At 41.8% G+C, this 71,692-nt stretch overlaps 2 protein-coding genes and 1 long non-coding RNA gene across 11 annotated transcripts in view; all 3 read left to right on the top strand.

Moving 5' to 3' along the window:
* The window catches only part of HACL1 (2-hydroxyacyl-CoA lyase 1), a 25,479-nt gene extending 17,566 nt beyond the window's left edge, over positions 1–7,913 (top strand). For 6 of the 8 annotated variants that reach the window (XM_010585875.1, XM_010585873.1, XM_010585881.1 and 3 more), the window contains 7 exons: positions 230–335; positions 1,707–1,790; positions 2,089–2,190; positions 3,719–3,873; positions 5,285–5,443; positions 5,761–5,868; positions 6,466–7,072. In XM_010585875.1, coding sequence (XP_010584177.1) covers positions 230–335; positions 1,707–1,790; positions 2,089–2,190; positions 3,719–3,873; positions 5,285–5,443; positions 5,761–5,868; positions 6,466–6,730 — 979 coding nt within the window. In that variant the 3' untranslated portion in view covers positions 6,731–7,072. The other 2 variants (XM_010585874.1, XM_010585876.1) reach the window with 2 other exon arrangements.
* Positions 7,914–32,441: 24,528 nt separating this feature from the next.
* On the top strand, positions 32,442–61,998 carry COLQ (collagen-like tail subunit (single strand of homotrimer) of asymmetric acetylcholinesterase). The gene is made up of 17 exons (XM_010585907.1): positions 32,442–32,478; positions 34,026–34,138; positions 35,884–35,988; positions 38,530–38,574; positions 39,290–39,316; positions 41,006–41,077; positions 43,539–43,601; positions 44,630–44,656; positions 45,299–45,343; positions 46,109–46,144; positions 47,060–47,140; positions 51,684–51,780; positions 53,580–53,719; positions 56,644–56,763; positions 57,368–57,488; positions 59,795–59,897; positions 61,918–61,998. Exons 1-17 carry the CDS (start codon positions 32,442–32,444, stop codon positions 61,985–61,987), a joined length of 1,302 nt encoding a protein of 433 aa, XP_010584209.1. The 3' UTR covers positions 61,988–61,998.
* Positions 61,999–70,677: 8,679 nt separating this feature from the next.
* LOC104843118 overlaps positions 70,678–71,692 on the top strand; it is a 5,283-nt gene continuing 4,268 nt past the window's right edge. For both annotated transcript variants that reach the window (XR_775532.1, XR_775531.1), the window contains exons 1-2: positions 70,678–70,746; positions 71,003–71,153. This is a non-coding gene — a long non-coding RNA (uncharacterized LOC104843118). The remainder of the gene's footprint in view (positions 70,747–71,002; positions 71,154–71,692) is intronic.

The raw sequence follows: 71,692 nt of genomic DNA, 5'->3' as shown, positions 1-71,692 counted from the left end.
AGGAAAAGAGTAATTTTCTTCTTGAGTTCCTAAACTCAAGAATGGCTTGATGATTGGCTGTGTAAAAGGACACGGGGTTTTGGGGCTAAGCAAGCAGCTTAGAGGAAAGAAGGAATATATGTATATTCTGGGGTTTGCTGTGGTGATTAAGATTACTTCTAATTTTGAAAACACTATTGAAGTTAATAATAATTTCTCTTTATCTGATTCTCTTATTTCCTTTTATTAGGGCATTACAGCATGCTGATGTAATCATCTTGCTTGGTGCAAGGTTGAATTGGATTTTGCATTTTGGTCTTCCACCAAGGTTTCGACAAGATGTAAAGGTTATTCAGGTAAGCGTGAAAATGATTGTCACTTGAGGGAAGTCCTCTGTGTTCTAGCATTGCCTAGAGCAGTTATTGTAAATTATTTTGGTAGTGTACTTCATGTGGCAAATACTGCCCTATGGACAGTGCAGTACAGTGCATACAGTTACAGTAGTTCTACAGAAATACTTCTGACTTCTTTAAATTTTTTTTTTTACTTCCTTATTTTTTCTAAAAATGGTTACAGCATTGTTCCAGCTATCAAGGACTTGGTGCTGTAATGAGGAGGGCAGACACTTCTATGTAGCTGACTAATACAGGATTAGACTCATGATACTTGTGTGATCTTTGGAGCACTGGAATTTCTGTGATTGAAAGCAAATTGTCTTGAAATTGTGAAACCTTTCATACTGTTTGACAGCTGTCTCAGCTGGATTTTTTGAAATAGTATCGCTTTTAGATCCAGAGTCAGTCAAAGAAAAGAAAGGCTATTTAACTAATTAATGTATTTGGCAATCTGCCAGCTCTTAGAAAGACAAGTCGTTAAATTGTTTATGTCCTTAAAAAAAAAAAATCTCCTCGCTTAGAGTCTGTGATCAAAGAGTAGTAGTTGATTCGGTGTGCTGACTGGCCTGCCTTCACTGATCTGGAACATAATCTCGGCTTCCAAACTTTGCATCTTTTCTAGAGGAATAACATACATTTTTAAGCTAGAATTCCTTTTGACTTATGAAATAATACATCTTTTATGTTTCCTTTTTCTAAAGAATGTAAAGAAAAATATTTTTTCATCTCATGTAAAGTAATTTTTTTCACTGTCAAGGGTTAGTATTAAAATACTAATTCAGTTCATAGTCTGTGTGACCTGGTCATAAGTCAGTGTTCCATGTAACCTTAGAGGTGTCATACATCACTGCTAAAGAAAGTGGAGAATTTTCTTCAGTGGTTGCAATTTACTTTTCAGTTTGTTCATACTAGGCAAATTCTGACTGCCAAGTGGCATACACAAACTTTTCTCAGTAAGAAAATTACTGCTTTGTATAGACCTTAAGGGTATACCTAAGCCTAGATTTTTAGTTCTTGTATAATTATCACTAAAATCACCACCTTATTCTCCTTAATGTTCTAATAAAGCTCTATACTGTCTGCAAGAGCTTGAAAGAAGCAAGCAGTCAATTTAAGGATATATATGAACTTTTATTAAAATGGGTATGTACCAGAGAATTTTACTTTGAATAAAGGATTTCCTGATGTCATTTCAATGAAAGGCAGAGGAAGTTATCTGTACAGCCAAAATAAGGTATGAAGACATTGTTAGACAATGTTCCTCACTTGAACTGAAAAAAAATTCTCTTTAATATCCTTGAGTTAACGGTGGTCTTTCTTTTTGAAATATAGATTGATATTTGTGCAGAAGAGCTGGGGAATAATGTGAAGCCAGCTGCAATTTTATTAGGTGACATAAACGCTGTGACTAAGCAGGTAATGTAATGTCAGGTGTCCTCCTGTTTTGACCTTGGTTTCCTCTGATATATATGAAGTAAGTTACCAGTTAAAAAAAGAGAAAAAAAAAAAAAAAGCCCACAAACTGTTCAAGGAAAACCATTTTTCAGGCAACATACACTGTGTATCCAGTCTATTCTCAAATTAAATGTTAAAGATTCTGATTAGTGTTACTGTGGTTGTGCTGGGATCTTTCTTGATAACATTTTTCTTGATGCTTGTGATGGTTTTTGGATATGTTGAAAGAAATTTCTGCAACATTTCAATGTTGTTCCAGCTCTTAGAAGAATTCAGCAAAAGACCATTGAAATATCCTTCTAATACAGAGTGGTGGAAGAGGCTGAGAGAGAAAATAATGACCAATGAAGAAAGATCGAAGGTAGTATTATATTAAAGAGGAGCTTTCTCACCTTAACAGGTATTGATGCATAGTCAGTTTTGTCACTGGTCTATATCCAAGCTCCTCAATTACTTCTGAGAGTCACGTCACCCAGACTTTGAAAATTTATACCATTCTGGTACAGGCTTACTCCTGTCAGGCTTATGAACTGGTAAGTTAAGTCTTAATACATAACTGTAAGTTAAGTATTCTAGGTTTTGTATAAATTCAAACTGAGTGGAAGTCATTGAACTTTGGGATTGGGTTCTTAAAGCCAGTGGTAGAAGACCACAGCCAGAGCTGCTGTGTTATGGGCAATGACTTCTAAGCAATGGAGAGGTACTCCAGGTACCTCCAAATACTCCAAGGGGAAGCTAGCTTATGTGAATATGCATTCTTAGTTTTATTCTGTAATTGTGCTGTTTAGCTCTTTAACAATGCTGGTGAAAGTGTAATCTGTGTTAAAAGCAAGTACCTATTAAGGCCAAAAGACCACAGATGCTTGGCATATGCTTAACTTTATGCAACTCATATTCTGCATGTTTCAAGATTGGGATCTAAAATAAATTCATTCTAGCAGATCACTCTTTTGAACTACCTCCCAGCACACAGATGACAGCTCACTTAGGGTTATCAATAGTCAAACCTATGTGCAGAAAAATTTCATGTGTGTCATGGTTTAACCCCAGCCAGCAACTAAGCACCACGCAGCCGCTCACTCAGTCCCCCCACCCCCTCCACCCAGTGGGATGGGGGAGAAAATTGGGAAAAGTAGTAAAACTTGTGGGTTGAGATAAGAATGGTTTAATAGAACAGAAAAGAAGAAACTAATAATGATAACACTAATAAAATGACAACAGCAATAATAAAAGGATTGGAATGTACAAATGATGCATAGTGCAATTGCTCACCACCAGCCAATCGACACCCAGTTAGTCCCCGAGCGGCAATCCCCTGCCCCCACTCCCCCCAGTTCCTATACTAGATGGGACGTCACACGGTATGGAATACCCCTTTGGCCAGTTTGGGTCAGGTGCCCTGGCTGTGTCCTGTGCCAACTTCTTGTGCCCCTCCAGCTTTCTTGCTGGCTGGGCATGAGAAGCTGAAAAATCCTTGACTTTAGTCTAAACACTACTTAGCAACAACTGAAAACATCAGTGTGTTATCAACATTCTTCTCATACCTAACTCAAAAACATAGCACCATACCAGCTACTAGGAAGACAATTAACTCTATCCCAGCTGAAACCAGCACAATGTGCCTCTCAGGTTAAACTGAGTTTTAATAGCTTCCTGTTAATGATAGGCCATCCAAGGGTTGCTGAGCTGAGTGAGCCTCTGACAGATACGTTGTGTCACCAGGATAGGTACAGAAGGAGTGACCTTGATGTAGTGCATGAAAGACCAAATACTTGAGCCTTACCTAGCAGAGTACATTTTTATTTCCATCATTACTATTTACATGTCTCAGTTCTGTACCTTATTATAAATTATATCCATAGGAGTTACTAACATCTCTTATTTTTAAGGGATTAGCATTACAGAAATCCCTGCCTATGAATTATTACACAGTCTTCCATCACATCAGAGAACTGATACCCAAGGACTGCATCTTAGTAAGTGAGGGAGCAAACACCATGGACATTGGACGAACTATGCTTCCAAATTACTATCCCCGTCAAAGGTGTGGTATTTTCTTTGTTGTGCTGACTCAACAGGCTATGTATAAATGTTTTCATTTAGCTGCAAAGTATGATGGTCCAGAATTTTTGTAATCCTTTTTAAAGGTTCTAAATAAAAAAATAAAAGTTTAGTATGTTGGGAGAGGGGTTAAGGGAAGTTTTCCACTCATATATTGATGTCCTGTCATAGATTTTAATAATTCTCTGCAACTTGTCTGTGTGCTCTGCAACAGAATGGTGATAGCTTCTCACTCTTTTGTGGGAAGTGAGTGAGGAGCATCATGTTGAATTCCTTGATCTAGATCTTTATTTTTGTGCTCAGAGTCTGTGGCAAAATAAAAACAGTCATTGGGATTCTCATGTTGAAAAGAATTCATACAAATAGTTTTTCTTTGAAACACACTTAAAAATGGGGACAACTTAAGCAGAATCAACTAATTTTGAAAATTGAATTATATACTGGGCACCCTTTCACATAAACCTGCATGCCTAAAATGTAGGCATTCAAATTTGAAAGTGTTGGTATGTCACTTCAATCATTATGTGTAGTCTAGTTTTAATGTAAGTAGGAATTAAGTGCTGTTTCTTGAATGGGGGGAAAAGGTGAGTTTTGTCTGGTGAGGACAAACTTCTGATCTGACTGTGAAGCTTGTGTCTTCCTGTGAAAGTAGCACTGAAGTCATAAATGAACCTAAATACTTCTTTGTGAACAAAAACCAACCAACAAACTAAAAAAACCCCATACTTCCACTAAAGTTGAGGGAAGAGTTTGCATTTTTTCCCCCTTATTTAAAACAAGGGCACAGTAATGTTAACGATTCTCTTTTCAGATTGCATTGTGCATATCTGAAAGCAAATAAGAAAAGTTAACCCTAGAATAATCTAGCTCTTTATGTACTTTTGTGTCCATTATGTGCTTCTGACTGAAATGATCTAACTTAATTACAGCTTTCAATTTGATTTCAAAAGTTGAACAGAAGACTAAAATTTGAACAACAGTATTTAACCGATGGCTTTCAGACTTCTAGTTATATTTTCAAAGAATTTATATATAGAAAGATTTCATGTAGTCTGCCTATCTCTACAGTAATTGAATGTTTTTGAAATATTGTTACTATGCAAGCTAAAAGCATACAGGAATAGTTCTTTATTGTAGTACAACTAGTGTATAAGAGTTCCTAATTTTAATTACAGTTCCAATGTGTTTATATCACTTAAAACATTTGCAGTCTTATCAAAAGTTTGACTGAATGTAATAATCTCTATATCTGGTATCTCTTTATACCAATTGTTTATGAAACAGTATTTGAATAGTATATGGCAAATTTTTAAAAGTAAAGATAAGTTACCATGGATTAACATAAAAGTTTGAGTAGAAATAAAGGGCTAGTAATTCTGTATTCTTCCCTTTAGGCTTGATGCAGGTACTTTTGGAACAATGGGAGTTGGACTGGGTTTTGCTATAGCAGCTGCAATGGTAGCTAAAGACCAAACACCTGAAAAGCGAGTCATCTGCATAGAAGGAGATAGTGCTTTTGGATTTTCTGGGATGGAGGTGGAGACTATTTGCAGGTAACTTTTTTTTTTTGCTCAAGAAGACTCTCTTCACATATTACTGGGATCAATTTAACTAGAAGGCCAAGGACACCACTGTTAGATGGGGTACTCCTAAAAGCACATGAAAACAAGCCAAAAAATATACATGGTTGTTTTTATGCTGTTGTGACATGTGTTACCAGTGATAAGTAGATCATGTTTCAGGTGGAAGTGATTCTCTTTTTTTCTTTTTTTTTAATTTTTTTTTACTTTTAGGGAAAAGTAACACTTTTAACACCTTAGAGAAGGGTGCAAGTATTTCAGAATTCTTCCAAATGCATCTTTTTTTATAGATACAACTTGCCGATCCTGATTATTGTAGTAAACAACAATGGGATTTACACTGGTTTGGATGCAGATACCTGGAAGGAGATGTCAAAGTTTGAAGATCTTGCTACATGGTGAGCATCTTCAAAGTATGTCCTGTTAATTAAGGAAGAAGTGACAAAAATAGTCATTCTCTTCACTTTTAATGCTTTGTGATCCAGATTGAAATTTTTCATAGTGAACTTAGTCCTGACCTAAGTTCGTATAAGTAACAACCAGTTACCAAAAGCAAGCAACCAACCTAATTCCACACTATTGTTTACACAGCAGTGCAGGAGAGATGACTCTCTATTAGTTGTCTCAGGTTCCTGCAGCAGTTCAGGCCACACAGTACAGAGTTCATAGTGGGCTAACCTCCAAAATCATGATAATCTCCACAATTACCTGAGACTTGTGTTCTGAGTTTACACTGGGCTTCTGCAGCTGAGATCTCTGTACCAAGAGAGCTAGACTAAAGCTTTGCTCAGGAACATCTCCAGAAGATGAAAATGAGTATGCTACCCTATAAACATAGCTTAAGCAGTATAGGAAACAGTTCTTCCAGACCGGAAGAATTCGTCGGCCCAGCACAATGTTCATCTTACACTTTAAAATCAGTGCTGAAGTAATTAACTTGGTCCGTCTGGCAATTCTTCCCTGCCATTAATCGGAGTGTTGCCATTTTGTTACAGTGTACCTCCTGTTTCTCTCCTGCCAAATTCACACTATGAGGAAATTATGTCTGCCTTTGGAGGTAAAGGATACTTTGTTAAAACTCCAGAAGAATTGCAGAATGCTCTGAAAGCAAGCCTGACTGACAAGCAAACACCTTCTCTTATAAATGTAATGATTGATCCACAGTCTGAGAGAAAGAAACAGGTATGTGTATGTTTCCCTTTCTTTTTCTGCAAGCTTCATGTGGGCAAGCCTCTGAAATCCTCCAGAAGTATCACTTAAACCGCAGAGAAAGCAGAGATAGTTGCAAGGCAGAAAGATTGTCTTTAGATTTGGAAGATAGAGTATAGGTGCTTTTACACTGTTCCATCTGCTTTCCTTGTTCTTTGGTTTGTTTTGGGTGGGGTTTTTTCCTCCATTAGCTATTATTAATGCATAGTGTCTTTTAATGACTGTTTCCAGAATTTATGGTTGTTCCTTTTCATTCTTGACAAAATGAGACAAAACGTTTTGAGCAGTCTTTATTTCCTGTGGATTCCATCTGGTAGTTAATACATATTTGTATCCTGTTCCTCTTAATGTTTGTCCATTCTGATATGTTTTTTATTCTTGGGGGGGGGGTTTGCTTCCAGGAATTTCCATGGCTGACCCGTTCTAACTTGTAGTAGAAGATGAAGATAATGGTGGTGCAAGGCAGTGTGTTAAGCAAAACTAAATTGCCTTCCAGAAGTGGAACTGGTACAACTCTATTTTACATAAGTATTGGAACAAAGTGGGATTTTAGAACTGCTATTAGAGGAATCATTACATGCTGAAATTAAGTAATTGTAACATGAAAGAGACACACATGAATGTATACCAGGCCCTCTAGCAGATTGTACAGAAACACTGATGATAAAATTATATACTTTTTCTTTTCCTCAGAGTCATACTCATCAAGATTTGTGAATTAAAATCTTGGGTGTTCTGGACAAAGGGAGTAAGCTGAGGGGTTTATTCTGACTGAAACATAGAAGTCTTTGGCAGTCTGCGGTTATACTAGCTTCATTTTTAACTGACCAGTAGGAAGCTACTTGTTAGAGACTTTGTCCTGTAAGGACCAAAACAAAGCATCTTGTTGTGACAAAATGCTGATTGGCCTCATTATGCATTGAAGCCCCTTGGGTTGATACTTGCTTCGTAATTTTAAAGGTTGCTTTTTCAGCTTCTACTGCAGGTAGAAGTAGTGTATTAAAAAGTGAGACTTACTTAAGGGCGAAGTTTCTGTCTGTTGCATTTGCTTTTGTTAACTGGGACTTATGGTGCTTGTAGGGGGAAAAAAAAAACCCTTAGGTTTTTGTTTGAAGCTTTGCTCTTTACAAAGGCACTGTCATCCCTATAGGCTGAAAACAGGACTGGATTTATTAGTGAGGTTTCCAGGATCAATAGATCATAAATCTTTATAATCAGAAGCATTTAAAAAAAACCCAACAACAATGAAAGAAAAAAAAAGAAAAACAAAAAAAACCTCTCACCAGAACAACAACAAAGTGTTGGGCTGGAGCTTAATGTTCAGTTTGGCTGGCATCACAAAGCAACCAACCACCAGCATTCATGCTGTGGCTGGCTAATTGTGCAACAAAGGTTCTTCATATAATGTACTTACTGTATAGAAACTTAGTGCCCAACTCGCACTGACTGTGATGCAGAGATGCTTTAAAGTGGATAATTGGCCTACCTGAGGTTATATCTACTGTGTTTTCATCTGTTGTTGCATCTGACAATCTGACTTGGAGCTCAGACTTTAAAATTGAACTACTTCTTTCTCTATGCTTCTATCATGACCTACAGCAACTACTATTCAGTATACTACTAAGCAGGTTACTTTATATTTACATCTGTTCTTAAATGCACTGGGAGGTTCTTCGTTGTTACATGTGTAAAAGGGAAAATTCTGGCTCTGATTTGGGTTTTGATTGCTTTATTGTCTATTATTCCATTGACATTAAGTGTTGGTTACTTGTGGCAGGCACTTGGATGACCCAAGAGGGAGGAGGACTGGGCTGGCAGGGGATCCTGGCCTACAGTTAGGTTTGTTTCAGAAAGCTTGGCTTATTAGTTCTTGCACTTCAGCCTGGGTCTGACAAAGGCCATGGGTTACTGTTAGGCAGAGGAATGTCTCTGCACACTCGTGCAGAAAGCTAGTATCTGACATGAGCAAGAGTACCACAGTCTGACTAGAGGTACCACTACTTGCTGTGTGTGGGCATAGCCATGTGGCACTGGGAATGCCTGAGTCAAGAAAGGTAATATCCTTAGGAGCCCTAAGAAGTGCAAGAAGATAAAATCCGTAGAATGGATGCAACTCATGAATGAGCATAAGGCTGCTGTGATGGCAGAGTTGCTATGTTCTCGGGGCTACTCTGCAAGGGATGTGGAACAACATTGGATCTGGTCACCGATTTTGTCTCTTTCTTTTTGACTCCTAAAAATTGATTTTTATATGTTGCAGTGATTAAACATAATCCATTATGATGATGTAAAATATCTGTAAGAGTTAATGCTGGGACTGACCATAGGGCAGATCATTTGCACTGGATAAGCAAATGCAGATATTCTTGTTTTATATTTGAAAATTAATAAAAAGTTATTTTCATACTGTTTCTCCTTTAATGAGAGTATTTGAATTATATCAGCATTTTGTGTCAGCTGTCAGAAATCAGCCTATGTTGGATTTTTAGAAAAGTTGTTGAATAGTCACAGTAACATGCATAATTCATTTTAATATGTCAAGACACCTGGAAAATGGAAAGCAAAGAGTTTGAAGCTGTGGGGAGGCAATAACATATTGATAACGTATTTGGATTTCACTGAGCTTTTAAAAAGCTCAAAGAAGAATTAACACTGCATTTCTTATAGCTTTAAAACAGACTAATACCATGATATAATAAAAATTCTTAGGCTGTTATTAATTAGGGTTTTTTTGTGAAGAGAGAGAGCACAATTTCCATATAAAACCAAGGAGAGTGAAATCTGTACTACTTTTTTTATATAGCTTACCTGCTTGATACTATGTTTTACGTCATGGAGTTGCATCAAAGTGAGGTGTTAGGCAGATAAAACTGTGTGAAAGACAAAGTTTCGGAGATGAGACAGGAACAAGTTATCTCTGAAATGTCCCAATTTTATTAAAAGGAACAAAAAATTACAGATGATGTAAGTTTGGGGAATGCTGACCCATTTGACTTTAGCCAAGTGGAAATTTTTCTTCAAGGCCAGAGCGTGGAATTAAAAGTATTGAACAGACTCAAGATGCCAAACTCAAGAGGAAGAAAATGCCTGGGCCTCAGCTGAGGGAAGATACTGTGCAAGAGGTGCTGAGTGTAATTTACTGAGACATACCAGGAGAAGATAGTGTTTAAATAAGGCAGAGTTCCAAATCTTTCTTATCATGGCTTTCAGGTAAATAAAGAATATTTGAAATTTTGCTATACCTGTTATGGGTGACCTCCATCATTCATTAGTCTAGTTCCTGTGAAAACTTTCTTACAGGGGCCTGCTTGGTTCATGTGGTTGGGAAACCCAGTTCAGGCCAGCAGCACTTCTCTTCAGAGGGGACACCAGCATGCATGAAAGGGGTTGGAACCTGGGACCAACAAGTGGTACAGGGGAGGTATTACAGAGATGTCCAAAACCCAGCAGGTAATTTAACTATGGGACCGTAGGTGAAACCAGCAGCAGCCACAATGAAATGGCCAGGTATAAAGAATAAGAAGTAAGGTTTGTTACTGTCTCAGCACCTCACAAGATAGTTTAAGGTGTTGAATATGTGATCCTGCAGCCTGTTGGTATGCTTAGCTTGGAAACAGGTTTAGTTTGCAGTAATTACTAGCTCTTTAATAATTGTGTTTCAGCTTTAGTCTGCAGTGAATTCTGTAGGCTGTTTGCCCTGTGAACATTTGGGTATATGTCATGTGTGCTTGCCTTTAATTGTTATGGCTGTATAGCATATATCCATTTTGGTGAGGCATCAGATGTATACTCGGTCTGGCTAGATTTGTTCTTAAGCATGCATGCGAAATCCCAAGTACACTTAAAACAAGCAGCAATGCATCTTCAGGCCTGCCACTCTACCGAAGAAACTAGCACACACACTGGCTGTAAGCTACAGTAAAAGTCCTGTTAAGAAATGTGAGTGACTTCTGCCCTGACTACATCATTCCTTTATATGTTGGAATCAAAATCCCCATTGCAGCTCTTTTTATGCTATTTAAAGAGCTTGATGGCTGTGCTTAATAGGGAAAAGAGTGCTTGGCACTCCCTTACTTAGTGATGTTCCGAGGTCAGACAAGGTATTGGAGCTGATCATCTTTATGACATACAGGCAATGTGACTTCTGCCGATTGGTTTACTTATAACTGAATATTGTAATGAGTAAGAAACAGCTATTCTGAAGAAGACATTTGCTGTTCTCTTGATGATTTGATTGAAACCAGATGGACAAGGTTTAAAGGGGCCCTCAGTAAAGCAGACCCTTCCAGCTAATTATGGCACACACTAATATAATTGAGAATTATTTCAGTGTCTGTTCTTTCCAGGAATCTCTAGGCTGCCTGACAATAGTGCAGAAATAAGTAAGAGAAATAAATAGAATGACAATTTGCTTGCTTGAATCAATACTCTAAGAAATTTTTTGTTTTCATCAATCTTTTCAAGGGGGTGATAGATAAGGAAGCACACTACTGAAAATGTTGCATAGAATACTTTAACCCAGAATTATTTTACTTTTTGTCAGCTACAGGATATCTGAGCAATGCAACTAGCAATTAGTTGTGCAATACCTTGGGTCAAATTCTAAACTAGATGCAGAGAAGGGATGTTTTTGAAGACGGGATTTAAACTGCTGTATTTTGGAGCTGAAGAAATGGATTAGCAACCCATCTAGTGTTGTGTAAATGACCACAGACACATGAATGTTGGCAGCTTAGAACACCTTTGCACATAGTTGATGGGAGATTTCCTCTAGTACTTAGTGTTGGTAATGCTATCACATGAGGAAGATAGTGGAAGGCTCATAGAAACCTTTTTAGACCTCCAGTCTACACAGCAATGGAAGTTTTTGTGGGTCTTGCTTCCAGAAAGCAATCGCTATTCCTGGGCATGAAATTTTGTGCAGTGACTAGCTCTAGCTGTTGCAGCACAAAACTTAGCATAACCTGCAAACCTACCTGAGAACCAAATTGTTGGGCAGAGAGGCCCTTCTGCTCTCCTTGCGGTGGCTACAGCAGGTTTGCATACCTCTGCATCAGCTTGCAGCTGCAGTGGTGACTGCAGTGTCAACATACCCTCAGGCACTCATCCAAGCTAGAGCTCCACAGTGTCCACAGACAAGTCCCTCTCTAATGAAATCAGCACACTAAAAGTATAAAAAAAAAAAAAAACAAAAACTGGCACTTTTTTGAAGTGTTTGAAGAACTTGTCATCTGTCTCCTTGGCACTGTCTTTAAGGTAATGTGCACGTATGGCGTTTTATAGACCTTGGTGCTGGGAGGTGCTGATATCAATACTGGTGGATTTGCAGGCACGCCTGAAGTTCCAGCCAAAGCAGTGCATCCATCTTAGAGCAAGGAGATGCGGCTGCTGGTATTTGGGTATGAAAGCCTCATTAGCCAGCCCATAAACCTGCTTGCTCTGCAAAAACAGGGATATCATTCAAGTGCTCAGAAAATAAGTAAAAATTATGTTAGGAAAAATTAGTATTTCAGCCTTACCAGGGATTTTAAGCTACGATAGATAAACAGCTAATGCTGGACCTCATTCTAGGTAGTCGAAATCAGTGAGACCTTTATTACTGAATTTAGTGTAAGAGTGGTTTTTCTCAAAGTTTTCATCCCTGTGTGCCAAATTGTCACTTGGTAAGGGTGTCTTAAATACAAATGATTGAAGCTTCAAAAGTAGGACTTTATAACGGAAAGGCTAATGCAGCCTTAATAATAGCTCCCTGATTCTGCAAAGGGAGCTGGGAAAATGCATTTGTCTGGTTTGATTAGGCTCAGCCGTTACCCTGTGTTTGGAAGATGACAACCCTGGCATACCGGAATGACTGGGCAACATGCAGTGCCCAGCCATTTTGTGTGCTGCCACAGTAAGAGTGCAGCCTGGGCTTCAAAACTTGAAGCACTGTAAGAAGGCAAGGCCTCTCCACCCATAGCCTGACCAGCACACCTTGAAATCAGCATGAAATTTGCCATCAGCTTACAAAAACACAGCAGTTTTAAATTGCAGATGTGTGCTGCCCAGCAACTATGGTGCCAGAGAAGTCTCACTGAGTGTCATGGTCAGCACTTGTGGCCATCCATTTGCTAGAGCAGAAAAAAAAAAAGGCAAGCAAATTTGGGAACATTCTGCTAGTTCTTCCTACTCTTCTACTGTGACCTATTTCTTTACCCATCCCCAGCTTTATAATGTTGGTTCTTTTGTCAGGCCTTTGGATAAACCCATGAGTGTTGACCCGTATTACGGCTCCTGGTTTTGCATTCTGCAAGGCACAGGATCCCTAAATATTTAGTGCCCAGAGTCCACGAGAGGAGAGGAAAACCAGCTGTGGGAAAATGAGGCATGGTGCTATTTTAAAGACAAGGTATCTGAATCTTTTTCAGGCCCTGATTTGGCAAGGCATCTATACACATGCTTCATTTCAGGAGCAGCTTCATTGATTTCACTTGCATGCCTGAGATTAACACTCAGGATTAAGTCTTTTCCTGAGTCAGTGGTGCTCTGGCCACTCATCTGATAGGGATCCTCTACAGAAGGCTGTGGTGCCTATGTGAGGGGGCATTCTACTAGGTGTGCGTGCACTGGTGGCTGGATCTATGTTTGCTTCCATCTTAATGGTGTAATGGGCTATAGTGCAGTATGAAAATTGCAAACAGGATGCTGCATTGTTGGCATCTGCGAAGCTCTCTGGAATGAAGAGTCCTGAGACTAGTGTGAACATTAAAACAATAATAATTTTTTTCCTGCGAGAATGTTAACAGAGAAGAAAGAAGATTGTGCTTTGTGGTGTTTAATTGATTGGGCTTTTTGGCAAGCTAGATGATAAATCACATAAATGAGGAGTCATGAGAGCCAATTACTGCCAGAGATTCTTCTGTTCTGTGCCTCCGGCAGCACTGCAGTGATACTAGTGCAGGCGGCAAGTTCTGCAGACCTTTACTAATAGAAGTAAATAACAGTAATAAACAATCCAAATGAAAATAGGGTGCAAGAATTATCCTGAAGACTATTTCCATCTCCTCTAGATGTAAATATCAAGAACAGACTGGGTTATAGCTGTAACTTGTTTGTGATTCACCACCCCAGGGTGTTGAAGGCTGTTTACCTACATACTAGTAACTGTAGATATCAGCTGGCCACCACTCCCCATTGTCAAGGCCATTGTACACATGGATTTCTACGGGCATCTTCTTTTTCCTATGGAACATTTTTCTATGAATAATCCTAGGATTTTGCATGTTTGTCCAGGATTTCTAGAAGCCTGGCAATCCTGGATGTATCCCTTGATTCTGTGCAGACTTGGGAGCATGTGTGATGAGCGCATCTCATCCAAGAAGCATCACGTGTTCTGCATGGTGGTCTGCTCCTGCGCAGTAGATACAGCACAATGAGAACATGTTTGGCGTACTATGTATGCACCAAATAATCATCTAGTACCTGAACATCTTGAGGAGCCATCAAACTTTCTGCACATTTGATCAACACATTCAGCAAGTCCATGCGATTCTTGCCTATATAGATTTTTACAGCACGTGCATGCGTTGTAGAGAAGCGTAGGCTTTCTGCATGTCTACCATGTTATCTGTATGGACATATCTCAGCTGTGAATGGCAGCCCTGCTGTTGTGCAAATTTTATATAATCCCACAGCAAATGTTAAATGATTTGCAGTTTGAAAGGCAGGGTCTAAAAGCCAGGTGAAACAGGAACAGGGAAGAAGAGTAACGTTATAAAGGTCAGTGGCTGAATTATTGTTTTAAAATTGTTCTACTTTGTTGTGCCTTCCAACATTACAAGGTCACATTGGGATTCTTCTCATTGCTTTGATAGAAGTCACTTGTCATTATCCCATATCTTTAATTATGTCCATAACACTTTTGTTCTCTAGTTTGTTTCATTATCGTAAATAGAAAAAGAAATGTATGCGTGGGGATTACTCACAGGAGAAAAAAGTGAAGGACTGAGCCTTTGAAATAGGTCTAAAAGTGCAAAGTTAGAGTTTCGAGCTGAACTTCCTAAAAATGAGGTGAGAGCTGGGCTGCTCTGGAAACAAATAACCTCTGAAAGGTGTAAAAATAAATCAGATTCCCTAGCCAGTTTTGCATTTCTGTGAACACAGAGTATAGAGAAAAAGAGGCGGCCAGAAGGCCACTGCTTCTTGTGCAATGTACAACATCCATTAAGTGGCTAATTTGCAAAAAGGGTTTGCTTTTGGAAGTTGCTAGGCATCAATGTCCCGCCTTCAGCAGGACATCAGTGTCCTGCCATCAGTGTCCTGCCCTGTCCATCCGGTGGGTAATCTGAAGATTTACTAGCACTGACTTGCCTTTAACTGGCCACCTACCCTGTGACCTGATACCCAGCTGGGTAACTGGCATGGGTGGAGCTGTGGAGTAAGCCACAACTTCAGCATGTGGTTGAATTTACTTCATCACACAGTGGGTCTGTTCCTGTATGGGCTTCTGAATTAAATTTAATACACCAGCAAGGAAATGGTGAAGCCATTCATTGTTTTTCTGTGCTTACTATCTTTTTTACTTGAGCAGCTGCCTTTGTACTTTAGATAATACCATCTTCCAAAGTAACGTTAGCTACGTCGTCAAAGTATGAAATCTAAATGTTAGGTGTAACCGATTCAGGCGTGCAAACTTGAACGGGTATTTTTATTGTGAAAAAAAATTGTTGCTAAATAACTATTTAACAAGGAAAACATAATTATAAGAGTCTTTTCCATCTCCCGCACTAATTGAATGAACAGAATTCTTCTGTACTGCTTTGCAGACATAAGCTGTTATTGAATTATTGCATTAACACTGGGTTGCTGTTTTACCTTTGCCCAACTCTGCAGAAGAGCTTTCAGACTTTTGAACTAGAAAGTTTCGATTATATATCGAATATCTCGATAGGACAAGGGGTAATGGTTTTAAAGTAAAAGAGGGTAGATTCAGACTAGATATAAGGAAGAAATTTTTTACGATGAGTGTGTGCTGGTTTTGGCTGGGATAGAGTTCATTTTCTTCACAGTAGCTAGTATGGGCTATGTTTTGGATTTGTGCTGAAAACAGTGTCGATAACACCGGGATGTTTTCATTGTTGCTGAGCAGGGCTCACACAGAGCCAAGGCCTTTTCTGCTCCTCACCCCACCCCACCAGCGAGGAGGCTGGGGGGGGGGGCACAAGAAGTTGGGAGGGGACACAGCCGGGACAGCTGACCCCAACTGACCGAAGGGATATCCCAGACCATATGGTGTCATGCTCAGCATATAAAGCTGGGGGAAGAAGAAGGAAGAGGGGAATGTTCAGAGTGATGGTGTTTGTCTTCCCAAGTAACCATTACACCTGATGGAGCCCTGCTTTCCTGGAGATGGCTGAACACCTGCCTGCCAGTGAATCCCTTGTTTCGCTTTGCTTGCATGCACGGCTTTTGCTTTACCTATTAAACTGTCAGATCTCAGCCCACGAGCCCTTCTTGCTTTTACCCTTCTGATTCTGCCCACCATCCCACTATGAGGGAGGTGAGCCAGCGGCTGCGTGGGGCTTAGTTGCTGTTTGGGGTTAAACCACGACAGAGGGTGGTGAAACAGTGGAACAGGTTGCCCAGAGGGGTGGTGGATTCCCCATGCCTGGAAACATTCAAGGTCAGGTTGGATGGGGCTCTGAGCGACCTGATCTAGTTGAAGATGTTCCTACTCACTGCAGGGGGGTGTTGGACTAGATGACCTTTAAAGGTCCCTTTCCAACCCAGACTATTCTGTGAGTCTGTGGTTATCTTTGTCCTTCTAACTAGAACTGTGTTCATACAGGACCTTGAGATTGATGATAATTTAACTACATTCATTTTCCCTTGGCTTGTTGATGAAGTACCTACCAACCAGAAATGGATAGGACTGGGAAGAAGCCTTCTTTTTAACAAAGTATTCATTAATTCTTGCATAGACAAGGATCATAAATTCTATTTACATAGTTGGTCTGGGTTGAAAAGGTCAAGCAACAGCTACTTGAGCAGGTAAACTGTGTAGATTTTTTTTTCATTATATGTTGGTTGGCTTTTGACATTTTTAGTTGCTATGGCATCTACTCAAAATAGGATTTTTTTTAAACTGCAGTTGATGCCCTGTGATAAAAATGTGGGGGTCTTTATCTTTGAACACTAAACTGCAGATGACCTTTGGTGTTCTGGGGTTCTCACTGTGGAACAATTTTTAAAAGTCAAGTCCTCAAAACCCCTTGTTCTCACTTAGGCCATTTGGGTATCTTACAAGACTCAGTGTGAAAACCTTGCTGTGTTTCTTTCTTAAGGTAATATAGTCTGAAATAGAAATTCTGCCGAAGCCATTGTATTTCCATTTGATGAACACTACTCCTGGTATCAGAGTAGCAGTTCTAGGTGAGACAAGAGTAGGAATTGTGCCATATAAATTACTTCAGTTTCTAGAAACTGCATATTTTCATATAAAAATGTTAAGATTTTTTTTTTTTATTTCTCCAAAAATTTTAAATTTTTTTATTCCCAAATATTTATGGGATCTTCTCCAGCAGTTGCACTGTGAAGTCATATTAATGTGGGTTTTCACTACACCAGCAACAGCAGCTGCAGTGAATACGGAAAAAAAGAAAAAAATCCTTTGTTACTGATTGCTCTTTGGATGACAGAGACAAGGACTTACTTCTAATCTCAGAGCGTTGGCCTTAACTACCTGGTGCAGAGCTCTCTGAAGGGAGCCAAAGCTTTCCATTGGCTTCACGAGCCCCTGGGAATATCTGGAGGAATGCACTGCTTGACTGAGCAAGTTCACAGATGATAGACAGCTCAGGGGCCTAGAAACCACACGTCTGCCAAGTTGCTCGCACCACGTAAGACTCACTCTGCTACGTGACGCTCCCCCTCCTCAGGATTGTCTCTATCACATGTACCGATGCCTCGGAGGTCAGAAACAAGCTGTGTGACCAGGTGTTCATCCTTGTCATCTAGCATGGAGTGTCAGCCTTGTGCACTGTCATCTAAGTCAAAAGCAAACAGCCCACAGCTATTGTCCATTTTATTTCCAACGGACTTCATTCTTTTCCCACTGAAAGCATTAGCAACCTTGCCAGCAGTTTCAGCTGTTAAGGCCAATACCTTAAAATTGGCGGAAACAAAACCCAGTGCTTGCACCTTGACATGCCCTGGCTTGCTGCCTTGTAACAAGAGCGCTCCTTTGTGTTGACCTAATGGTGGTCCCACTAAAAATTTAACGAGCTGATGAACTACTGCTACATCATGAGAAGCGGTCTCTTCAAATATAAGTCCAAACATCTCCTTTTGAGACTTTTGTGGAAGGTGGTGCATTTTCCACTGCAGAGTATTTGCCTAAAGAGCTTTCCTTTCACGTTGGCTGAGAGCCAGTTCAGGTCAAACAGCCTCAGACTTCAGAGTGATGGAGATGCTATGTCTAAAGAAAGGAGAATGTTGACAAAGCATCCATTTTTAATTGGGCTTCTCCACTAAAAAAAGTGGATAAAAAATCTCTACCTAAGAATTGAGTGTAAAGCTAACTATATGTGTTTTTTTTAACGCTGAAGCAGCCCTGGCTTTCTGTATCACTTCTGGCCACCTCCAATATAGCACTTGCTCTTGCGAGGAAAAGGTATATTCCTTGTTATGTTGCATTTTTACCCAAACATGCATTTCTGTTCCAGGCCAAAGAACCAAGAACTAAAATTGTTAAGGGGTTGATGGAGGAGGGGAAAGATATGGGTCCTACTGCATGATCTTAGTTCTTTGCAGTATTATTGGATTAATTTCCTTATCAAATGGAACATGTTTTTTACTACAAATTTCTACCAAATTTTCTATTGCTAAAAGACTACAGGAGGATTTCAGGAAGATTTGGAATTACTCAGTTGTTGCTTTCACTGACTATTGAGTTGGTCAAACATTTTGAGAGGTGAATCTTTTGGTAAAATCTTGGCATTTTAACTTCTGAGCAATTTTTTCCAGCATCCATGCAGGCTTCTGGCATGGGGATTGTCCACTGCTTACCTTTACAATAGGGCAGCTGAACATTTACCTTACATACTTAGGGCTTGTCATGATAAACTTTGCAGGAGCTATGCCTTTCCCTCTGAGATGCAGCATGCCGAGAGAACAAATGGCACTTACTTAATCCATGGTCATCTTGGTCAAAGAAGGAAGCGGCCGAACTACTATCTTCACTAAAAATAGGCAAATACTAAAAAGTAACAGACAGTGGAATGAAGTAGATTAAATTAAAAAATAAATTCAGTTATCCGAAGTGTTGCAGTACTGGAAAGAGATTTTAGAAAGCATTATGCTTATATTAAGCATGTCCTTTAAGGATAGAAATGTATAAGGCAGATGTGACTGTCCCTATCAAGCCATTACATTTAGAAAGATTTTGTTAATATGTTTGCAATGTCTGGAAAGTAACAGCCAAAACTGTGTAACTAGCATTGTGGAAATACATCACTTTGCCCTTTAGTGGTGTACTCAGTAGGAGTTAACACTCAGGGGGACTTGTCATTGTCTCTGTCAATGAGTAATTTTCTCAAATGCAAAAAAAAAATCAATGCTCTAATTAATCCAAAAGATTTCCATGTTTGTCTTGCAAGGAACAATAAACAGTGAACAAAGAGAACCATCTCTGTCCAGAAGAGAGGGAGTAATGACGGTTTTCACAGTGAAGGAGTACCTCTGCTTTTCATGGAAACCACTGTCAGATTCCAGGCAGAAAGGAGAGTCCCTCTGCTAGTTATTCAGAGGACAGAAATTTACTTGCAAAGCCCTGCGAGTTGCAATAAGGCACAGAAGCAACAAGCTTTTGTACAGGTAAGGGCATGCGCTGCTTTTCAGAGAGCCAGAGGTTTGTTTTCTTCCCACAGTGCTGCGTAGTGTGTTGGCTGGCACCACCCCCGGAGCTGATAGCGTTTCACTTGCCCCGTCATGGCACACATATTGTTTCTTCCACCTGTTGCACCCTGTCAGTAAACTCTTTGCAGTCCTACGATGTCTGGCACTATTGGCGATACTGTCATTTTCACTTCAATCCTAAATAATAATCTGTTCTGTGGTTTGTGAAGCCTTTGTGGCATCCCTCAGCCTGAGATGCACTCTGTAAGTGAATGCAACGCTTGTAACTACCAGCGATAAGCCGATGTTAGGTCACTGCTCATCTGTCTCATTAAGGCAATTAGTGACCAGTAGAAGATGATCAATCAGGGATTTTATCCATCTCAACATTGGTGTCTGGTTGCCTGCACCCAAGGATGCTGTTTGTAGTCTGGTTCGTAATTTCACCCTTTCCTGCTCATCATTATTATTATTATCCAAAGTGCCTTTTTGCTTCTGTTAGCAAAACCAGAATCCCCCATGCCCCAGTTTTAGCAGCTAATGTCCACAATAGGGGCAACTGATCCAGTGCAGGAGTTAAATATAACCGTGTCTAGTGTAAGGAGAAGATTTAATGGGAAATGGTTGGCATTCTTTCTTCCTAAAGGCACGGGGGTGGGGGGGGTGAGGGGGGGAAGAGAGAGACGTACACACACAGACACACACACGCATCCCACAGCGAGGGAAGAGGCAGAGAGCAGGCAAGGCAGAGAGGGAGCGAGGGTAGAGAGAGACAGAGATCCCCAAAGCAGCCCTGCGCCTCTGAGCTGGAATCTGCCAGGGCGCAGCCAGCATGTTGGTCCTCAGCCCACTTGTCTGGGGATCTTACCTGCAGCTTTTCTTCTGCTTTGCTTTATCTCAGACTGCGTACGTTGACAATGTCTTCTCACTTTCAGCAGGTAAATTGCTTTAAGTCTTGTTACTTTTCCTTGCTTGGAGCTCTGCACTCTGATTCTTGCACTTTCCGGTGATTGGGAACACAGGAGAAAAAAATAAATACTTCAAATTGCAGATCTCGGTGGAGGGATTTTGCATTGCAGACCTGTTCTGCCACATGCCAGGACATTTTGTTGCTTGGTTGGTTTTGCTTTTTGCTTTATAATTTCAGGTTTTAAACCCCTCCCTTCCCTTCCCTTCCCTGTGAGAAATAACAGACAAGATCCTCAGCTGCTCTAAAATGCTTTTTTCCATTGGCTTCTATGGTGCTGTGCTAATTCATGGATCTGGCCCAATTAGTATATTACTTGCATGTCTGCATGCTTCTTTCTATTTTGGATGAGCTTAGGTAGATTATGGCAAGGGAAAGAAAATGAATCTCAATGTATATCTGCTTCTATAAATAAAGCCCTGACCTCAATGAGTGCTGCCGGAGACCGACTGGATGTTAGCAGAATAAACATCATCTGGCTCTGGCTATGACACTAACAAATACTCAGATGACTTACATAGCAAACAAGGGTCCACTGCGTGGAAAATCCCTGCTAGGCAAAGGCAAAACAAATTAGTTTTCAGCTGAGGCTGATTTCCAGGGTACTGGAAATCCCACTTAATAGATTTTACAGTTTCATCAGCAAGACTTTCCTTTAGCTGCATTCTGTGCAAAGGAAGGGGAAAGTTGGTGAGAGCTCCGATTCCATCTCTGAGGAACTTTCACCAACTTACAGCAAATTGCTGTCTCCCACCTTCTGTCTGTCAATAGAGATCCTTCTAACTAACATCCTGGATTCCCTCAGTGTCAAGTTTGAGATGGTTCAACTGAGATTTGTAGGTCAAGGTCAGCTATACCTACAGATCCTCTGATGTCTTTCAGACGAAGACAGTGACCAAAAGGGTGCGCATTTTAAGACTACATAAAATCAACTTTAGACATGAATCTAAAGGCACACGGCCTTTCTATCTCTCTATCATCTCTGATGTGACCACAGAGCCAGATGGTTTACATTCAAGGCGTTTATGAGAGAAGGGTGATCGAGAAGGTGGCTTGTATGAGATGATAGATTTCTGCACTAAATAATAGCAATAGTATGCATCATTTTTTCTAAGGGTTTTTCCAAAACCTTTCAAGATGTGCAGAGCTAGTACACTTTATTTTACTCCCAATGGTTTGAACAATCCGTTAATTTAAAGATATTCAAATAATAAGATTCTGAGGGCCACAAGAGTAATGCAGATACCCTTTGGGGAAAAGCCCTATAGCATTTAATAACGCAGCCATTACAGTTCTGTAGTCATTTCAGATATCTTTTAAGATAACATCTAGAGAATCCTAATGTTCGAAGAAGCACATCCTTTGAAAAACAGTTTTATCCATTCTTTCAAACCTTTAGGAACTAATAATTTTTTCTACTAAGCTCTGTAAGATGCTAAAAAGCATTTACATTTGTTATCATTTCTGTTCAATTGGGTATGCTTTTTCCATTATGTTCCATTATTAATTAATGCTGAGGTACAGGAATCATCAAGATTTATTTTCTCTGCTATATTCCAAATTGCTTTGCAATAACAAGTAAGTTATTAGACCTCAAAAATTGTTTCGAAGGGCTTTACATTTATTTGACACTTGTAGATGCCACCCAGACAAACAAGAATTTCACGTTTCCATCGCCTGCATGGCCTGGTGTTTCTCCTATGGCACACACTTGTGTGTCTAGAGAAGCCATTTAAACTGTCCTCTTGAAAAATGACAGTTCAACAAATAACTTGCCCCTTAGAAGAGGGGAGACTTATCATCTCTGCTGAAAACCTAGTAGAAGAGGCCAATATGAAGGAAAATGCCAGACTCTGCTCTTTGCAGTCGAATATTTTCCATAGCGTGGCCCCGGGGGCTGGCCTGCAAGAGACCCCAGGGCTCCCCGGGCAGAGACTGCAGCCGGCCGCGGCCCCTTCCTCCTCTATCCCTGCAGGCCAACAGCTTCTGGTTTCAAGCTCGGAGAAGGTGTGAACCCGATCGGGAAATCTGGTTCCCAATGTGGCAGTTTGGGTAAATCGCCAGCCCACACACTGCTCCGCAGGAAAGCCCCGCACTGTGCCCTTCTGGCCAAGCCACTGAAAATCACTTTTATAGCCAGCAAGCTCTTAGCAAGGCTTCTGTCACAAAAGTATTGTAAATGTTTACTTGATAATATGTGGAAAAAATAACATCTGGCAGATGATTCCGTCATAATCCCACAACTGTGGGGCTGGATTAAGAGACATACTTTGGGGAGCTGTTACATACCTGTGTGCCATTATTACTTGCTAATCGGGGCTATTTGGTATCAAAAATGACATAATAAAAAATTCCTTTAGTGCTTTGATTGCATCTGTGGTTTAAGAAACATCTAAGAAAAAAGCAAAAAGTTCTCTATTGTCTTGTAGAAATCTCACAGTGGGTACGGAAGGTGAATTAATTCCGTTTAAATTCTTAATTATCTTAATGGTTTCTCAAATGTTCTGTGGCTGTCAGCTGAGTCAATTATTTGTATCTGGCACCAGGATGTGATTTCACATTTAAAGAATGGATTTCAGTACTGTACTTGCAGATTTTAAAACTAATCACATTTAACAGTGAGGATGTTCTTAAGCGATAACTTGTCTTTCCTATAGTTGGGAAAATGCATCTGGGTATCTTCCAGGTATGTCTGAAAACTTCTGGGCTAAAAATACTTTTATTTCTGTCCTCACACATCTTTGCATAGCAACAGGTCACAAATAAAAAAGTTTACAGGTCACAAAGCAATAACTGGAAAGCAGAGATAAACAACCAGTAGTTTGTAGAATAACAGGGAAAGAAGAATAATATGGACCTTTGTCCATTTTGCTGCCAACTCCACTTTATAGTCCCATCAGCCTCAAGCAACAGCTCATCCTTGTTTCTGGAACTATTTTGAATGTCATGTCAGCTCCAAAGAGTTGAGTCTCCTGGTGCTGAAGCATCATTTCTGGAAGAAATGCTTCAGGGAATAATATTACAACACTCTCAAGCATGTGGCTGTGGTTCCATGCAGCAGCGAAGACCCCAAGGGGTGGGTAGCTCAACCCCCCTGGAAACAGCAGATTTCTTTTCAGGGTAACCTCTCCTATCCTACCTGTATGCCACTGTGTTTATGGTGTCCTTTATAACCATTTTTCAGGGTTCTGCTCTACTGAGGTTCCTGCACTGTGCATTTAAGGAGGTTGCACTCACGTGATGAAAACTAGGTGTGAATTTTATACTCATTTTTAGTAGGGTTACATGAACCAGTCTGCACCTTATAAGAATCAGCCTGAAGGAAGCCACCTTCCAAATTGAGATAGCAGAAAGACTCTATTCCTCTCCCCCTCATTCCTTCTCCTCCCCTATTCTACTCATCCAGGCCAAAGGTTTCTGAGGTTTTGCAGAGATGGGGAAGTTTTTAAATTACCAGCAACTGCTGGAGAAGAACAGTATCTCAATGCTTCTTCTTACCCAAACTGCCTTTTATGCATGCCACAAATGTATGCCTTGATTGACTTTTCTCCTACGATTAATATTGATACACAGCCCTATGAAAAGAATATGGTTTATTAATTTAAAGGCACAAAATGAGACGGTAACATCTGAGCACTGTTGGTGGTATTCCTCACACTTTCTTTACCTTTTTCCCATTATTTTCCCAAAGAAAAGAAACACCACGTCTCACTGGATGGGTGGCACAGCCTCTTTGAATCAGGAAGGTGTAAGTTTAGCCTGCAACCAGACCCTGTGTGGGATAGCTGCAGAAAAGAGTTCAGCTTTCTTGAGGACCGACACTGTTGGAGCAGTGAGAAAGAGCCACAGTGATGGGCAAGGCGGGTTGGGAACAGGAGCTGTGCAGCCTTGGCTGGGCAGTGCAGGGAGGGGACCCTGGTACCCCCTGAGTTGCCGCACTGTGGGGAGAGGGCGTTGGGCATTTGTGAGAGAAACAGCAGAGAGAGAAAACACAAAACCAAGTGGTGATGCCTGATATTGAGGGAGTTGGGATCCCAGCTGCCTTTCTGTAAAAGGAATATCTGACCCCATCATCAGGGTTTGGGGTTTTTTTTCCTCTAATGAAACAACCTGCAGTAACCCTAAATATTGTCAAAACTGAGAGCAGAGTTGTCAGGTGGATGTTTGTTGTTTCTAAGGAGAGTAATTGTAAATATTTATTTCTGTAAAATGACAAGGGAAAAAATAATCAGAGTGCTTGCAGGAGTAAGAAAGACGCAAAGGGAATTTAAAATAAGACCAACAGTAAAATCTGGAAGACTCTTAAAGGCAGCAGCCAGGCCCTACTGGGAAAAGAGCCCAAAGGGTGACTAGCAAGCAGAGGTGAATCTTTGAGGGGCGAAAATACCAGTCCAGGGAAGGAAGCCTGGCTCTGCTCTGGAAAGTCAGCATGGGCCCAGGAGGTGCCCAGCATCCTGACGCTGTTGGTCAAGAGGTTTCTCATGGAACACAAGTGAGCAGGAAAGCTTTGGTTAGATTAAAATTCCTGGTAGAAATGAGCCACTGGCAAAGGCTACAGCTTTGTTAGGAGAAGGAAAGCAAAGTGTCATTGGCCATAAGAGAAGGCAGTCACCTGGCTGTGGATCTGGCTGGGCAAAGGTCTTGGGGCTGGACTCGGCTGGGCATTTAAAAGCTTTCTGTCTTGTTTGTGACTCACAGAAGCCTGAAAGGGAGGCAGCAGATTCTTTCAATAGAATATCTCTTCAGCTTGAGAGAAAAAAATAACCTTGGGATTGGCCATTTGCATTTGAGAGCCCAGATGAGCGGCTAGAAAGGTAAGCCAAAAGAAGGGTTGTGTAGTGGTTACCCTTCTAAGCCGATAAAGAAGGCAGTTCCTGAACAGCCTCGCGGGAAAGGCTTGGAGTGCTAGCAAAATAACTGTCTAGTATGGTGTGGTTACTGTTGCTTTATGTAAATGGATCTTTAAAATAAACAGAGATTAAAGCAGCACCTGATTTGACTTTATCTGTAGTGTCTCCCCTGATAGATATGACCTGTGAGAATCCCAAATTGTGTTTCCTGCTCAGGTCGATGCAGATAATACCCAGGGATGAAATTACCTCAGGATTCATAGACCGTCCTGTGGTGGCGTATGGCGCGAGGCCTGTGCCGAGTCAGGTGAGAGCAGAGCAGCCACGCGGGCGCACAGCCTGTCCACGGCTTCGTGCCTGCACCCGGCTCCGTGCTGCGGAGGCCAAGGGGAAGACCGACACGAGCCGCGGTAGCAGAGGACCCCCAGGAGGTCCTGCGAAATTAGCAGTAGACCAATGAGTAGAAGCCCACTTGATCCTGTGCGTGAGGGACAAGGAAAGGATGTCAGAGGCCGTTCAGGAGGTTGCGGCATTTGCCTTGCAGCAGTAAATAAAAATCAGAAGAGGACACAGCCACTAGCGAGAAAGCTGGCTGCTGGCTGCGGCAAGGCTCCTTAAGTACAGCTCTGGGTCTTGCATGCAGGAGGGGAAAGGGGCCTCTGACCTGCTTGTGGCATTACCTGACGACAAGGCACTCGGCTTGTCAAAAAAGGTTCAGTGACTGTAATACAAATGAAGGGAAAGGGTTCAGTTAAATGCTGCTTAAGGCTCAAGAAAATGCATGTCAAAGACCATGTGGTCATCTCTGTGTTCCCCCTGGTTTAATGTAAAGGTGGACTCATTTGGCTTCATGTGGTGAGCTGATGGGGCCACGGGCATCCTGAAAACAGAAGCCAGGTTTGATACCTGGACTCCTGAAGTGCAGGAAGCTGGGACTGCACCAGTGGCCAGTTCAGATTTTTTTCTGGGGCGATATTTGTGTTACAAGTAAGGCAGGTGTCCAGCTTCAGGCTGTGGAAGCTCCTTTGGAGATGTAAGCCAAGCAAAGCCAGTATTTTTCAGGTAGGTTTTTTGTGGTGAACAAGGGCTCCTGCTGCCAGGGACAAAGGTCAGTGCAGGAGCTGAGGCAGCGCTTGCTTGGCTTTCCAGCGAAGGAAGCAGTAACCGATCCGAAGGTTTGTCTATAACCTGTGAATGTTTCTGAGAGGCAGCAACCAGTCCAAAAGGGAACTTCAGCTGAAAGTGATGCTGCAGCTGGCACGGAGATCCCAACTGGTTCAAGTAAGCTTGTCCATGCTGTGTCATTGCTATGAATGAGCGTAGCGCTATCTGTAGTCCATAGGTATTGGACGTGCTGGTGAATACTAGATTTTTGTGGTGACCAGACTGGAAGGTTGTTGAGGATTTCTTGGCTGGGCGGAGGCATGTGAGCAATCCAGCCATTAGGTGGGAACGAAGCATAAGTTTACAAAATGCTGGAGCAGACAAGGACGCTATGTCCTTGTACGCTGGGAAAAAAGAAGATAAGAAGAGCCTGACAAACAACACCTGGATGCTGAAGAATGAAATAAGTAACGGCTGGACACCTCGTGAAGAAGCTTGCGCAGCCAATAGAGAATAAGATAGTGTCGCATGAAACGGGGTATTGTACCAATTAGGGTATTGTATAAGGCGCGTGCACAAGCGCATAAGATATGTAACTGTGTCAAACGTTGTAGTAAATGGACTTCACTTGATCACATTGGTCTGTGTGTGATGTCCCCTGTGGATCCTCCGCAACAGAAGGTGGAGGCTTAAATTCCAGCACAGCAAAGCAAGCTGTTTCAAAATCAGGTGGTTTCAGTGAAAGGATGGGAGCTCCACCAACAAGCGATCTGAAGTGCTGTAAAACCAGCTTATTCTCTATGTACTTGTAGACAGATAGTGCTTGTAGGCCTCTGCTCCTAGTACAGACAGTTCATTTGTGGGCTTGTCAATATTACCAAACCCCTGCACAGGAAGGGAACAGTCTGTGACTTCGCATTTTAGCCTCCTTTCATATCAGGCACAGAGGCTTCCCGTGGGTGGGCTGTGTTGGCACAGTAGCACCAGCAGCATGATTACAGCAAAAGAAACCACTACTCTTAGTTAAAACTATAGAAAAATATCATTTGTGTTTATACAGGAGGAAGTCTGATGTCAGGATAGCCCATGTATCCCTGCAGTCTTTAACTCTTGGTGCTAGGATAGTGTGTGACAACAAAATCAGGGAACATTCAGCTGTAAGGCAACATAGGACTCACCCAGGACACACACATCCAGGAGACCTATTTCATGCTGCAGCTCAGGAGGTAGAAGAGAACTGGGACAGCCCTTCAATTCTAGGGGGAATTGTTTGAGGAAGATCAGAAATGGGCAAGAGAGGAAAAACCTCACAGGAATTAACAGACCCCAGCCTAGATGTTCTGTTTCTTCCCTTCTCCTCTCCAAGGAATCACTGCTTTAATGAAAAGGAAATAGGGAGGATGCTTTCTGTAGTCACACTACTGTAATGGTAAAAGGGCATTTGGGATGAGAAGATGGATGTAGGAAGAATGCAGAAGAGGACTGAGTGGGGGAAAGAGAAAAGAAGCTGTTAACCATTTTTCTCAGGAACTAGCCAGCGCGTGTGCATGAATGCATGCGCCCAGGGAATGTACACAAGTAAAGGGAGATGCTTTGCCTAAAGAAGGCAGTGCTACAATTTCAGTTTTCTTCTACCCAGGGAAAAGTGTCAATGGATTTTTTTTAGCTTCTTGAAACAAGTCAATACAGAGTTATTTTTTGTGAAAGGCGTGAGAATAAAGTCAGCTGGGCTGTGAATCTGCTGCCGCAAGGGAGTCATGAGGAATTAATTTAATCCATAGTAGCAAAGTTTAAAAGAGGAATTTGAAGTCTTTCTGAGCACACAGTGGAGCAACATCAAAGTCAAGTACATGTTTGATCTATGCCAGCACTGACAGATTATGATCTTGCAGTTGCAGAAGGGCGGCACTGGTGTCTCTCAGCTTTGTTTCTACTGATCCCACAGATAAAGTGGGAGAAGACTGTCTGGCAGCAAATGACACGTAGAAGTCTCTTGGGGCTGATGCAGCAGCCATTTTGCATTAATCTTTAGGCTTTCAGGCTCTTCTACAGATTGTAGTAGATTCTTAGGCTTTCATACTTACAGTATTTATAATATTGTTCTGGTGTGACAAGCAGTTGGGTTTTATAATCGAGTTCATAAAATGGTTGATATTGTGATTTACCAGACTGGAACTCCGTTTCTGGCATTGTAATTGAGTCATCTGTGGCTTTGCGGGGTGTTACTTACCTTCCCTGTGCCTCAGTTTCTCATGCACTGAAGGGGAGCACATAGAGTTGTCAACATCATTTAGCAGCATCTAGAGCTCTGGACCTCTGCAAATAGAAGGCAATAGAAGGAAAATTGCACAAAATAGCCCTGTTGTGGTTATTGGGATTTATAAGCCATGGGTTTATTTTATAAACCCATATTATAACCCACTGAAGTGTTACACCCATCAGATTTTATTGGGATTTTCCTGTTCTTGTGAAACTGGAGCACAGAGCCAACCCAAGCAAATGCTCCTCTTTCTGTACTGATCTCAGAATTTTCCTTCTGTGGTCAATCTGCGAGAACAGTATATGATCTTTTGGCATATGCATTGCCCTCCTACACGCACATACACACAGATTAAATGTCTGAAGTATTTGCATATAGGGAGCAAAAGGCCTTTCCCTCGTTTAGAAATCTCACATGCCCCTTTGTTTTCCTGCGTCTTACCCTTTCTGCAGCATTCTCTAAGGCTGACCTGCAAAGATGCAGCCGCCTCCCTCTCGCCAGCCAGGCTGCGAAGGGCTTACCTGGGGCCTCACTGCCTGTGAGCACACAGGGAGGTACCGGGAGATGTCGGGGGCCATGGGCTGGATATTAGGTGGGGACAGAGGACAGAGCGTCCTTGCTCTTCCAGCCAGGTGAATACCGAGATCTGCCATCCAGGCAGCGTGCCAGGGTTTGTGCCGTTGTCAAGTTTTTGAACGTCGATTGATTTTAAATACTTTTATTTATTCATTTATTATGACAGCCTTTGAGCGTGTACCAGCTGGTAAAGTACACATTACTGCTGCCATGGCCCGTAGCCACTTTGGGGATTAAAAACTGAGTATTTTCACATTTTTATGAGTTTTTCCTGGCTGAAAAGAAAGTTGCAAGCTTTCGGCTGGTTTTTTTTCATTTTCTGTCAGAAAGATGGGGAATTAATTTCTAATCAGCTTGCTCTGTTCCTTTAAGACTCTGAAAACCAATTTGAAGCAAGAGGAAACCAGAAGTGGGCGAGACCTGCAGCCCCACGTCTCATCCTGTAACTCCCATGGGAGCTTCATAGGTCACTGCCTCCTCCACACAGACACCATTACCTAAGCTGTAGGGCTTGATATATTTCTTTGACATATTTATATTAGCTGATTTATAGGAAAAAGATATATTTAGGCCATCAACTATAAGGTCTAAGTTCAAAAGGGTACTGAGAGATGCAGACCATTCGCCAACCTGACTGTCCGACCCAGCTCCAGACACAAGCTGTATTTCCAACTCTGCTTATATGTCCTCAAAGCACATTTTGGGTCACAAAGCTTTGTAAAACACATTTTAAAGAAGTATGTATTGTTAATGCTGATGCACGTCTTTGGGGTTTTAAAGGAGAGCTTAATACCTGCATCTGCTCTGTAAATAAAGGATTTCAACCTGTATGGCTCTCAGAAGGCACCTTTGACAAGCTCTTAAACTTTCCTAACTTAAAAGGAAAAACTGCCTTAGTCACCTTGCAATAGATGTACAGAATGGTACCAGGTGGCTGCGGCCCCTGGCATGCTGCTCTTCTTGCAAGGAGGGTAAGTGGAGCCTGAATGAATGACAGCAAAGCAGATTAAAAGTCTCAGTTTCAGCTGGACAAGCCTACATTCATTAACTGACTAGTCTGCCCAGCTTGTTTATTACTAATTCTGAGCACCATCCAAGTGGGAGAAACACCTGTGATGGGGTGTCAGCCATCAGAGATGTCCATCTAGCAGAGTCCTGCCCATCACAAGCTGCCGGCCACCGGCACTGCTGTCAGGGCGACAAGCCTCTGGATAGCAGCTTGGCTTCCCATCGGGACCTGCTGGATGAATGTGGTCACAAACAGGAAGGGAAACACATGTTAAATACCTTTTTCCTTTCTTGTCCTTTCCTCCTGACAGTTGGCCTACAGCTTGTGATTTTAGGGTAAAAGTCACTTTTGTGGTTTACTTATGATTTTTTTTCAATGAAATCCTGTAAATCTAACATGAACCCAGGACAGCACTTCTCTGGTACCTCCTTTGCAGCTGTGGGGCATTCGTAGGGTGAAGGGCAGCTCTGGGATCAGCTCTAAGAGGGCTCAGAGGCCTCACATGTGCCCCGCTCCAGGGGCTCAGCCTGGGTGAAGGCTTCTCTCTGGCTCTGCACTGGACCATCTTGGATAAGAGTTCCCAAATTCCAGCTGCGGTCAGAAGCAAGCAGTCTGCAGGAACAAAATGAAACATTGCAATGGCTTGTCTAATATACATTATTTTCTGAAGCAACCATTGCCAGTATACTCATAGATTTGTATAGTCACTTTCGTGAACTAGATTAACATATAGTCTGGACTGTAAAAATAACTCGAGTTTGAAAATGATGAAGACTTTCTATTTTAAAGCCGACTACTATAATTTTTATGTTCTCTGGAAAGAACTGCCACTTAGACAAGTCCTAGAAGGAGTTTTTCATTTTGTCTTCCTTCTGTTATTGAATACGTTCTTTGATACTGAAGCTGTTGAAAGAGCAGTTTCCATACAAGATATGTAAACGCACACTCTGTGTAGACAGGGTCTTCATGTTTCACAGAAAACTATGACAGTCCTATTCTTGGGCTGAGATTTTTTCCACTGATGGGGACTGCAGTATTCTAAAGCTGTGTTTAGCAAACAAAGCTAACCTGGAGCCTAAAAATATACATTGCATTTGCAGAGAGCCTGTAAGCCTCTCAAGGTAATCCTTTTGTGATATAAAACAAGCCAATACTGTAATGGTTGTACCTCTTGAAGCTATTGCAGTTACAAAATCTGTACCAATGAAATGCAGTGCTTATTGGAAGATCAAATTATAGCAGTCACACCTGTAGCGATTCTGTGATTCATTCATTTTTTTTGCTCCTTCTGCTGTCGTATTGCCTGTCATATGTGCATGTAGGAGGTCCTTGGGTCCAGGACCAGCCTTTTCTTAAATACTTGTTTTACAAATACACCTTCCAGAACATAGCCATGGTTAATGATGGAGCCCCTGAAATATTAACTACCCACATCTTTATATAGTTGATATCTATAATAGTAATTAGATAAACTTTTTTCTTGTTTCTTCATTGAGATCAGTACATGCTATCACCATTTATACCAGGAAACCTAAATTGGGTTTCAACCTAACTTGTGGTACAGTAGTATTAGAATAAGACTACAAAGACTGAAATCAGTGGCTATTTTGCTACCATCTTGGTTAGCTATAGTGTTTTTTCGCAATAAAACCTGTTCCACAGAATTTCAAACTTTGCTGCTAAAAAGGAAAATCCAAATATTTAATAACCCAGGACTTGACTTTACTCATGAGGACATGATAAGTATCCTATTAAAGCTATAGATGTGCATCTATATTTAATCTCATCTTTGCAAAATATTTAAAGAACAACACTTAAATCTTCTCTTTTTTTTTTTTTTTTTAAAGTAGCAGTACAACTGCAGTAATACAAACATTTTTCTAAAGTGCCTGGTAGTGATCTCTTAGCAAATAAGCCACATCAGGCCAGCTTTGATATTCTTATTCTTGTTGAATGATAATAATCCTATTGAAATTTAGCTAGATCATGGAATAGGGTAATACTAGGAAAGAGTGATGATGTTGGAATGTGGCCTAAAATAAAAAAAAAAATCACATTTTATACTGTGTTAAATTACAAGCTGTCCATTGCTTTAATGATAAGCAATTTAGTCCCAATGCAATATGTTCAAATACAATCCTGAAACTGACAACCCCAGAAGTATGTGTGGTAAAAATTGAAGACCTTAGTTACAGCTGCATAAGAGTGATTGAATTCAGCATAAGCCGATACAGAACTTAACTCTACGTATCTTTGTATTTTATTGCTTGTGAGAACTGAAGACAGGCGAACTCAAACCTTTGCTACTTTTTAAAGGGCATTGGCATTTTCAGTATGTATTTAAATCTTTAAATGAAATGATATATCTCTATTTTTTTAATAAATCTTCTGCTTTTCTCTTAAATTGAAATCTCTGGTTGAGTTTCAAACTTGTGAGGAAAAGTGGAGAAAGAGTCTTCTTTATGGACCCTTTCAGACTTTAACTGACTCATCTCTCAAAGGCATCATCACAAATAGTGTTTTGATAGAGAAAAAAATCCGGATAATATAAACTACCCCTGAATGCTGCTGAATCACACACCTCTGGGCAGCTCTTTTCTGTGCATCGGGACTGAGAAAATGCTGTCCCCATTAATGCGGGATGGTGGAACTGATAGAATACATTTTCAGAGACATATGAAAAATTAGAAGTATCTCCGTCTCCTAGAAAAATTGTCTTACCTTGAGATGTGACCAATAGCCAGCCTGCAATTGATTTGCACACAAATCTAGCAATTTTGTCAGGTTTGTCTTCCCAGAAACTTAATTTAGAGATTTTCTATTAATACCAGATACTTCACCGTAGGCTTTTCTTCCTACGGTATTTGGCTCCCTGCCACCCTTCAGTTCACAGACACCCATTCCTTCTGCCACTAGCCAGAGGAAGAAACCAACAGACATAAATAAATGTTTGCTGTCCTTGGCAAAACCTTTTCAGAAGGCCCCCACCCTGATTAGAGATATATTTCCCAAGGAGTAAATAGATTCCGGGGAAAAAAAACCCCACCACAGTATAAATGCATCATCTTCACATCCTTTTTCTGTGAATCTTTGGTCACAACTTCTTATATTGTTGATGGAAGTTTACAGACCTGTCAGTTGATGACAGAGCTATCAGCTAAATCTGGGTTGCAGCGTATTTATTCTTAGGGATGATGCACGAATCAGAAATAAAGCAACTTGGTTTTAGTCCCAGGGGAAATATAAGCAAATGTGCTGTGGAACCGCTTCCCGCTCTGTTATCACAGAAGTGCCCAAAGCGATTCGGTCCACAGGGAAGGTTGGTGGGCAACAGCACAGAGTGATTCCTGGTGGCACGCGGGCTGTAACGGGATCGAGAAAATGCTATTTCTAATACACTTTTGGAACAGAGGGAAGAGAAAGCAAGAATTATTTCAATCTAATTTCTAGTGTTGCTTACCTGAAATTTTCCAAAATCAGCCTGTGTCATAGCCACATTAAGAGCTTAAAGCTCTGCATAACCTTCAGCACAAGAAGGAACTTACAGACTTAAAGGTCCACCTGGTTTCTTAAATCCCCGCTTGGATTACAGTGTTACAAGCAATGCACACAGGATGTAGGAAAATCCTGTCGAATGGAAACTCCTCTTATTCTGTAAGAAATGTTTGTGGTGTTCAAGACAACAGATGAGTGTTTGTATTGAACAGATCTCCCTTGTTTGGAACAGAAGAAACAGCTCAACCACAGAGCGTGCTGCTTCCTTGGCCCTCCTCCACCACCCCTGTTTCCACCACCGTACTTCAGGCATGGCTGGAGCTCTGTAAGTGTGGCCCAGGAGCCTTTCTCTTCTTTTTCACATGACTTTTTTGATGTATGACAAAGACTGAAGCATCCTCTCGAGCACTGCTTCATGGCATCACTCAGCAAACCCATCTGGCTGTGTTGATACAGCTCTGTTAGGACAATCATTCAATATCCCAGACTGGGGCTTGAAGTAAATCTCAAATAGATCAAGGAATGAAATGAGGCTGGGTTTGTTCAGGCAGTTAATTCAATTAACTTAAAATATTCTCCTTAGTCTGTTTTGGGAACTTTCTTAGAGTAAGACAATCCTGAACTAAAGGAAATGGCAATGCAATAAACCAAGAAAGGACAGAAAAGCCTTAAATCACCCTGTACAGTGATTTCAGGGTATACATTATGTATGTGTCCTGTTTTGCATCACATTTGCCTGTTACCCAGTAGGTGAAATGAAGGTCCCAAAATCCTCCTATGGAATCTATTCCTGCGATTTCATTTTGCAGAAAGAAAGACATGTTTGAGTTGCTGGTATGGAGTTTTCACTCACTCACCCACCTATGCACATACCTGCTTTATATGATTTATATCCATACACATATGTTAACATATGCAACATACAAGATACAATGGGTATATGATATAGCAGTTTGCCCCATTACTCTTATTGCCAGGGTCTGTTAACACCATTGTATTTTCCATCCCAACATTAAGAATTTTTCTACTTACTCAGTAATTCCTATTTCTTAATTCTACTATTCATTTACCATATACAAATACTGCAATTATTGCTAGTCTTATGTAAATAATCATTAGTAAGACGTCTGACAAGAACTAACCCAAGAAAAAATACAGTGTAAAATCCTCCATTGTCTTCAGAGAGATCAGGACTGAGGTCAAGGTACTAATCCCCCTAAATCAAAATCTAGTTGCCTCCCTTTTCTTCATCCCCTCCCTGTGCCTTGATTTCCACAGCAAGGAGACCCAGAGACAGGATCTCCTTAGGAATATGGTGTACTCCTTCAGTGAGGATGAGGTTGGCACCAGGGTCCCTGAGATTGCCCCAAGCAGCCCAGAGAGTAATCTGGGCATAAAATCACCCTTCACACCATCTCCCCCATAAAAACACGAAATAAAACTAAGTAGTAACTAGGAGGGTGGGAGCCACGTGAATTCACTACAAGCAGTTTGTGCTTTGGAGTCTCTAGTTGGAGACTCCTTTTGTCACAAGACATAAATAAGCCAGTTTACTCATGCAAGCCTAATTCTGAAGTCAAAAGATTAGACATTCATTGAGCATTAAAGACGTCGGCTCTGATCTGCAGTGAATAAATGCCTACGGGTTAGTATCTTCTGGAGCGAAGTTCGTGCTGCCTACAGCCTCACTGAGCGTAGCCTCTATTTTTAGAGCAAAGACACTATTTTTGGAGAGGACCTGCTACTTGCAAAGTGGGATGGAGAGAGCAGGGTCAGGTCTAAGAATAGGCCAGGGTCCCACGCTGGCTCGGAGGGGTGCACAGCAGCCTGGCCGCAGTGTGCCTCTGGGAGAGGAGGAGGAGGAGGAGGAGGAAGTGTGGGGCAGGACACTGCTGAAGTGCTAATGTTCAGGCATCCATGAAGATAACCTTGTGACAAACCCTGGGCTTCTCCCTAAGGGAGTGAATAAATTCTCCTGAGGCCCTAGTGTTTGGTGGCTGGTTTTTTTATGCATTTCTCCAACAGGCTATGTATGGCTGCATGTTCACTTGTATGTTTTATGTTACGTAGAATCTGCTTGCCTTGGATATGAAAGAGTTGTGTCGGGAGCTCCAGCTAATAGAGGCTTCCTCTCTGCCCAAATCGCATTGCCCTGCAGGGCCTCCTGGCCCCCAGGTGAGTGATGCATTTGCAATTAAACCACATCATTCTCTCCAAGGTCCTTACAAAGCTGTAAACCATCTGCAAATGCTTTTTACCACTTACTAAACATACCGAGCTCTGACTTAATTCATTGTGATATGACTATGCATAGATCATGTAGGCTTTTTACCCTATGTTCTCATCCCTGCCTTGCATATTCCAGTCGGTTTCAAGTTCACCCTTCATTTTTGTGTAGTTTTACAGTGGGTAGCACCCATCAAAAATCTCAGAGGTGCCATCACTTCCTTCAGAGGCTCTTTGTTAGCTTTTTCTTTGCTTTAGACACTGTTGTTCTTTATATGAGGGAAGGAGCCCATGGAGTGGATGCACAAGAGGTGCAATGAACTTGAATATTAGTGGCATACATCCCTGAGAAGGCAACCACCTACAGTAAACTTCAGAGACAAGGAGGGGCTTCAGGAGGGCAGTGGGATGGGATTCAGGAGATGTGGGGTGTCCTAGCTTGACCTGCAACATCTCTGCCTCTGACTTTCTGGGTAGCCTTGGGCCAGTCTTTTTAACCTCCCATTTAATTTTCTACAATTTGTACGTTCAGAAATCTTCTGAAGGAGGTCAGAAATCTTCTGAGGAAATGGTCCACCTCTAGGGGGAAGGTTTTTGCTAACATATCCATAGTTTGGAGAAGATCACCCATCTGTCTTTCCATTCCAGTTTGTTCCCTCCAAAGAAAAATGAAACTTTTCATGGAGACGTACTTCCAGTTTCTCCTCGGGCACAGGTGGTCCCAATCTATGTGCTGTGCACGGTGCTTTGGGACAGTGATCTTCCTCGAGGTCCCTGGGTGCCTGTTTTATAACAATACAGCTAATAGCAGGCATGACACAGGACCTTTGCTGCAGCAAAGCTGTGACTGAGGCTTTAGCAGCCTGAGAAGTTAACAAGCACCAAAACACTATTTAGAAAGTATGGACTGTACATCACAGTAAAGGTTCGGTTATATGGCAAAAGCTTAGCTTTAATTATCTAGAGGTCAATACTTCAGAAGGCATTTGTAAATAGCCTAGAAGTTGCAATGTGAAAGCCACAAGGTCTTGCTTTATGAACCTTGACTTCATTGTTCTGCCATTTTGTCTTTGCTGAGATGCAGGATGAGGCTGATTCATTTAGCATGTGAATCATAAGGTGCAGAGAGCAGCGATGGGAAGCGTTTGTCCTGTCCTGTATTGAGAAAACTCTTCTCTGCATTACGGAACAGCCCTGCAGTGTGGTTGGCCATGATCCAGAGCTGCAGTACATGTGAAAGAAGCAGGTGTTGTTTCAGTCTTCACTAGACTGCCTTTTTAAAAAAAAAATCCTCTTAATACTCTCTCTGACTTAAATTGGAAGAACAGTAATATTAATTCTATTGTTCTACAAGGTCCATTGATACAAATAACATTAATCTTGCAATCAAATGATCTATGATCCCTCCAAGAACATTTTTTAAATAGAGTGGGCTGGCAGATTTTATCACAACAGCAGACAGTAGGGTGGGTATAACATGGCTTCAGAATTTTTAATTATAAATTACAGGACTGTGTGTTGTAATGGGACAATGTTAGAGCCAGAAGTCTGTGGACTCAGAGGTGAATTTTAACACTTTTTCATAAGAAGGAGAATTAGATTTGTAATTATATAACTCAGAGTATAATTCCTCCCATGTATAACCTAAGGTAAAATGAAAGAAATAAGATAAAATTTGGCTCTGACTCTAATAGGGTGCATTCTGATTTACACTATTGAAAACCTAAAATAACTCTACTGATGAAAATAGTTGGAGTAATTTGCATTTGAATGTACACTTTGCTCCTATTCACGTACAACTTGCATCATGTTTTGGACAGTATAAGACAGCCAGGATCCAGACCTGACGTGAGTGATTTGTACAGTGAATCTGATGCTCAGGCTCATGGCATTCTAAAATAAAAGGTGGTCTGTGAACTGAAGCTTTCTAGAAACAAAATTGTTTTTCTGATTTTTTTTTTTTTCTGAAACGGGGTTCAAGGTCTCCCTGGATTAAGCAGTCTCCTGAAAGGAAAATCAGCCTCATTTGAGAGAGACAAATATCCTCAGGATTCAGAAGTGGTGACAATCCTCTATGTCCATACCACACTGCAGAGCCCATCCCACGTGTTTTATGCCATTTCCTTTACCACCCTTTTGGCTGACCTCCTTTGCCAGCTGATGCAGTGTGTCCGTGTCCTCATTGTCGCTAATTCTTCAGGACTCCAATAACTTCTCATCTTTCCTTTGCCCCAGGCCTTTTTTCTTGCTAGTTTTCTTCATCTAGATGCCCCTGCACTTCTCATGTCGGTCCAACTCTCCAGTCTGCCATTCAGCAGTGGCACAGACCTGGCATTTAGAGGTCACGTCCAAACACCTCGTCCAACACCCCAACCTTGTGGGTTCACACTGTTCCCAGGAGACACCTAGAAGGTCAAGGGCTGAGGGAAGACAATGACTAGTGCCTCCTTACTAATGCAGTTTAATAATAGCATTCACTTTTCTCCCTAGGGTCCACAAGGTATTCCTGGTATAATGGGACCAAAAGGGGAGAAAGTAAGTGTCTGTTGTTATGGAGTTTGGTATGTTTTTGAGGGGCAAAGAAAGAAGGGGGAGGGAATGTTCACTTTTTTCCTTGTCTGGTTAGTGAATGGTGGGCCTTAGGGATGTAGGGATTTGCTTTAATTTGAATGTAAAGCTGTGAATTGGTTTGAAGCTATAATTTAAAGCTCCATCTTTCAGTGTTCATTTTTCAGTCTTGGAATGTTTTTTGTGGCTTCTCATGATAGCTACCTCTGTCTAGAGTATGCGTTAAGAAAGCAGCTCAGGTGCACAAGTCAGTGATCTTACTGATCTGAAGGCCTTTGAATGCCCTGTCCCTCTGGAAGGACATGAGAAGCAGAGCTCTCCCATGTACTGTTAATTGTATAGGTCAGCTCAGATGTTAAAACTGGCCTATATGTTAAGTTTGGCTTCAGATCTGCAAAACATTTGCTCCATGATGATGCTTAAAGAGCCTTATACCTGAAGCTGGGCACATAATTACATGCTTTGCTCTACAAGGGGATGACTGTAGATTTAGGGCTGAGAACACAGGAAAGACCAAGGAGCTCTGTTAAAGTAATTCTTCTCACTTTACCTCTGGAAGCAAAGTCCTGAACACAAAGATATTCCCAGCATTTACTTATTTATTTAATGTAAATGCACTGACTAATGAGTCACTGTGCTTTGTGTGGTGCCTCTGAGACTAACATACTCCTTTCTCTGGCAGGGGGAGATTGGCCGGCCAGGAAGAAAGGTATGAACAAAGGTGCTGCCTCAGAAACCTGTCTAATACTTGACATGTAGCAGCTGTCAGAGAGGGGTGCAGACAGTAGTTAAATAAAAATCAGCTAATGTTGAAGTCTAACCTGTTTGTGCTGCTTTCCCTGGTACCCAGGGTGGGTGGTATGGAGCTCTGGGTGCAGGGCTGGAGAGCTGGGCCCTCTGGCTTGGAGAGCTGTCCCAGCTGGTTTGAATTCGACAAATTCCCTCAGTAAAAGCCTGCAGCTCTGGCCAGACAATTAAAACAGAGTGGGAAATTATCTGAACTATGTCTCTGTGGACAGGGGAAGCAGAGTACATGTATTAAAAAAAGCCCAAAGTAAAATAAAACTTTTTACTCTTCCAAAGTCTAAACAAGGCTTGGCCAAACACCCCCAAAGGAGGAATAACCATTAATGATTACACTCACAGAGCTTTGGCACAAATGCAGTATGCTGACTACAATCCCATGCTTGGTGTCATATGAACCATGATATATTGTCAAAAATATGCACCCCTACATGTGGTGAAACAGAATACGTTATCTCAGTCGCTAAGTACCTCTATTTAATGTAATTAACTTTAAAAGAAGTCAGAAATACAGGATGAAATCAGAGATATGCAGGGGGTAGTCACTAACCAGGAAAAGAAGTACCCTTCTAATAATATGCCAAGGATTTTAACACCCTTCTAATAATATACAAAGGATTTTAACACTAGCTACCTATCAGTAATTCAAATAAATATGAAACACATAAACAAAAGAGGTCTTTTTCTTTAATCTAAATTGCAAATGCCTTACTGTAAACAAAAATAGTACTTCTTATATATATTCAAGTGTTCAAATCAGCAATGTCTTAGAGTCACCCACCAACCTACAAGAGAGTGCAAACTTTAAACACAGTACATCAGTACTTACTCTTCTGACAAAAACTAGTACGTCCCAAAAGAGAGGTTGCTCAGGTTGGAAATAAAACAGTATATCTCTTGCTAAAACCTGTCTGGCTCATAGGAGGTCACTCTTAGCCCCAAATGTCATGATGACGTTTCTAAGATTATGTTGTCAAGTGGCATAAAGCAGCAGAATAGCACTAATCTGCAGCATTTTAGGAGATACACAAAGAGTGATTTACAGGCAGTAATCAAAATAGATAAATAACTATATGTGTTGTAGTTACTGCTAGTCATATAGTAGCTAATAAAGAGCAATTATAGCTAGTAATATGAGAATGTTCAGAATAGGAATAATAGTAAATACAAATAAGAATATCTTAGTTAAAGATTTGGTTCTGTTAATGTAAATTGGATTCATACTGACATAATTACATGCAGGTCTTTTTTATTTACATCCTATTATTAAATGAAAAGAGGATCTAAGTTATTGATACTGGGTTTTTAGGATTATTATTTTGATTGCATGTAGATTTACTCTGTAGCTGATCTACTTATTTGACTCAGTATAACCTGGTATTTTCTGTGAGCACACACTTGCTCCAGTAGCATCAACACCAACTGTATTATGAATATAATATAGTAATTTTTTTGTATTGAAAACAAGGTAAAGAAGAATTTGCAGGTCTTTTCCTGAAAAGACTTTATTCCTCCATATCTCCTGTCTGCAGTGGAGGCCTGTGTGTAGGAATGATGTTACATGAATCATTGTAATCGATGTTTTCTGTTCAAGGGTAGACCAGGTCCCCCGGGTGTCCCTGGGATGCCAGGACCAGTAGGATGGCCTGGACCTGTGGGACCGAAGGTAAGACTAAAATTCACATGGAATATAACCTGTTCAACATCATGATCTGAACAGAACAGTTGTCTTGGGAAGTCCCTAAACCACTATCTGCTGGAGGCTGGGAAGCTGCAGCAGTGCAAGGACAGTCTGTGCTTGTCCCGTTTCTTACACTGCTCTGCAAAGACCTGCCCAGTCTAGGGTTAGGTTACTCCATCTTCAGCCTAGCCCCTGTAGCACTTCTTATGTTGATTAAAATATGTCAAAGGGAATTTGAAAATCAATCTAATGAAGACTCATTGATAACCACTGGTGTCTCACAGTCACACGAATCAGTGTTTCAAAACTGATCACCATCTTTATGACTGTTCTTTTATGATGGTCTCTTTGCCTGAATGTCTACTTCTTGCAGTGTAACTGTGTGCCCATGCGATCAGAGTGAGAATAGCTCACTGGTATCAGGAGAAAGAGATTACCAACCATGAGGATTGCTGATCACATCTTTGAAGTTCATTCCCATACAAACAAACACCCATTCCTGTGATTTTTAATAACCAACAGCAAAAGAAATGGCAGGACAGGCTCTGCTACTGCAGAGTAGTTGCTTCACCTGCATTTATTACAAAAAAGCTGCAGGACAGTCCTTTACTGAGTATTATCTTATGCAAAAGGTATACAGCTCTTCTCAAGAGCCACAGTATATGGAGTTTCTACCGGGACTTTTGAGATAACTTGCTTTTCTTCAAACCAGTATGCATCAGACAAAAGGACTGCACACAATGTTTAGTTCAAAGCTACATTTTCCAGTAAATCTTTGACCCTTTATTTGCTCCATGAAGGTTGGTGCCCCCACCTCAGAGTATGTGATGCAGTAGCTCTTGCTACTGCAAGAATAATAGTAGATGACTTCTGAATTCAAGCCATATCTGGGAAGCAGACCCTCTAGCTCTTCACAGCTGTGTTAGATGAAGAACATCATATTATAGTATGTGGAAATGTAGGCAAGCAACAGCAGAGTATGTACTTAAAAGAAGCCAATGTTCACTTTGAAGTGTGGGATGGGAAATTGTGTGTCCCCCCCAAATGCATTGTGTTTTCTTTTGTTTGTGATTTCCCACAGTGAGAGCAGTCAGGGCAGAAGGAAGGTCCAACTCCCTCCTTCCCTCACAGTCAGTACTGAGAGCAGAGCAGTCAGAAAACTCATTCACTTGGCCTTTTCCTTAAATAAGCTCTGGTTTTATTTATGAAGTCTTCCTAATTTTGATTTTATCTCCTCTTTGACTATTGCTATGCTTTTTCTTCACACTCCTCACGTTCAGTAGTAATTCAGTAGTAAGCATCCCTCACATTCAGTAGTAAAGCATCCCTCACATTCAGTAGTAATATTTTTGCCTATACTTTGCAAGTCTTACTTGCTGTTTGATTCCAGTTCTTCTGCTTTTATTGTCTCCTCTGTTCTTTAGATGGGTTCACACTTTCATTTCTTCTAGTCTTTATAAATTTTGGTTTTATGCCTGTCAATGAAGACTCCAGTCAAATAGAGGCCAGCAGATCTCTGTGCTCACTTCCATCAGTTGTGTCTCCTTTCTCTTCTTCTCATCTCTGATCTTCCCAAATTTGTGATACTTCGCTATAGTCATTTGCTGCATCCTCTTGCTGTAAATCTCCCTCTGTAATTCTCACCTTGTTTCAATTTTAAAGTAAGATGCTGCTTGGGTTTTTTTCTCAGTACCATCTCTGTGCCTTCTACTTCTTCAGCTGGGTCTCCTTACTTGTCTTCCCTTTCTTTGACACAACCTTGATCCAATCCTTATTTCTCCTACTTTGTTTCTTCAAGTCTTTTCTGAACTTCTGCCGGGGCAGCAGCCAATGTGAAAATTCTCTCCATTTCTAGGACAGTGAAAGCCAAAGGAGAATGAGAGCCAACTGTATTCTGCTGGTAGCGCTGCTGCATGTTTGCAGGGACTACTCCATATTTCACACTAGACATAATTATCTGACAGCAGACAGAGAAGTTGTTGTAAAGCCTTTTCTTGATTTACTGGCTCCAAACCACTGTAAAGCACATGATGTCTCAGAACTATGACAAAAGTAGTCACTATGCCTCTCCAAGCCACAAAGGCTTGCAGCAAAATACTTTCCTTTTCTGCAACTCAGTGGAAGTGATGCTGGGTAGAGACAATGCACCTTCACGCAGAAAAAGGATGCACTGATGATGCTAATTTGCTTGCATGTCCTTTAATAGCATCTGGCAAAACTGAAGCACAAGTTACACACTCAAGAATATGCAAATAGAAGAATAAGATAACATATGAGGACTCAGGCGGAATATAATTGCAATATAGACCTCTGACTACAATGCTACAGCAAGGTCAGGCTTGTCTCACCTATTTGACATAAAACCTGAACCACTAAACTGCCAGACATTCAAATATGACCTCATCAGAGAGCCACAATCAATAACTCTCTTTATTGACCCCTTTAGGGTGAAAAGGGAGAGTTGGGTGTGATGGGATTGCCAGGTACAAGAGGACCAATGGGCTCCAAGGTTTGTTAACCAAATGCTGCATTTTCAGACATTGGTTTCTAATGCTCTGCTGACGGCTGCTTCCCTCATGAATTTGCTGGAAGGCATTTATCAAGATATATTTTTTCTAATACAGCTAAAAAGATACGTTCTCCTTCAAGCAAGGTTTTGTTGTCTGGTTGGGCTTGGCTGTGTTTTTGGCTTTCATAAAAATGCTTTGGCATAAATTATTGTAATGCAAAAATTTATTTTAAAAGCAAAACCCATATATGATTGTATCCCACTAGAAGACTGGAGTTCTTAAGTGTAACTGCAGCATTAAATCATTTCTGCAATGTTTTCCACCCACCTCATAGGATTGTGGAGATCATTTTGGTACTGTACTAAAACTATGCGTATGTACTGACAGTTGGATAGCAAGCACAATTTGGTCTGGATGTTCTATATCAGCACATCATTGCCTAGAGCATAGCCTCTGCCTTTACAAATTTGAGCCACAACATTTTAAGGTACTTGAAAAAAAATATGTGATCAGTTTATTCAGATAAAGGACTGGAAAGAAGAACTGAACACCACTGTTTATTGTATGTTTCTTAAAGACAAACTCAGTTTTATAGTAATCTTCACATTAGAAGAGTACTCAAGTATATTTTAAGGATGTTCCACAGGAGAAATTAAAAAAAAAAAAAAAAAGAAGAGGAATATTATTGCTAGTATTATTTTAGAATATTAATTGTTGCTTCTAAGGCTCCATTCACTTTCAGTTACATTTTATTTCCCTTGCTTCAATTTTAAAGCAATATCAAACCTGCTGGCTTTACCTGGCTTTTTCACATTGGCTTTTGGGCTGAGTTGTCTTGCCTTTAATTCATATTTCATAGTTCTGTTTCAGTGCAATTTTAGAAGCTATAAATATTCATTTGCATTTACAAGCTGATGCAATTAATTATTTGTGCTTCATTCTTTTTCTTCACTTTGAAGTTTGAAAGTCCAGCTTCTTGGGTGATCTTGAAAGCGAGAAGCATTAAAATATCTATCATTCCCTTTAGGGTTTTCCTGGAACTAGAGGAGAAAAGGTCAGTGTGACGATAGAATAATGTATAATTTAACAATTGGCAACAGTTATGTAAAAAGAAGTAACTGTAGAAATGAGATTGAATTTTGATGGAGTGAAGTCTAAAGGTCCCACTGAGAAATGAAAACAAGCATCAAGAAGGAACACAGTCTTGGGATGCTAAGAAGTGAGTTTTACACCCCATCTTCTTGTGAACAGGTTACTACAGTGCACCTCACTACAGTTTCTCCATCTGTAGAATGGGTATAATAATCCTTAATTGTTGGTCTGGTTTATTTAGGCTATATACACTTTGGCATAGAGGCAGTTTTTACTGTAAGACCTTACAGTGGGACCTGAACTTGGATGAAGCCAACTGGGGAAAAAAATCAAGTTTGGAATTATTATGTCCAGGACAGCACGTATTTAAAGCAATTATCTGGGGACAATGAGTCCTTTTTCCTACAAGCCTTACTCTTAATTCTGTTATAATATCAATAAAAGTAATAAGGAAACATTTGAGGGTACCTACCATATACCTCACTCTAAAGATATTACTGTATTCTGCGTGACTCCAAATAACACCTTGTGTAGGAGAAATATTTTTTGCTTCCTCATGAAATGCTCCTAATTAAGCTATTGTCCCCCTGTTATCTCTCTCCAGGGATCCAGAGGTGACAGGGGTGACAAAGGAGTCAAAGGAGACCAGGTAATTTTCTTTTCCAAAAGGCTGTGAGCTTTAGCTGAACGTGCACATGAGGACTAATGTGCTTCTGATAGCAAAAACCAGGAGTGGTATGGAGGAAGGGAGGCTGGAGGCGTCTTCTTGGGAGGGCAAGACTGGCAAGGGAAGGGAAGGCAGTGGTCCTACCTGATGGGAGGGCAGTGGGGCAGCCTCGCTCTCCATGTGCCCCCCCGGCACATAGCGGGGTTCATGAGTCAGGAGGGGATTTCCCTGGAGGTAACCTCAGTCCCTCCTGGCCTATGCAGGACAGAACCAGACAGCTCTCCAAAATGCTTTTAGCTGGTGATATGATAATGCTGGAGGTGGGGGTGGAGGGGTGGTGTGGTGTGTGAGATTCGTGGCTTGGGGGTTCTTTTAACTAAGAAAAGAAAAGTAAACTGCTTTTGATGTAAATGGAGAAACGCCATTCCCAAAACGCAGGCTTTGAGAATTGTCCAGGTAGCATGGTTGCCTGTAGACAAAAGCACAGTTGGGATGTTTTTGCCGGAGGAGAGGAAGCAGGCGGCAGAGGATCAGACAGAGGAGTAGTGTTACCATACAAGGGGCTTTACAGTAAAATTTTGCTTATAATCCTTCACCTACTGCATCACCCGCAGTGCTGAATCACAGTACGCAATTTTTTAACCGATATCAGTACATGGTGCTTGTTTTACTTCCTTCCAAGGAAGGTGCTGCTTTGTCAAAGATGTCTCCACATTTTTTGATGATTTTTCTCCTTTTAATTTGTAGGGAGAAATAGGCTTCCCCGGAATGCTGGGACAAAAAGTAAGTGGGTGTGATATTTTGGGGAGTTGTGTTAAGTGCTGACATAGGGTCAATGAGTGGCTTCAGGGACATCCTGGAAAGTATAAGGTATTGAAGGTCTTGCTTGACTCAATGACCAACACTTCTTGGACTTGGACAAATTCTTTAGGCTTTTTGTCTTCTGAGAAAACTCTGAGATTTAGCTGTTTGTTGGTGTTCCTCTTTTTTCCCCAGAACATTTAGCCATAATCTTCCTCCTGCTTTAACATATTCAAACTCTTGATTGTAAGTTCATAACTTCCCGAATTGCTTAGGGTTTATTCACTTGAAGCTAATAAATATTTCCTCCTTGATGGTGTGAATCAAAATGGCACTACTATAAATAACAGTGATATCCATGACCAGTGTTTATGTCATCGTTATTCTGTACTTGAAGAACAATCAACATTCAGATGTTGGCTTATTGATAGAAAGCCTAAAGGAGGATAATTTTACAACATAAGCACATATTTCTGAAATTAGGGTAAGGAAATAATGCTTCTAGGGAGGCTAAAAGATGAGTGAATTCACCTCCCTTTCACTGAGTGATTTTATTACACTTGCATCTTAACAGCAAAGCAAAATACTGCCAAGGGGTCAGAGAGTTTTGCTAGCCTTGACCTCACCAAGTCTCTGAGCATATTTCTGATCTCTCCGTTTGGCCTCCTCTTTAGGAAAGGATTTTTCAGGGAAATGTGGGTAAATTGTAAGAGATATTTTTTACTTTATGCTTGTTTTAAAATATTTTATTATAGTCTTGGATTTCTGAGAAAGAAATGGTGCCAGCATTATCTAGAGGAATTGTGTGAATGAAAGCACCATCCATCTGCTGTCTTGTATAAGGCCAGTATAACCATGTATTTACATCCTGCTTCCCTTCTGTCCGCACCCACCAAGGGAGAGATGGGCCCGAAGGGACAATCTGGAGTACCAGGACACAGAGGACCTATAGGAAGACCCGGAAAACGAGGCAAACAAGTAGGACCATGGTGTTTCCTCTTTGCACGACTCGTGGCATCTGTGTGGTCGTGGTGTACAACTGTGCAGTCTGTGCTTTCATGGTACCATGCGCTTTATCACACAGGGAGCAGACAGAAGCCCTGAAACACTTCACACGCATGCACAGGCTAAGCAGGAGTTAAAGCCTCAGCTTTAGAGCTGGAGCCTTATCTGTAGCATTCAGCTCCCTGGATGTGCAGCATCGGGGAAAGTTGTATTTTTCCTGGCTTGGTAATGAACTTGTTGAATACAACTTGAGCAGACCCTGAACCCCTCCTTTGAATCCTAAGCAACACAGAGCCACAGTCCCAACCCCACCTGATTGCTAGAGAGTTGGCATGAGGTCCAGGTCTCAGACAGCATGGGATGTAATACTGTGGTGCCCTACACTTTGTAGATCCCAACCCTGAAGCTGACTTAGGGAGCAGGGCTGCTCGATTTACAGGCAGACTGCAATGGCAAATGGGATATATCCAAAATGCAACACATTTCAGCCTGCCCAGGTGCCATCCTCTGCCCCTCACACAGACAGGTTCCTGGGATAAGCGAAGAAAGGTTTGTAGGGAAACACTGGCTTTCTGGGGCTCAGAATGAGGGAGAGATTGCTGTGGCTGCTACATAAACTAGTTCCTCCTCACCTCAGCTCCAGGCAGAGAGGCAGCGTCAGCATCCTGCAAGGGAGGTCCCATTGCCTGTCCATGGATTTTCTCCCTGGCTCACCAGTGCAAAGAGCTACGCTACTGCTAGCAAAAACACTGCTTGTGTGCACTGGCAGTAGCTGCCTGTACACTAAAAATGGTATGCTGTAGTGGATTAAACTGGTATGTGGTCTGTGGCAATGAAAACCACTGGTCTATACATCCAAACCTCAGTCCTGTATTCCACTGTCATACACTCCTGGTTTCTAGCACATGCACTAAGTGTGCATCCAGTGTCCATTCAGGCTTGGCCCTTGCTGCCGCGCCTGCCTGGGAGATGCTTTCTGTCCACACCAGCCAATTTGTTTGAGTCAGGCTTTGCCCAGACCTAGGTGTTGGTCAACACAGATCAGCTTGCAGAGCCACAAGGCCTTGGAGATGTCCGACACACAGTGCAAAGAACCAAAGCACTAAAACACCCTCTCTGTTTCTCCTGTTTCCTCTGTTAACACTAAACCAAGATTGATTTGTTAGACTGGATATTTATAAGGCGGTTCTTGCCATAGTACTGCATGCCAGGGACAGATTCTTCTGCTCTGAGAAAGGTCAGGAAAACACATAGTGAGCTTAAGGGATGGTAATCTTGTATGGAAGCTGTTCAGGAATGAGATGGTTAACAAATGGTCCTTATTTGGAGCTCAAAATAATTATGCTGGTGGAACTATTTTCTCAGACTTCTAGATGAATTGTAAAGGCTTGGAATTGTGTGTAAATTTGATACTGACTCCTTCACTACAGCATTTTCTAAGGAGGAGGTAGCAATATTGGTATAGTTACCTGTTCAAGTCACTAAATGGGCCTCTTTGAGTGCACCTTTCCTTTTGTATTCTTTTTAAGCAGTGATATTGGGGATACAAAGGAGACTAGTTCTTGGTGCTTCGAATTGCCACCTGCAGAGCTTGTTTCTTTCCGCTGACTAGCAGGCAAGGGAACCTGTTCTCTCTACACCGACATTGGTGTTAATGTACATCTGCTCAGGTACAGGAGCTTGTAGATGCGGTAGTTATTGGGCTTAGCCGAAAGTATTTTATTTGCAGTCTTGTCATGCTCAGCATTGCAAACAGAGGCACATGCCTGCTTCACTGTTGCTCTGATGCCATCAGCTAGTATCTGAAATGAAAGAATAGCTAGTGTGGGGAAAAATTGAAAGTTGGCTGTTAGGGAGGGAATAATAGGTCATCAAGTAAAGGAAGGTATGTGTAATGTAAGTCTGCTAGATGACCCACAAGAAATATTTTTTTGTCCTTGATTTATCAGGTTTTAAAAGCTGATGTGTGCTCTTTGCTTTTTTTTTGTTTTGTAAACTATGCACATCTGTCCTGTGAAAGTAATATGCACAGAATATCTTTACATAGCATAAGGCAAAGAGAAGACAGTGCCTGCAGATCAGCTTGAACACAGTGCACTCCTTACTTGACAGTAGACATTTCACAACATTACGCAGTGTTTTAATCAAAAAGTGGTGACATAAGCCATGTCATAATTTAAGGCAACAATCACTGTGACTAAAAGGACTATAATCTGGCCCTAAATTAGGATTTCCAGGCCCAAGGCTCAGTACACAAACCCTGAAAGCAATTTCAGCATTGATCTTCTGCAAGAAAACCGGGTTTCCCTCTCTGTAATTGGTGAACTAGCTACTTCCTTTCTTCTTTTCTAATCCTTTGAAAAAACTTGAGAGTGGCATTTTAAGGCTCTGTGGGTCTGGCTGCTGCCTTTAAGTGCTGTAGTTGTCTGGCTGTTTGTTCAGCTGAGAGGATAGTTTCCATCAACATGGGGCTGTTTCCTGTCTCTTGATCCAGCTGACATCCCTAGATAAAACAGCTAAATTAGGAAGGTGTCACTTCCACTTCCATTTTGAGATACGTCTTGATTATCTCACTGACATCTTCAGCTCTCCCCTGCTTCTGGGGCAGGCTCTTCCTAAAAGGTGGCAAGGAGGTGGGAGTCACAAGTCACAGCCTCACCGACCTCTAACTGAGATATAACACCCAAAGCTTTGTAACTTGGGAATTGACCCTAAGGAGCAAGTTTAGGGTTTCAGTCTTGATAAGAAGGAATGACTTAGGGCTTTAGGTAATGTTACTTTGAAAGAAAGGAGAGGAATATAAATATTGTCCATGGAAAAATCTTCTCTGAATGCTATGGGTGCATGTGAAAAGAAACAAGGCAAAAATATTGAATATAAATCTCTGCCATTATTATTTAATCTATCTGTGTTAAACAAAAGAGCATTAAGCGATCATTCCGCCAAAGCAGGAGACACGGAAGACAGCTAGTTTTCAGGCAGTACATGTCCAACTGGCGCTGGCTTGCCTCTGCCAGATTGCTGTTGTGTGGGGGAAAGAGATTTCCCACAGACTTCTTTGGGGCTACAAAATCCTGGTCTGCTAGTTCTGTGTTGCGTAATGTAAGAAGTAATTAGGGATCAGCATCACTGACATTCACATAAATCCTGGAATATTTTGATGGCACAGAGCTTACCTAATAGGATTAAACAAAGCAAATATTCAATTAGTTCTTTATGGAGCATGGCAAAACCAACCTTCTTCTGTTGAAATGGTGCAAGTGACATTCAAACATATCCATGGGATACAACAATATTATCTAACAACAAATATTTTAGCATATATTACTACATATGCTCCATTACTCTGAAATTAGACATGCAACCACTCATCACATGCTCCTGAATGCACATTAACCTGGAATTACACCATCTTCAAGGAATTAATCTCCTTTGTCATTAAAGGAAAGCTTAAATAGTACACTTCATTTTTGTTATGCTAAATAATGTATGCTGCTGCATAAAAATCGGATCAGATATTTAAACTTCAAGCTACACAATACACTTCTGAAATATAAAGCTGAGAAATCCAAGCCTTGGAGAGTATATGAGCAGGAAGATAAATATAGTTATTTTTAATAAGTGTCACAGTATTAAATTCAGGAGCAAAAATCGGAAGGTGCTGAACAGTTCTAGGGTGAAACTTCCAAATGCCTAAGGGTATGGCTGCACAAACAAGCTCCCATGAGGCAAATTAGGGCTGATTTTACAGAATATTAGGTATTATATGGTAACTGTGTGTAAGCTGATCTCCCATAGGTAATTTTACAGCATTTTGACTGAGTGATAAGGTACCAGGGGGACACCATTTGTCAGCATGATGTTGCCACACACTAGCTTGCACTTCGTAAAGCCAAGCCCTTGCTTACCTTGCGATGATTTGTTAACATAGCTATACCCACGGTGAGAGTCAAGGACATACAGGAGTCCAGGCACCTAAAGTACTTCTGGAAACAGTGTGGGCCTCAAAGTCATTGGTGTGCCTCTGAAAGACTGCACCCTAAGACTGGGAAATGTCACTGTGGCAGCCCTTGCCAACTCCTTGGTGAATTTTCTCTTTTTTTCCCCAGTGTGTATTAGTACAGTAACTAAGGATTTCCAGGGTCAGCTATTTCAGCTCCACCAGCCCTTTCTTTCTGAGCTGCACTGACTCCTAGAGCGCTACCGGGGTAAAAAGGCATCTTTAAAGAAAGGCTTTCAAATGATTGAGGTCAGAGTAGGGTGAATCTTGACTCCACACAGAACAGGTCTCTGGGACTGTTCATGTTTAGGAGCCAAAGTCCTGCCTGGACATGCTTTTCTGTCTCCACATGGAAGAGGACAGAACCTCTTCCCCGGGGTGGTGACTATGAAGCTCAGGCTGCATGCTTTTATTGGCAAATGTCTTGGCTTTCTTGAAAGGGAAGCCGGTGCTGGCTGGAAGAAGTTGTGTGCTATTAATAGTTTAGCAAATAAATGGATGTCTCCTCTCTCCTAGGGACTAAAGGGAGACATTGGACCTGCGGGTATCACGGGTCCACCTGGAAGGCCTGGTCCTTCTGGCCAGCCAGGCCCCCCTGGACCTTCAGGATCAGGTAAGCAGGAGATCAGGTGATCTCCTAAACGGTGTCCCTGCTCCCCAGCCCCTCCTGATTCATCACATACACCTACATAGGCCCCTTTACAAAAAATACTGCAGGGCTTCATTTGCTTCTCCACTGACAGCAAGGAGAGGATTTCTCCTGAAGGCAGGTCATGCCATCCTTGTCCATTATAAGGACTATATACCTTACTTTAAAGTCTAAATTATGGCTTCTGATGTTTCAAATAAAACCAAAACCAAGGCCTATGTGGTTCCTGTGGGACTTTGGTAGATGGGGATGATGAAAAGCCATCTGGCAGCCTTGGAGGCACTAGTTGAAGTCCATCATCAAAGGTCTGCTGCTTCTCCAGATATCCTGGCTTACAGTGAGAGATTGCAATTTTTAATCAGCCAGGACATACTCACCGTGTGCAGCTCTGTAAAAGAAAGAGAGGAGACTCAAGTCACAATGGCATTAAGGAAAGAAAGGAAGAGAAGGGAAGGGATAGGAGTCAGAGGGACAAAAGGGCAGTGGATAAAGACTCTTTAATTAAGTGCTGGAGATCTATGCTTGCTGCAATTGTGCATGTTGTAGAAATCATGAGAAAAATCTCGTACCTTAGAATTGTACAGCTTCAAAGCTATGCATGCACATGAACTCTGGGCAGCTTGTGAGACCAAGCATAGACATGAAGGACAATACACAACCCACAGCGTTCAGTGACAGTGAACCCTCAGGTAGGGTTTTCTCAACCCAGATATGTACTAAAGTATCTGAAAAAAAAAGCAAACCCAAGTGAAAACTACTGTTGCTTCAAACGAACAACAGCTGCTTGTGTTGCAGCTGACCTGTTCAATGTCCTCTTCCATTTTGCTTTCCCTTTTTCTTCCCTTGCTTACATCAGTGGGCAGGAAGTTTCTTTTGTGGTCCTGTGGAAATGGTACATCATCTCTGAAGCTGGGGACTGCTTCAAAATCTTCACATATCTCATGTGTTCCATTATGAAACATCTTTGCCTCAAGTAAATTAGCTGGAAGTTTTCAGAGGGCAGAATTTTCACCATGCGGATGGGAAGGCAGCCAGGACCTTGAGATGACTTTTTAAAGGCTTTATTCATCCGCAGAAAGTCTATGTGTCAGGCTTGTTAATCTGTTTCCTCTAGAATACAAATTCTGATCCTAAAAGACCTTTCTGTAATGATGTCACTGTTTGCAGTATGAACATGTTGGCTCATAGTCTAATTCTGCAAAGTAGCACATCCTTGCCAAAGTCTGAAAGTCAAAAAGCAGGGTTTTTTTGTTTTTTTTTTTTTATTCGTAGCACTCCTGTATTTCTAGTTGGGTTTCCTGTACAGAAACCTCTGAAACAGCATTGCTCAAGTAGTTGCACAAACACTCAAGTCCAGTGCATTGTGGATGTATAGAGAACTGACTCTAGTAAACTTGGTGCATAGGTGCTGTAGAGTGGTCTGTGTGTTCATCGTGTCCTGAACTTCTATCACTTCAAACAGGCTAACATTTATTCTAAGCAAATCATCTCTCTCTTTCTCTGTAAAGTTGGTAGAAAAATTTAAAAAGTGATCTGAAATAATATGACCATGGTACAAACTCGGGTCTTTCTCCTGAAGTGCTGGAATTGGTGGTTCCAGTAATGCCTTCCCTCAGTTCCCAGTGGATTTGGTAGGACATGTGCATATCTGAAAACTTAGGTAGATACATATATCCACCTGACCTGTATTTTTTCCCCTCAGGCTGCATTTGTGTTTTGTGTATTAACTTCATAACTATGCAACCTGGTATTTTGCTTCCTAGGGCAATTTGCAATAGGACCAAAAGGGGAAAGAGGACTTCCAGGGCCTCCAGGGAGATGTCTCTGCAGATCCCCACAACATGTGAATAACCCACCATATGAGGAATCTGTGTTTGGACACAGTTATCCAAAAGTCCCTGCGGTAAGCAGATTTTCTGGGAGAGGATATGAGTGGTTCTTAAGTACTTTTATTGTAAGAGGTGGTGTACTCACTAATATTTTGGATTTAACAGGGAAGATGTCTGTATGTGGGCAACGTGTGAGTTCTAGTATCCAAAATCTCTGAGATCCAGTCGGTGCAAAAGAGTTTGGTCTCATAACTAGTCTGAGGGTTGTGTGATTGTGTCGTGGTTTAACCCCACCCAGGGGTGCATTTCAGGGTGCTGAAATGCAGCTATTTCAAACCATCAGTAATGTAGCACATGTTTAGAAACCTTTTTTCAAGCCTGAGGATGCTCTCTTCCATCTCCTACTGTACATATATAATCTGTTCTTTTTCTTTCAGTAAATTGAAATGTATTTCAGATTGGTCAGTAAAGTAAGCATCTCTTTCTTGCTTATTTTTTCTATCTTCTTCTGCAAAGACAGTGATTTCAGAATTGAATATTGGGGTCAAGCATTTTGCATATGTGATAGAACTTTCTCCCAAAGCACAGACCCTCTAACTTGAACAAAAAAGGAGTCTCCACAAATCATGGGAGTCAGACTTCTGAGCTCCTGTCTGTAGGCATACACTTTATATAGCTAATTTCAATCTCTAGCCTTCCTGAAAGCATTTTTATGAGCAAATTGGACAAAGTACTTTAAAGGAGAAATCATTGGTGGGAAGTGACCACGCAATTTTTCATCTCTGATTTCTTTGGGCTTTGTAAATACCATTTCTGTACTTTTCCCTCTGCCGGGCCCTGCCTTATTATTCTGTGCATTGTAGCACTTAATCAGCAATGAAAATGCTAGCTTGCTGCTGTGTACCAGCATATCCCAGCAACTCCACTCATGCAAGTGGATATTGCGCAGTGTCTGGTCATCTCTGAATGACAATAAGCAGCAATTAGCTTTGTTAACTTTCCCATCTGTCACGTTGTCAGAAAGCTATTACGGAGTGTGAAAGGGACATACAACACTGTCTATTAAACTAGGTCATTGAACTCAATCTTTTGCATGAATCTGCTGCAAGTCTTGTCAGCTCCTTGCTCATCCCTGTCTGTGTTGCATTACAAAAAAGCCTCATTGTTTTTAAAATGTAATCATGAGCGAAGCAACTGCATGAACTAAAGGCACATCACATCACGCTGCATGCTATTGCAAAAAAACTACCATGTACTTCGCGGCATGGAGAACTCATAGGAAAAGGTATAGGGCTCACAATACTCTGTGCAGGTCCCATGACCCTCCTTCTCCATCAGGAACAGTTTCATATTAGATCTTAAAAGATGGTAATAAGACTGTAACTACCTAAAATATAAGTACCCTACACTACCGCCATGCACCCTCATTTAATGACGATCAAGTGCCGTTTCATTCTCAGAAATGCAGGGTGGCAAAGAAGCAAGCCTCAGCTCTGAAAGTGCAGCACTTGCAGAGCAGCACTACCTGTTTGCCTGCCCCATTTGTTTTACTCCCTCGAATGCCAAGAGCGGGAGCTTAAACATTGTTATTATTTATTCTGTTCAGATGCCCATGTAGCAGCTTTGAAGCCTGCCTTGTACCACTTGAAAATTATTGTCATGGTTCCTATAGCTGCACGTGGAAAAGACCCAGAGATGGTGCTCTGTGCCCCCAGCCCCAGTGTCGCGTGCTTTGCCAAAGCAGCACCCGACCGCAGCACGTCCCCAGCGCAATCACCCACTCCCCCGTCAACTCCTCCGGTGCCAGCACTGCCAGAGTTGGGGAAAGGCTAGGAAACAAAGCACTGGTTTTCTGTCACTGGCTAAGGTTCATTCTGGTTCTTAAATCTTTTGCAGTTTCAAAGGCCAGTATCTGTAACAGAGAGTTTCAGAGAGCACAGATCTGCTATTGATTTCAAGAGAAATTAGAGCTCTGGGGCTTGGACTTGAGCTCCTGAACACAATTACAGAATCAGTTCTTTACTGGCTTTCTATTTCTTTGCTTACTTTCATTCAAGCTGAAGGCATTTTTATTCAATGCTTCTTTAATGAAATTGGCCTTTGTAGAGGGCTATGGGAATATTCTGCTATGTAAAAATTTCAGGGTAATTTGTTTTAAAAAGAGCCAATTCTGTTTATGCTGGTGGGAATCAGGCTCAGCCATAAATCTATTTTGCTCAGAAGCACTCCATTTGCTTTTTCTTAATTTAAAAATGGTTCAAATCTTGCTATAATTAATTTGATTAAGCTGCTGAAGGAAGAGAGTATTTCCTAATGCCCCTTACAGCCAATTCCAGTGACTGAGACATTAAAAAAATTGGTTAGAGAGCAGCTCTTCCTAATTTTTCCATTTTTAACTAGTTCTTTTCTGTTTAATTGAAGACTTGGCTTTAGACTAAAATGTATGCTTATAAAGAAACATGCATTTCAATGACAATTATATCTAAACAAGGTACAAAGTAGTAAAAGGTAAGTGAAGGTTGCATTGAGCAATGCATTATATATTTTGTAGTCACAAGCATGCCTAAAAAATTATAGACAAACCCACAAAAAGCACTTATGCCCATATGGATTTTGGAATTGTTCCAGCATCTAACCACCGGAGCATCTGACAGTTTTTCTCAGCAATGATTGTGCACGAGTACTTGCATGACCATTACCTGTGGATGTGCATTTTGAAATAGGCGCCATTGGAGCCCTAGCTAGGTGCTCAGGAAAGACCATTCTCCTTTGGCAACTTGTGTCTCTTCTTACCAGTCACAAAAGGAGCCTCTTATGGTCTGGCAGTCCATGGGTGTAAGTTCTCATACCATTCTGTTTCTGAAAACAACCAAACCATTTTTCTATGTAATTATTTACCTATTTGCAGGTACGTATGTCAGTCAGCAAAACTAGATTCTGTGACAATCCTAAATACTTCTTGAGAGGGTTACCAATCACCTCTTTTTCTGTGCCCCAGATTTTTGTGGTGAATAATCAAGAAGAATTGGACCGGTTAAACACTGAAAATGCCCTAGCTTTTAGAAGAGATCAGAGATCTTTGTATTTCAAGGATACCTTTGGATGGCTCCCAGTCCAGGTGAAAATATGACTATGGTCTCAGAAAACTTGTGAGTGTATGTTTCATTTTTAATTAGAGAACATACTTCTGTACTTAAGGTGTCATACAGAATCAATGAAGCAAATGGAGAAAAAGCTCATTTTTGAGCACTGCCACAACTGTACATAATTCTGTGATTTTTTTTTGTGCACAGGAGTCTTAATTACTGAGGTGTTAACTCATCAGTGTTGGAGGTTTTGCTAACCTCTCTGTGAACCAGGCTCCACTGGTGAACAAACTGGGGCCAAGTTCAGGGAATTATGATAGTAAAAAGCATTTTTTATTTAATACAAAATAAGGCAAAACTCACCAGGGTACAAAGTTGTGGAAAAACACTAACCCTGCAAACCAAAACCATGTATTTCCTTATTGCTTCAAGGAGCTAAGCTAAGTCTTGCTGAAATCAGCAGCAGGATCCTTCTTGTGTCCACTGGACTTTGAATCAGCTTCTGTATAAACCCTGTGAACCACCAAAATATGAAAATCCAGTTGCGGGGTCTGCCTCCCACAGCCCTTCACCTGGGTTTGCTAGTCAGGCTGCTTGTGGTCCAGTTCAGTAACCGCTGTGTGTTTGTTTGGCCAGCTCACCCCTTTCTATTCTGTGGATTACCGCTTCAAGGATGGCGGTACCTGTGGAGATGGGATCGTACAGGATGGGGAAGAGTGTGACGATGGCAATGCGGTTGTGACTGATGACTGTATAAGTAAGTTCCAGCGCATCAAAAGCAGCCTCTTTCTACCAGGAAAGGTGCATTAGTTGTTTCCACAGGGTGCACTAGTGCGTACATCACACAAGTGTTTTACTCAGGGAAGCTTGCGTGGTTTCTGGATTGAGTGCGGGCACGGGGAGAGGGAAGCACAATGGCCGTAGTGCGAAAACTGAGGTTCTTCCTGCGTGTGGATGCCACACACCAGCACAAGACAGAGGTGATGCCAAGCACTTCTCATGCATCCGTATCGAGGACCATGTACCTCACTGAGCAGAGGCGTCTGCAATCAGAGCCAAACCACTGCATTTCAGGGGCCAAATCCAGCAGCTGGTTTACATACACACCTTCCCCGGAGGCTGCTGACTTTCTGGCCAGAAGATGTAGCATACCTTTGCAGTGCACCACAAAACCCCTTAGGATAGATAGACACAGAAGCTGGCTGTTTCTAATAGTGAGCTAGATCCTGGGTCCAGTAAAACCACTTTGGATTTTGTTATTCACTTGCATAGGGAGGGTGTCAGCTCGCTACCTTCACTATTAGGTTTATACAACATTTGATTCCTATCTAGTCAAGCTTCCTTTCATTTTGCTGGTTGTGGATAGCAAAGAGCCTATAAGCATACAAACAACTGTGGCAACCTTCACTTCTACCTTTCAGTCACTTTTACCGCTTGATTCCTTCTTCAGACCACAGCACTCTACACCATCTACAGCTGACACACAGCAGGTTTGGTATTCTGTTGGTTCTAGCAAAGGGATGCTTCTTCACATTTCAGAACGAGTATCAGCCAACACTGAAAGATGAAGTTTTTCTTTTTCATTTATATAGCTCTCCTTTTTTTTAGCCTGACTTTGAAAATGAGGTGTATACAGCAATGCTCTATGTGCGTTTGTCTATCCACCTGTCCATCACGACCTTTCCCCTTCTAACTTAGGAATCCCAGCCAACTTCTCAGTGACAACAGGAAGGAGATTTCAAAGGCAATTCAGTTGCAGTAGGTACAGGGAGACCTATAAATGCCCCTCAAAGCATGCCTGACCACAGAGTAATCCAGTGAGAGAGCATGAGCTCTCCAGGCCCCAAGCATGAGAAAATGATTTAATTAGAATTTGCAATCAACAGTGGGGAACAAGCATGCAGGAAAATAGTGCTCATTAATTTTAGTGCCTGTAAAATTGTACATTGTATGTCTGGAGGCACATCTAGTGCCCACAAAATTGTACACTGTGTGTCTGGAGGCACATTGTGTTACTTTGTGCTATACACTGGTCAAAGCTCCAGGTCGATTGAGGCCTTGCAATACATAGACTTCTGGCACTGATGTGACCCAGAGAGTTATCATTTAGTTCCTTGGAAATGAGCACAGTGTCATCATTCTGCTCTTGCGACTGAATCAAAAGAAAAAGGTTTACCAAATGTTAAGTGAATTTAATTGTAAAATAGGCTCATTGCTCTTAGAAGCATCAATTTCTAACAAACAGATCCTTGGTGCAATTAATTAATCATTTCTATTTTTAAATAGACTACTTTAACTCTTATAAACGCCTTATTCTTGCGTGTCCTTTTAATCCATTGCTTAATAGTGTCTCGGAGATGATGTCAAAGGGATTTTAGCTAAACGAATTTGTTCAAGTTTTGAAGTCATACTCAGAAAGTTGAAGACATCAAAAGCAAAGTCCAGTTGCTAAAATAGCAAACAACCCACAAATTACTGCTGCCTACATGCCAGTTCACCATGAAAAAAACTGTCACAAGGCCCACTCACACTTAAGTCGGTCGGAGTCAGCAGTGGGAAAAAACACCTTTTTGGCAATCATTGCATAATTATTTTTTTTTTATAGACAGGCAATAGGTCTGCATACTTTTATTCATATGTGGGAACTTACTTGCAGTAGACACACACAGATACTGTGCAAAATTGGGTAAAGGTCTAGGCTGGGATTTTCAAACCACTTAATAACCTCGGAGTGGTTTTTTTGAAATTGTGACCTCCCCATATAATTTATGGTAACTGTATTTTATGCTTCCTTTAATTTGTTTTGATGGCTGTAATTAGTGTTTCTGTAGTAATTATTTTTAGTAGTTAACCATTCTTTCCCTTGGTCATTGAAATTAGGCTAAAAAAAGCGTATTCTTTGCAGTGAAGAATATTGCTTCTCCTAAGACAGTCCTTACAGGATGTCCTCCCCAAAATGCCTTGGTTTATACTTTACCCTTAAAAATCCAGTCCCACTTACCTCACCTGCCTCTTTTACATATGAAGTGCCCTGAAGGTATTTCTTTCTGTATTTTTCGCCAGGATGCCGCCGTGCTTACTGTGGAGATGGCTACAGACATGAGGGAGTTGAAGACTGCGATGGGAAGGATTTTGGATATTTGACATGTAAAACATATCTCCCTGGGTATGTATGAGCTGTCTTTACTTTGATTCGGGGAGGGGGGGTTGTTGAGGGTTTTTTTTCCTCTTTTTTCTCTTTGCCAGCTTTAAAACAGAAAAGTATTACCCACTTAAACCTTGTTCCACTGGGATCACTGCAGATAGTGGGGGAGAAAGAGTCTATCAGATTATTTCTGCATATCATTGACTTTAAAGGCTAAATCTCATGTCTCAGTAATAAGCACATGCCTCTTACCCTACAAAATGAATGAAGGTCATATAGGCATATGTTTGCCCATTGCTTGCAAAGATTTCCTCATTTGGTGACATTATCATTGCATTAGTGTTCACCCATAACATACCAAGAGTAGGAAAGACCATAAGAAGGAAATGATCACACCGAATGAAAAAAAAACCAACAACTAAACCACAACCCCCAACTCGCCTCCTGTTGCCCTTACCATTAATGGGTACTCTAGGGGTATCTCTGTTTCTGAATCAACCGGTCATCTATCAGCCTTTCCAAAGACCAGGAAATTCACTCTACAGCAGATGCAAAGCCATGCATCTGCTTAACAGTGTCCTTCATTTAAAACATCTGCTTATTGTTGACTTGCCTTCTCTGCCTTTGTTTAAGCAGCTTCCTCTGGTCAGCATTTTGCCTCCAACAGCAGTACCTCTGTTTAACCGTCAGGTATTGTTACTGGCTAACAGGAAACATTTAATTTGCAAATCAAATTATGTGCAGAGCCCTCATCATTCATGGAAGAATAATGTGCTAATTGACCGCAGTAAGAAACCACAGGATGTCTTTGTAAGTCAAGCACTGTGCTAATCCTTCCAGTGCAATTGTTGCAGCACTCCAGGTGTAAGAGATTAGTAAAATCGAGACCAGCAAACCTGACAACCTGAAACATTTTACAAAGATCTCATCTTCAGACAATGTGGAGCTGTTTTCTACTGTGAAAACTATTCCCTTCTAAGAGTCTGAAGTTTGGTGCCAAAAATAGGACTACCAAAGCTTGAGAATTTTTTATTAATTTCACTTTCCATGTATAATCAAGTTGTGAAGAGCAACTGACATCCTTTATTTTTGTGTATGCAGTCTGCAAATTACCTGCTAAACTAAAGAAAAAGCTGTGAATCATGAGTAAAATGAGATAAGTATGTAAGCATGGCACTCCCAAAGGAGTTTCATCCCAAAGCACCCTTTCCTCCAAGAGCTCTGCTGCAACTGATTTTCCCATTTTCTACTCTTCCCAGCCCCCAAATGCCTCCTCATATTTCATACACCTTCACTTCAGATTTTATGTTGGTTTTCTGAGAATGTAGGTTATCCGAGGACATAGTTTTAAGGACCTGCTTAATGGCTGCTTAATCCACAGTTTGTGGATTATCCAATGGATGGGTTATTCACTTAGACATATGCTAGCAATAAAACCTCATCAAAATGCTTATTTTATTAACATCTCTGATCAGGTCGTTAGTAGGTACAGTCACTGCAGCTCAGTTGAAGTCAGTAGAAAGTAGAAAAATCACTGGTTTTCTTTATTTTACAAGGACCCTTCCATTTACTTTATTTCAAAGGTGGGCATGTGTCACTCTCATGATTTCAAGTACATGATAAGTAAGTTAAAGGACAGGCACAGTCACACCTGCTGGAGCTATTGGAAGTAACTGGAAAAACACTTAGCTCAGAGCCTCAGATATTTCGTTACACAGTTTCCATGGATGAGCACCAAGGCCTCCTGCACCCACCCCCACGTAACACTCAAGTCCCACTGCCAATGGGGATTTTTTTTTTTTTTTTAATTGACATTACTGGGAATTATGTCTCCACTCATAGTTTTTCCTGCACTTTTATTTTGCTGACAAGGGGGAGCACATTGGAGCACTGATGGAAATTACCCTCCCATTTTGGTTCCCATATGTTGCTGCACACGGCATTTTCTGATGTCCTTCACTCCTACTGAGACTTACATCCAGAAACTTTACAATGTGAACTATAGCATACTTTGAAACTGAGATATTCTCTTTTACTCTAGGTCTTACGGAAAATTGCGATGCACTTCTTACTGCTACATTGACTCTACACAGTGTCGATACTTCACATGAAGGGAGAGGAGGTGGGTAGCATCCCACATGTAGCGGGGTGCTAGGTGCTACGCTATCATCTATCCAAGAAGGACTGGGACAAAAAAAACCCCCACCCACCTCTGTGTGAAAACAAACAAAGAGACATCATGCTGCTGATGGCCATTTTGAGATGTTTTTCTTTTTTTTTAAATTAAGTCAGATTGGGAAAAAATAGGACCACTGCATCCTGTCTTAATAGAGAAATGTCAAACAGTGTTTGCCAGTAAGACTTTCATGTGGCTGTGGATGGCAACCTGCTTTCCATCACAAATGCAATGTTAAGCTACTGGAAACTGAATTTCACTAACCAGGAATATTGAGTAACAATTACCTCGACTTAGCACTGTTAAGCCTACATGTAAGCTCTTCAGGGTTTTTGTCTTTAAATCTTCTCAGCATAAACACAAAGCATATCTTGGATGCAGTGTTTATAGAGACTTCCTCTTTTATTACAATGTGAACTTTGCAAGTGTTGTATCCACATGAGTGATGACTTCAGGGACATCAAGGTTAAAGATACACCTTCACGGGTCAAAGGAGCAGAGTGCTTTCAAGATCAGCAAAGCAGCCAAAAAAGCTGTTTAACTTCACCTTCAGGCTAAGACGTTTGGCTGTGTGTGTCTGTGTGCATGCACAGAAATGCAAGCAGTCACAGGAGGCCTGAAACTGCAGACCACAAAGGCCAAACTGGACAAATAAATTGTGAAATAGCCAAGGAGCTCTCTCCCAGGAGAAAATCAGACAAGGAGGGAAGATAAAGAAGGAACATATTTCCATATTTTTCACCTCTGTTGAGCTGGCTGGGCTCTGTGTGACCTCAAAGGGGCTGAGACAGCATTGGTTGAAACCACAGCGTGACCACGTACACATTGCCTTCACTATGGTTTCTACACTGGAAGGTCTTTTCATTTTCATCCCCTTGTCCACCCAACTATCATCATTCAACTACCCGTTATACCCTTTCCTCTCTCCCACTCTCTCCCGCTCGCTGTTTCCACCATCGTGTCTGGGGTACCCCCCAATGTACGTTCTCACTTTTGTATCGCTGTAAATCAGACCTTGGAGTAGGGTGTTTATGGATGCTCCTTCATGCTGAGTAATGTACATGTATTTTTGTTTTTCAGAAAGTTTGTTCAACTGCTTTATCTCTGACAGGAGTCAGGGTAATTATATACTTACTTATTAGCAAGAATTAAAGAGCAAATTTCACATGGGAAGCATATTAAATGTTAAGTGAAAAGAGTCTATAAAAGAAGAAAATGAAACATAGGGTGTGCAGAATTCAGGACTAAAAGCCTCAAATCAAGGTGTTATTTTCATACAAGCCACTCTTTCCTGCTTCATGATAAATGCTGTACATGACTGTTTGAAATGTGTGAGCTATCTGTACCAGTGACAGCACTGCAACAGCTGCACTTACACTGGTACGTCTGTAAAGGTTAAAGGTGGATGTTATAATGATAATGCATTAAAGCAATCAAGAAATGCATACAGCTTTTACCACCTGTATAGAAGACTTTAACTCTGCATGTCCAAAGTGGTACTGGAAATCACCAAGTGAAAAAAAAAACCAAACCAACAAAATTAGTGTACTCTTTGTAGCTATCACTTACCCGGGCTATTTATGTCGCTATGAAGCCAAGCCACCAGCATTTGTAGCCCAGTTCAATAGTTCAAAATTTTTCATCTTGTTGCTTTTTTTTTTTTAAACAGAGGTCTTAATAAAAGGTCAGGGAACCACAGGGGCAAGGAACTTACCATAAGCTCTGGAAATCTGGGCACTAGCACAGCTGCCTTTTAATTTCCTGTGCTTTCGCAAGCAGCAGGTTCCAGCAGCGTCATACCACGCAGCAACATGTACCCCAGCAGGACGCTCCCCAGGACAGCCACGCTCCCAGGAGCACGTCCTGCTGGCCAACCCTCTGGCTGAACCTCTGGCAGCATCTGCCAGGTGTTACCATCCTGGGCTTGGAGACACTTCATCTGAACTCCTCACCTTCTCCAAGGACTTCATCTCTACTCCCCAGAAGGCTGGAGTCTTTGAGAAATTTGGTAACCTCGGTGGCCTTGCACATTCAGTTTTAAGTTGCGTCATTTTTAAAAGCTGCTACCTCCAAAGGACGTTGAAGTTGCAAAGCTAAGTGCACGGAGGATAGGAAACATAAACAGGAGATGTGATCACATAGGTAAAATTGTACTGTGCTGCACATGTTCAGGAAGGTGTGTATCAGTCTGGTCGTAAAACATACGCAAAGCATGGATTTTAAATGGACTTTATTAATACAGCACAAACAATTCAGCATCTTAACAGAAAGAAAGCAATCTAAGATATAAGGAAAAAAACCAAAAAGACATGAAACGAGTTTCTTACTACCATTACTGTCTTGCTCCCCTCAGATGATAAAGCATGAGAAAGACATCTGGGAAGGTGTTAAGTATATATGATTTAAAAGGCTGCAAAAGAAATCCTTCCTCCTTATTTCTGACATACCTGCTTTATCATTAATTGGGGATTCTTCAGCTGGATGGTGCCTGGTCTGCTGTGAATTATCTTCCCTCCTTCTCTGAGTTTCTGGCACATTGTGCCAAGACTGGTTCAAAAGTTAATTGGGGTATTTCAGTTCCTTGGCCTTTTGTAGCAGCAAATGCTTGTGGGAGAGTTTTCTAATGATTAGTATGCAACTCTAGACAAATACAAAACCAGTATGACCTTACACCATGCACTGTATTAAACGTATACTAAAAATCCAGCTTGCACTTAATATATAATTAAATATATGTAGTTACCTACTGCATGTGTTAGCAGCTCATGTCAATAAATTATGCTACCTTAGTTCTGCTATGTCCTTACTTTCGCTTATTTCATTTTGGGTTTAACACCACAGTTTTTAAATATAATTACCTAGTTTAAGAAGCCAGGAAGGAAAAAACCCCAGTGCCTCCTTTCCCATGCCTGCTGCCTCTCCCCGCCTGCTGGACCCAGCTCTGTGCGGGCGCACGGGCGTGCACAGACCAGGAGTGTGACTGTGCATCCCTGCACCCCGTCTTGCTGCTGCCCCAAACCGACCCGTGCAACACACCATGTGCAGAACTGCTCCACTTTCATTGATTTCTGATTGTAATGGGAGTCACTTGGACTACTTTTAATAAGGGCTGCGGTTTTGGGGATTATCTCCTCCCGCTACCTCATAACGTACAGGCTGGTTTGTAACTCCTACCCGAGGCTGAGCTGCAAACCAGAAAGCAACAGCATCGGGTGCTGATGGGCGATGGGAACGGCAATGTTGGCACCTCGGGTTTCGTCCCTCCCAGCCCGCAGGAAAAGGCTCCTGCCTTGCAGTAACAGCTGGCAAGTCTGTCCTCCCAAGGCTTTTGCGTACAACGGGGCATCCCAGAGAAGGGCAGTGCTGTCTGTCCCCACGGGAAATGGAAGTGTATTGATGGCCAGAGAATGAATGAGTCTTTGGGGTGGTATATTTTCTGCCTGCCCTTTCTAAAAGCTTAACTTCCCAAACGCCTATGTCATGTCTCTCTTCACTTCAAAGCATTCAAAATTGTAGCTGCCAACCCTGTCCTTGCCCATAAATCTGGCCGTGCAGCTCACCTCCTCCTTTCTTTGTTCTTATGGTTTCCTTTAACAGCAACAAAGTTCATATTCCCCCCCCCCCCAAACCCCTGCAACATCCTCGCTGCTCTGCAGGCACTGAGTTTCATTGGCTTCTTTTTCAGCCTGTCATGCCATCCCTTTTCTAACATCTTCTGCATGCCACAGCCCCGCAAACATCACAGCAAAGCCCCTTGGCCGTGGTTCTTACCTTCTTAAAGGATGGCTTCTTAGAGAAGTCATCCTCAATGTCTCTAAAAATCGTGTGGTGCAATTCCCATTTCAGTCCCACTGATTTGGACAAGGGGCGAGGGGATTCATGGTTATCCTTAATCTGGGAGTCCCTCCAGAACAGACACTGTCCTTGAGCACCAGCTGTTTATGAGTAACAACAGTAATAAGCCCCCGGTTACCTGCTTCTGGGGACAATTCAATAACTTTGGCACTCTGCTACTACATACAATCAGGGTACGTATTAAAAAAAGAAGACCAAAATAAACCCAGAAGAGAAGTAAACCAGTGCTATGCTGTGATTCTTTGATGACACTCAAGTGTATTATGCAGGCAAGGCAATGCCAGAAGAAGATCTTAACTCTTAGGGAGTTATTGGAAAAATCATGTTTTAATTCACAAGTGGTGAGGCAACAGAGAGCACTTTGTAATAAATTTTCAAAGTTCTTCCTCTGATAGCTTTTGCCTAAGGAGATGGATATGGCAAAGCAAGTGTCCCTTCCCTGGAAACCATTCTCTTGCATGGAAACCACCAAGTAATGGGCTATTGAACTCAGCTACAGGCAACGTAAGGTGCTGGCAGAAAGACAAACTAAAGCAGGCAACTAGTGAATGTAAAATTGGGATCAGGAATTCGGTTCAGAGTAACTGATGCTTATTGATCTGGTAAGGGACCGTGCAACTTGCAGACCATCTAAGTGCTGCCAAACGTTAATCAAAGAGAAAAAAGGAACAAAGCCTAAGCAAATGAACCATTTTTTGTCTGTATTGAACCTGGTGAGTGAAAAAACCCACTGTATCAATGCATTCAGTTACATGCCCAGCAATGTGCTCATTGCTGCAAACTGGGGTCCTCTGTGCTGAAGGCTGGTGTCATTCCAGGTCTGAAGAGGCCAGAGCAAAGCCAGGGCACATGCTTTCATTGCATTGGTAATTACTGAGGCATTTAGGAGGATGGCCCTGAACCAGCCCAGCCGAGGAAAGGCTGCGTTTGAAAGAGTAGCCAGGCCAAATTGTATTAGAGGAGTGTACTCCTGCTGGAAATTACATTAGTGGCTACTTCCCTCCCTCTAACCCCAACAAAATCTTGGCGCTTAAAAAGCACTGAGTTATAGCCCTGGCCTTTTAGGGCTTTTAATTCACTCTGACAGTTTCCTGTGCATCTGATGGAGGGTCCGGTTTGGATGCATAATCTTCTCGAGTGAGAGAGAATAGGGTTTAAACAAGCATACTTTGCTGCAGCCTTCCCACCCACTACTGAACAAGTAGCTCTCCCTGCACGGGGTGCTGCTCAGCATTTTCTCTGGGAAAGGAGGGGGAAGGAGAACCATGGAGCTGAACCCTCGAAGCCTCCCATAGCAAAGCCAAGGGGTGCCGCAGGGCACTGCGGGGAGCAAGAGCCTCTCTGGCCGTCGTGCTCGGGGTGGGAAGGGGCCTCATGCCACACATCCATCGGAGCATGTCATGTTCTTCAGGAAAACCGTCTGCCGGGCTGTCCCCAGGGCCAATGCTACCGGTAGGATCTCCTGCAGGACACAGGGAAGGACAAAGCACTCCCCGAGCTGTTTTGCAGGTGCGGCTGGGAGCCTGCCCGGCTAGTGTGTGACAACACAGATGCAGAGCCTCGACAGAGCAGCAATCTGAGGTAACGGCACGATAAATCAGCCAGGAGGAAGAGGAGGTAACATTAACCTCCTCACACAGCAGCACATTTAGTATATTTAGAAACTCGGCAACTGATGACTCTCTCTCAGCCAGTCTAAAATGTCACCTTCTAGTAAGTGAACAAACTGACATCAGCATTAAATCCAAGCCCAGGGCAAGATGTGTGTTTGACACTTGTGCCAGGTGTGGGAGGAAGCTTTCGGGGTTCATCTTGGAGAGGAGACGGAGACCTGCCAGAGACCTCAGCACCCCTTGCGTGGGGTTAGCAGGGGGGGACAGTTATTTGCCAGCACCCTCCCAGGGGGAAGGGGCACCCAATGGCATTTCCCACTGAACCACTACAGAGTGCTGACTTAAGACGTGGAAATGCAGGCCTGTAAGACTTATTTTCCTTTGCCCTCTTAACCAGCATGTCTCTAATTTGGTGGCGCAAAGAGGGAATAGCTTGGGGACCCCATACTGTTCCCCAGCCCCATCACAAGGGCCCAGAAACTTTTTAGTGATGAATTTTGTTTGGAAGAGGAGAGCTCCCATTGCTCCCTGCCCTTCTCATTTCCATCGGCCATGTTCCCCATGAAACTCACCGTGCAGGAGCTGGGGTAGGCTGCATGGAGCCAGTCAGACATTTGGGGCAGGTTATGCTTGGTGCTTCCCATGCCTTCCTCTTGGAGGTTATTTGATGGACAAACATACACGGGAACCTGGCAACCCTGACACTTCATAGCAACACAATTTCTTTTATACATTTCCATTGGGTTTGTCATCTTGTCTGTCAGTACTGCTCTAAGGACAGGACGTGCCAAGCAAGATTATACTGAGGACTGCTTTGGTTTTGAGCTGTTACCAGATTTAAAGTGGAGGATGACCGATTAGAGGTGAGAAACAGAGAATGGTTCAGGCGACTGAACTGTCCCACGGAAATGTGTATATTATGGGCCAAAAACCACAGGGAGGTTGGTCATGAAGGACAATAACAAGCCAGATTTAAGCCATGATGCTCCAGTGCATTCAGATAAACCATCATAAACCACCTGGTGGCTGTAGTGGCGAGTTACTATTTCACTGTCATTTGACCAGAGACTAGTTTTCAAACCCAGCAGTAACCCCGAAGCAGCAGTGTGGGACCAGTGGGGTGAAGCTGGTCATCTCACTGGTCTTAGTGGATGCAGAGTAGGGCAGAGAGGCTTGCTCAGTGCCAGGACGTTTTGAGCAAGACAACATCTGGTGTGAAATGCTGCAGGATTACAGCTTCTAAATAAAGCCAGGGAGCTGTACCTGTTGCTGCCTGGGGTCAGCAGGCTCTGCTTTAAGCTGTCTGAGACCGAGCTAATCTAAAGATGTTAAATATTTGTTTTCTGCTCTACACTGTCCCATTATTTGATGAGCAATAATGCCTTGTAGGTTTGCCAGGGAGTAAATACACAGCAGGGAGGATTAAACTGCTGTGACTGGCCCTTGGGGCAAATAGATTGACATAAGAGAGTTTGTACTGGGTATAGGCAAGGAAGAGCCGAGCTCTAAGGACATAAAAATCATGTCATTATTCCTCCTGTATTCAGCAGTCACACATCTGTTAGGCCATTTGAAAGGGGAAACCCATGCTCTTTTTTAGCCATACTGACCCTGTATTTTGCAGCCTTGAGGATGGCAGGACTCCAGCTGCAGGGTAAAGAGAGGCAAAGCTTCCCTCAAAATGCAAAACCACCCAAAAGGCTGCTAGCGATGTCTCAGCAGTAGGGGTTCGTGCAGTGCCATGCAGCACGGCCGTGGGCGATGCCGGGTTGCTCAGGCTTCTCTCCTTGCCTGCGACAACCATGCCCAGGTTTCACAGCAGGATGGTCTGTTTGGTAAGTGCATCCGTATGTGAAGATTGAAGACTTCTTCATTTCTGTTGCATCAATGGCCAATGCACTGCATCGGCATTTGGGGGCGGAAGGAATTCTCCTCCACACCCTCATCACCTATGGCTCACCTGAAGGTTGTCACTGAGGCTGAGGGACACACACTTGACAGCTCTGATTTATGGAGATGATCAGATCTGTCTGACATTTATTTAGGGATATAAACCAAGGCTGTTTTCCAGACCATCTCTTGTTTTCACCAAACTTCGTAGCCCACAAGACAAGTCCTTTAAGGCAGATCTGTGCTGCGTGTGTCTCCGGAAGGGCACAGCAGCAGCACCCCCAGCAGTAAGTACTGCATTATTTGACTACAGAAGTCACTGAGAAGTGATTTGTCCTGTTTCTGGTTATGAACACCCCATTTTGCTGTCCATGACAAAGCATGCTTTGAGGATTGTTTTACTTGCAGACATGTCCTCGCAATGGCTATGTCAGGGGCTTGGGTTTTGTGGTCTGCAGCTGGATACCTCAGCCATACAGACCCAGTTCTGCTCCCTCAGCAGAGGGCTGATTATTTCCTTGCTTCTTTCTTTTTTAATAAAAAGGGTAATAACAAATATTTTTTTTGAAAAGTTACATGCTTGAAGGAATATCCTGCTTGCATGTGTTTCTAAGCCTCTATCAAAAAGCTTTATTCTTCTAACAGCTGAAAGCAAAGCTCCATTTGAGATGGACTGCAGACAAAAAAATATGAATGTGGAATGATGAATCCTCTCCCTGTGCTGAGAACAGCTACATACTCACAGGCTGTTCAGAGAATGTAAGAAAATTACTTGATTGCCCAATGGATGATACAGGCTTAAGAAAATGTAAATTAATATCTAATTACTTTATTGAAAGCAGAAGAGCATTGACAGAAGAGAGTCTATTTCAGAAGGAGTGTAGCCTGGATGTATGAACTCCACACAAGTAAAGGACCAATACAAGAAAACTGAAAGTGCCACATGAAGAAACTTTTAGGCTGGCCAACAAGAAGCATGTCCAAGTGCTTTGAAATAATCCGGGGTTTTCCCCAGCTTCCACTCAGGGGCCCTGGGGAGAGCAGCCTGCTCAAGGTGACTGGTGAAGTGTGAGGTGAGTCAAACTAGCAGTGACTATTTATACATTGACAGTGTGCTGTAAACCAAAGGTGAGAGAATACAAATCCTTCAAAGACTGGGGCCGAAGGGGAATTTAATAAGCCGGACTGAAGAAAATAAATTGTGAAATGTCCTGCCAGGATCCTGTGGACACATATTTAGCTAAATGTGGCAAGAGCATTCCAGGCACCTTTAGAAGACCTTGAAGAGAATAAACAAGAAGACAAAAAAAGAAAGACGCCAATTAGAAGAACACAGGTGCACATTCCACAATAAAGGGAACTTGGCACAAAGAACCTCAATTCGGCAGTTTATCTTGACCAATTAGACTGAGACAAGTTTCGCATGTTTTAGTTGGTATAACCAATTATGTCCTATGTTTATGTGCGTGTACAGAGTTGATATAACCAATCATATTTTATGCTTGTGCATGTGTACAGTGACTTTGCAGAATATGTGATTATAAATATGTGTGTGTTTTAGCAATAAACGTCATCTGCTTTCAACTTTACAGGCGTTTGTTTCTACCTCCTGCAAATGGTGACCCCGACGTGGCCCTGAGAGCGCAGAAGACGCAGCAGGAGAAGCCCTGGTTGGAGGTACTGCTGTCGGCGGGACCAAAGCAGGGAAGCTGAGCCTAGGCTAAGAAGACACCTGAAAGGAAGGTGAGCAACCAGGGGCAGTATGGGGCAAAACATGTCCTCGGAGGAAAGGGCAATAGTCAGTCTCCTACTGCATATACTCTCTAAGAGAGGAATTAAATGTAGTGAATCCTCTGTGAGAAGGTTATTGAAATGGTGCCGAGTTCAGGGCTATCCTGCTGAAATGGCTACCGCATTTGAGCCTGATATTTGGGCAGAAATTGGAACAAAATTACGGGATGCGATCTCTAAAGGGGATCAACACGCTAAAGAACTGGTTACTACTTGGCGGTTACTTTTTCACAATATACAGAAATTACACCACACAATATACAATCTCTTACGGGCAGAAAGAGAGGTGGCAGCTGAGGCAAATTCGATTTTGAATCCAACAGTATCGGTGTCGGTAAATGGCGATGAGGACAGACACGATACCAATGAGTCATCTTGTTCGCATTGTCCCTCTGACTGTACTTGTCATAAAATGACATTACCGGATGGTTCAGTAAAAGATACACCGGAGCCAAAAAAGGCATCGCCACCTATTCTACCACGAAACCCTG

The sequence above is a fragment of the Haliaeetus leucocephalus genome, unplaced genomic scaffold, assembly GCF_000737465.1.
Source record: "Haliaeetus leucocephalus isolate CR32 unplaced genomic scaffold, Haliaeetus_leucocephalus-4.0 Scaffold135, whole genome shotgun sequence".
NCBI classification, from domain to species: Eukaryota; Metazoa; Chordata; class Aves; order Accipitriformes; family Accipitridae; genus Haliaeetus; species Haliaeetus leucocephalus.
This window is presented reverse-complemented; position numbering and strand designations above follow the sequence as displayed.

Coding starts and splice junctions, on each gene's coding strand:
- COLQ (XM_010585907.1), top strand. CDS start 32,442: ATGTTCAAATACAATCCTGAAACTGACAACCCCAGAA. Junction 43,602..44,629: donor GAGGACCAATGGGCTCCAAG/GTTTGTTAACCA, acceptor CATTCCCTTTAG/GGTTTTCCTGGAACTAGAGG. Junction 45,344..46,108: donor AAGGAGTCAAAGGAGACCAG/GTAATTTTCTTT, acceptor TTTAATTTGTAG/GGAGAAATAGGCTTCCCCGG.